The following is a 72,089-nucleotide window of genomic DNA, read 5'->3' on the forward strand; positions in this document are numbered from 1 at the left end:
TCACAGAAGTTTGTCAAGAGCTTCACATTCTACATCGTCATAGCACACCATACTACCCACAGTCAAATGGTTTGGTGGAGAAGGCTAATGGTGTCATTGCAGGAATCATTAGAAAGATGGTGCAAAACAAGACAAAATTATGGGATGACTTCTTGGATGGTGCCTTGTGGGCATATCAAACCACATATAGGGAAGCCACGGAGTTCACACCATTTCACTTGGTCTATGGTCAAGAGGCTTTGCAGCCTATCGAGCTCAACATTCCAACAATGCGACTTCATGGCAAAGGAGCACAAGATGATCAAGAGGTATGGATGGATCGACTTCTTACGCTAGTGGAGCTTGAGTGGAAAAGAGAAGCAGCATATGAGTGCTACAAGAGGAAAGCCACACAAGCGAAAGAAACGCACGACAAGAAACTGAAGGACAAAGGCATCAAGGAAGGCGAGCTTGTGCTAAGGTATGACAATCGACTTGACAATCGTTTTGATGCCAAGTTTGAAACTAGATGGCAAGGGCCATACATAGTCAAGAAGGCTTTCAATTCTAGTTAGTATCAGCTTATGGACTTGAATGGTAAAGAGCACTCCAGGAAGGTAAACGGGTATCGCTTGAAGCCCTATTTGAGTCGCCTTCTACCAAAGGATCTACCAAAGATCTGTCTAAAGGCCGTTGTCTCATGTAAGTATTGTTACATGAAGCATGAGTGTAACTCCAGCCAAAATTTTGAGGGGCCAAACAATGAAGATCTCGTCAAGGACTCTGAAGAACTCTCTTTGGAAAAGATGCTCTATGATGGTACATGAATATACCATCATCCTGGGGGAGAGCTAATGATAGCCGTTTTTAGGCTCTCCATAATTGCCATAGTAAGTTACTCCACCCTACCAAATTCACCCAAACTCTATGGCTATCCCTACAATTTCACTATACATAGGCGTGTGTGAGTTAGGGGGCTTTTCCCATATCTTCTTAAAAACCCTCAGCTAGCTAGTCACCGGGTTAGTTGAGCCAAAAATAAATAAATAAATAAATAAATAATAAAAGTATATTATGGCCTCTTTGTGTGTAAATATTTCATTGTATATATGGCCTAAATATAGGGATTTTTTATAATTATTTTGGTATTTTATTTAAATATTTCTACTTAGGTGTGTGTTTTATTAAACCTATGTACACTTTCTTTCATCCTCTTACACCATAATTATATTTTTTGCCAATATTGTACATACTCTAACCTCATATTTTTCCTTTATACAAATCACTCCCACATTTTCACCCTCACCCTCGTGAAAACAAAAAATCGATTTCTACTCATTGGTTACTTTTATTATATTATTTACTTGCATACCTTTTCCTCTTTCACCCAAAATAATTCAAGGAGGGACCATATCATATGATTCCAATATCTTTCCATATCCATAACTCCTCCATATTTTTATTTTTATATTTACTCATTATTCTAACACCATGTGCTCATTGAGCTAAAGTCCATGAATAGTCCATACACTAGTCCCACCATGTATATATTTCTTTATTCACCAATAATCCTCCTCCATGCATGGGTCAAGGGCAACTTGGATGCTTTGTATTATAATATGACAAAGGAGGGGCTCACTCTTGGATGCAATTGTACAAATTCAACAAAGGAGGGGGCCACTAAAAGACTTTTGCAGGCATAAAACACAGGCTTTTTGGTGAGAATTTTGGCACCTATCTCCACTCCGAATTTGGAGCAGTGGTCAAAAGAGAAAATGTAGCCCACGCTCTGAATAATCACCTCAAATTTTTTCATGATTTTTGGAGCTACCAGCGGTGAGCTATGAGTTTTTTAGTGGACCCCAGTCTGCCCACTTTTCTCACAAGTAGTCCTTAGTCTTCTCTCACCCTTCCACACACCTACTCACTCTTACACATCCCTCCCTCTCCTTCCCTCACTCAAACCTGCAAATTCCATGGCTTCTCCCACCCTCTTCACCATTACCCTTCTCTCTCATCCCTATAGTTCTTTTATGAACCTCTACATACATACACCCTCTCCATGTCTCTCTCTATTGCTTCTATGTTACAATTTCATTTACCTCTCCTAAAAATATCTAAAATTCAGCATCTTAACCATGATAACTTCTGCAAATTGAGGATTTTTCATCAACAAATCCTCTTTTCATCGTGGTGGTCAACCGTGGCGGCGGCGTAAAGAAGCGAAGAAGAAGAAGAAGACCAGCGATCATTTTTTCCACAATATACACAAGGGTGAGTTCAAGCTTCTTCAAAGCTTCACCATCTCAATGATTCTCTTTTAATTAACCCCTCTTCCTTCATCAAATCAACTCACTCTACCCATTGTAAATGTAACATTAACTTTCTAGTGATTACTAACGACTAACATACTAACGATTAACTTTCTAGTGATTACTAACGACTAACATTACTAACGATTAACTTTCTAGTGATTACTAACGACTAACATACTAACACAAAATAGCATTGACCTAACCATAAAAGACACCTCACCTCAAGACATGTGTATAGTAACACTCTCTTTCTCTCTCTCTCTTTCTCTCTCCTTACTTACTTTCACCTTATCTACCATCAATAATGCTCTCTTTTGAGCCCACACCCATGACTCAAGCAGACAAAGAAGGCCCGCAATGTTTTGATATTCAAAAAAATCATAATCCTGATTTGTTAGCTTGTAAATTAGGATTTCCAATAATCTTTATGAGGGGTCTCCAACCTATAAATAGACCCCTCTCCTTCTTGTAAAACAACCTCCAACATCTCACATAGCACCCCATCACTCTATGCGTGAGGAGAGACTTAAGTGTAGCAACCACTTGTGAGCTTCACTCTTGGTGTGAGAGAAGCCTTCAAGCTACACATTGCAAGTGAGAGAGCGTGAGTTCCACAAACCTCAAAACCACTATTGTATATGCTCCTTCATCATCAATAAATTGAGGTTTGGTGCATCAAAGGCGTGATTCGACGTTCAAATCTTCGTCCTTCCATTTGTGCAATACGGTTTGGTGAATTCAAGGTGACTTGTGTATTTGAGTTTTTATCGGTTGATCTTGATTTTAGAAAGTGTTTTAGTGTGTTTTTCATTGCCAGTTTTGTGTCCATTGTAAGAGGGTATTGTGGTGAGAGGTCTCCCACACCCTAAGACAGTGTGTGTATGTTTTGGCAATGTTTTAGCAATCACTAAGCATTGAGTGAGTTTATACAAGTTCTACGATAGCATCATAACGAACCATCTCCATTTGCAAGTCACAAATAAGGTATTACGCAAGATCCTTTTCTCTCTCTCTTCCCTTTGCTCTAGCTCTCTCTGGTTCAGTTTGTGTGTGTCTTGGTGTGAGGTTGTTTGTGTGTGTTGTGTGGTGCATCTTCTTGGTTATGCCCAAATCTCTCTTGCGTCCTAGTTCGCATACCATAACTAGGTGGTGCCCCTATCTTGTTTGGGTTTGGTTGTGGGTTTGTTGTTGTGTTGTGCTTGTGGTTGCCCCAGCCCCAATTGAGCAGCACGGGAGCCTTGAAGGGTGTCTAGAGGTTGCTCTTCTTGTTGCCCGCCCCGGACCGCCTCAATGTATACAATGAATGAGCACAAATGTATCAAGAAGACCACAACTACAATAAGAAACATATATGGAGGATGTCACCCTCATGGTAATGCCTCCCAGTCGACGGCCTCTCCCTCCTCCTGCAGCTGGGCCAAAAGGGCCACAAGTCCATGCTTGTACCCATACTTCTCCTCTCGACGTGTCGGAGGGTGCTTCACGACAACTTCCTACAAAATTAACAATTAATCATAAGATAAATCTTCAAATAACATATACATTTTTGACAATTTAAAGCAAACGTATAATACTTACAAGATCATGCCAATGTGTATCATAGCCCCCACTCCCAAGATGTGACGCTCCAATAGACTCCAAATGTGCTATGGTTGCATCTCTCCGCTGCTAAAATCTCTGAGGATTGTCTTATGTCTCTCGTGCAATCCCCGCCCCCTCTTCTGCATCCAACCATGTCAGCTTTGGATTGCCGTCCATGTACCTATCTCTCACCTCTAACCGACGCTGTGACATTGTGGAAATTGCCACGCTCAAAATCTAATCATTCAAGACTCGATCGTAGCCCTCTACAGATCTGTACTCTTTGTGAATGGCCTTGACGATGTAAGTCTTTCTTTCATCATCTTGATTATCCCTGATCTCCATCATAGAGTGGCAAGACTGAATTGTATAGAGCTACCGGATCCTCTGTCACATGGCCTTTCCGACCCTATCCGCCACAACAACCTTATCCTTGCTCTTGTACACCTTGCTAAGATCATGCTCATGTGATCCCCAGGGTGTACGTGGTGTGGAGTGGTGGATGCTCTCTCGATGGTGTGGACGCATTGGTAGAACCGCCACCACAAAAACCACCACCTCCAGAATGATTCCTACTACCTAGTCTCAAAGATGAACCAGCCATCGGTGTAGGGGGCACACTCTACTGAGCTATAGGGCCGATCGATGTAGGGGGCACACTTGTCCTAGGTGTAGGGGTAGCCATATAGCAGGTCTAGAGAACCAGTTACACAAAGGTTCTGTGTGTAAGTATCCCGCTCTGATGTGAACTATGACAAAACAGGAGCCCATCTGCTCGGGTGACATGCCGGCCAGAGTGACAGGAAAACTAAACTAGGAGAGTATGTATCGATGTCATCAATCATAGCTACAGATACACAAATAACACAGATACAATATGGTAGTTTACAAAAGAAGAGCTTAAGCAATGAAAATAACAAAAAAACAAAGCTGCAACACAACTCATTAAATGTAACCATTATTGTAGACTAATTAAAAGAGTTTTACAAAAGAGTTCCTAGTAAAAATCAGTAGTCAATCTCTCATCTTCTATGAGAGTTGATTCACCAAAAATGTCTATCTCAATCTGTACTTTTGCATCTTCATCATCAAACTCCACTTTTTCATTGCTCTCCACATCAACTTTAGTATTCGAAAGCTCATTTCTAGGTTTAGACATCTACTCACCACTGACCTCCATCTCAAAATCCAAACTTACATCATCCGTGGGCCATGCACTTTGTTCGTGAAGCTCCTCGACCTCAACTTCCAATTCTTCGCACACTTGCTTGCTTCATGGAGCAACTTGAACAACATAGAGCCAGTGCGGTTTAGACAGATCTTTTTCATCATTTTCTCTCCATAGTGGATCTATTGTGAACACAACTTGTTGGCAATGCTGTGGAAGTACGTCTTAGATGTAGCCAAAGTATTCAAACTGGCTAGTCTCTATGTTATCATCCCTGGCACTGCTCCTACTTTGTTGGACAAAGCTTGCCCTAATGCCACTGTCGAAGGTGGCCCTTTTTTCGTCCATCCATTGAACTCTAAAGTGTCTCCCATGCGACCACAAAGCTCTATATTTGTGATACTGTAGCCACAAAATTGAAACAAACTTAAAGTTACTAAAGTAATGTGATCATGTGGAGATGGAAAAGGAAGTTGTGAAAATTTGCATGCCAATCGCAACCCCTTGATATCTCCTCTTCCTCTTCAGTAATCAACAATCTGTTTCTCTTTGCCTCTGAGATTGTCGCAACCACCGCCCAGTTGACAAGTCATGCAATTTCTGAAGATGATCTAGAAAAGGAAGGTTTCTAGTGGCACGATTGCCCTTGAATTGCAAGCGATCTGTCAAGTGTTGTTGCTTTTCCCCTTTTGTACCTCTCTAGCCACTTTTGCATGATGTCTGAGTTGAGAAGGCAAAATCTCATAACCTTTTCTAGCATTGTGATATCCATCTTCCTAATGATGCCTTGTCCCTGCAGCTCGTCCCTTGTCACCTTGACGTTGACCTCAGTAATCCACATTTGGGGCGCCTCGAGATCAATTGAGCCCAAAAATTCACTGATGAGAACAAGAGACTCTTGTACATACCATCCTTCGGCCATGCTACCCTCGGGGCGAGTCCTTTGATGAATGAACCCCTTTAAAGTTTTCATGAATCTCTCCAAGAAGAACATCCATCTACTATGGACTACCCCAATAATTGCAACTTCATCGACCACATGCACAAGTAGATGCATTTGGATGGTAAGAATGTTTGTTGGAAAGTAATTCTCCACCATACACACTGCTTCAATAGCATTTAAGCGTGTTGCATCAATGCTGTCTTTTCTTATCCCTTTTGAACTGATCTAATGTACCAACTCACTGATTTTATAAATTGTTCTTCTAATGTCATTTGTCAGAAAATCCTTTATGGCAATTGGTAAGATAAATTGTAAAAATTTGTGCCAATCATGGGACTTAAGACCGCTAAGATTTTCATCTCTAGTAAAATCCGTTTTCAAACATCGTATGCACCCAGTGGGAGTCTTGAATGAAGATATAATTTTCTTCACTTGTTGCTCTTCTCCACGACTCAAAACCCATGGACCTTTTGGTATAGCAAACTTTCCATTGGGTTTAAGTTGAGGCCACATTGCTGGCATTTGACCCACGACCTGTAGGTCATCTCTTTGGGCCTTGCTCTCCCTTTTTCTAATGATGGTTTTCCATTTGATCTCTCCCACATTCTTGAAGTGTGCATTGGATCGAGCAGATGATTAATCAGTAGGTCAATCCAATACATGAGTTCATGAAAAATAGAAAATCTTTTCATGCCGGGTGGCATGAAATCTCCCCTCTCCAACCACATCTTTTTCCAATCACTCGCTTTTAGTGGATGCATGCTATGTTTGCATATGTTTGGTCCACGTAACTCATGTCCTTCAGGCAAAAATATACCATGCTCCTCGTAAACTGTCTTGCTCAAATGATCAGAGCAACGAAAGCCAAGTTGAGGACCACATTTCAAACATGCATGATTGCCCGAGTAACTCAAGCCTTAAAAATCATAAAAGTAAAATATAAAAGTGTTTGTATAGCCAGGAATAGCATGTATGTGAGGGTTTCAAAGATACTTACCTGAACACTCATTGAAGCCTGGCCAATCGTTCATGGTCCACATGAGAATGCCTTGTACATGTACATTTCGTAGTCCGATTGGTTGGTAGATATTAACCACATCGATCCCTATCCACAAGATTTGAAGCTCTTTTATAAGTGGTGCCAAATAGACGTCCATGTTATTTGCTTTGTACTTTCTTGGGCGATCAATGACAACAACAAATGGCCCTTCTTGATAGCTAGCCATGCTAGAAGATTATAATTAACCAAGCAAATAGGCAACGTGCTCCATGACAAACTCTGTAATCCAAATGGGTTTACTATGTCAATTTCTAGACCAAAACGGGTACATCAAGGCTCATCCTTAAATGTAGGCCATCTTTTCTCTATGTGCTTCCATGCACGAGAGTCAGCAGGTACCCACATCACATCATTTGTCGATCTAGTATTTGAGTGTCATGTCATCAAAGCAGTTATAGACTTGCACCTGAACATGCTCTCCATTCTTGGAATGATAGAAAAGTGTCGAAGGACCTTTGCAAGGAAAATTTTTGCTTGTGTGTCCTCTCTATACTTGCTTGATCCACAATTAGGACACTGTTCCAAATTTTCACTCTCATTGCAAAAGAGTATCTAATTATTAGGAAATGCACGTATTTTGTGATAATCCAAGTCCAAGTTAGTAAGAAGATTTTTAGCGGCTGGACAGGTAGGGGGCATGTGATTGCCTTTTGGCAAGATTTTCTCGTTGAGCAACCTATCGTTACATCAATAAGTGAACACAACGATCATATAATTGAGCAGTAAGGATACAATGTATTTACCTAAAAAGCTATGTGACGGAGACATCAGACCACCCATAAACAGACTACAAATTAAGCATTGCCAATGCATTACAGAGAACTGAGATTTTTGCACCATTGTAAAGCGGCATACGTGCAAGAGTTTGCATCATCTTGCCCTCTTTATAGTTGCTATCATGCCGTCGATATGGACGGGATGACTGAGGACGTTGGTTCGCAGTGTTTCCTGTAAGACAAGGGGAACTAGAACCTGAGAGTCCACCACCCAACCACCCACTATATAGCATAGCCCCTGGCCCTTTGCCCTAGTTGGACTCCCTTTCCACACTGCCTAGCCCGGCCCTACCCTTGTCTAGTCCGGCCTTGCCGGTCTCCTGACATTACTCCCCTCTTAAGAAGAGTTTTCATCCTCGAAACAAAAGTGGGGAACTTCTTCTTAAGAACACTAATGTTTTCCCAAGTGGCACCTTCCTGAGGTCGGTCTTACCACTTGATTAAGGCTTGTTGACGTACGTGATGACGTGTACGCAACTCATGATAATCGAGAACACGTTCAAGTTCATGCGGTAAGGTAGGAGGTTCAATGAAATCAACCAAAACCTGTTGGTCAATGACATTGTCATCCCCATGTAACCACTTATGTAAACAGCTTACATGAAACATCGGGTGAATGCGAGAATGTGAAGGTAGTAATAATTTGTAGGCACGATCACCTACTCGCTTGAGTATTTTGAAAGGCCCACAATATCGGGGAGATAATTTAGGTGTTGGCCCAGTTCTTAGACTTTCTGAATGTTCTGGAACACGTAAAAATACTTCCTCCCCTTCTTCGAAGGTAACTTACCAAAGGTTCTCATCAGCGTACTTCTTATACCGATCATGTGCTTGTCACACATTCTGACGAGCAAGTTTCAACATATCAATGTGGTCTTGGAGAAAATCCTTAACATGTTGGAGTTTTTCGGTTGCCAACCCCACCGTAAAACTGGTGACCTAGGTTGAAACCCATACATGAGCATGAAAGGACTAAAGCCTGTTGTGACATGCTTAGCACTGTTGTAGGCAAACTCGAGAATAGGTAAGTATTCTTCTTCCCAGTTTGACTGTTTTTTGCTGACGTATGCTCTTAGCATATCCTCTAGCACATGGTTAACTCATTCCGTCTGACCATCTGTTTCTGGATGATCGTTGTACTAAGATTCAGTTGTGTACCCAATTGTTTAAACACCGCTCTCCAAAAGTGGCTGTTAAACTTAGGATCACGGTCACTGACAATGTTACTTGGCAAACCATATAGTTTGTATAGATTGTCCACAAATAACTTGTCTAGTTCTGGTGTCTTAACCATTGATTTGGTCGGAATAAACTTACATAGTTTAGTCAACCTATCTACGACCACCCATACCAAGTCATGACCTCGTACAGTGGTTGGTAAACCCACAATAATCCATATAGATGCTTTCCCATTTTCCATTGAGAATCTCCAAAGGATGTAAGAGTCCTCCTGCTTTCAGGCGCTCTGCTTTGTTAGCTTGACATTTTTTGGCAATGCAAGACATAAGCCTGAACAAAGCCATGTATACCTGGCCAGTAAAACTATCGTCGTACGAGAGCATAAGTTTTTCTAATCCCCGGGTGCCCTATACTTGGACTATCATGACATTCATAAAGAATTTGGCATCGAATTTCTATGTCCGTCGATACACAAACTCTCCCCTTATGGAGTAGGTACCGATTGTCGATGATGAAATGCTTCCATCGCTATAGTTCATCACTTGATAAAGGAGAACTAGGTGTGGAGGTCAACTGTACACTACCATCGTTGGAGTGAGAAGGATTCCTCTTTTAAACATGGGTCCACACTTTGGAATATGTGTCATCATGCTCATATTTTCCTTTGAGAGAATCTAAAAATTCACTATGAAGTTCCGTGAACAAGAGCGAATTGATCTCTGGCATGCGACTTAGAGCGTCCGCCACTACATTGTACCGGCCTTTGCGATACCTTAGTTTGGCGTTATATTCTTGAAGAATCTCGACCCACCTGGCTTTTCTACCCTTCAAATCCATTTGTTGTGTAAACCATTTGATGCTTTCATGGTCAAACACAATCTCAAACTGAGCACCATACAGATAATGCCGCCATGTTTTTAAAGGCAGACACTATTGCATAGAGTTCGCGTTCGTAAGCAGAGTAGTTCTGCTGATCTGCATCAAGCTTCTTGCTTTCAAATGCAATCGGCCATCCGTTTTGTAACAGGACTGCTCCAATAGCACGGTCACTGGCATCCGTTTCCAAAATGAATGGTTTCAAAGGATCTACAATAGCCAATATAGGAGCTGTAGCTAATGCATCCTTGAGCGCATCAAAACTGTGTTGTTGGGCGGATCCTCAATGAAAAGCTTTACCTTTGCCTTTTAGTTGATCCGTCATGGGAACAACAATTTGAGCATAGTTTTTAACGAACCTTCAGTAAAAACCTACAAATCCTTAAAAAATCTGTAATTCTTCTAGACTTTTAGGAGAAGGCCATTTTCGGATGGTATCCACTTTGGTTTGATCCATATATAGCCCATTAGCTGAAATAACATGCCCTAAATAATGAATTTTGTCTTTTAGAAAATCACATTTAGATTCCTTGGCATATAATTTTTTTGTGCATAACAACTCAAACACCTGCCTGAGATATTGTAAGTGTTGTTCTTCAGAAGCACTATAGACTAGGATGTCATCGAGGAAAACAATGACAAATTTGTACAAATATGGCTTCAAAACACTATCCATAAGTGTCATGAATGTTGCGGGTGCATTGGCTAACCCAAAGGGCATCACCAAGAACTCATAGTGTCCAAATCGTGTTCGGAAAGCAGTTTTGGGTATACCGGCAAGTCGAATACGGACTTGGTGATATCCTGATCGCAAGTCTATTTTCGTAAAAATGCGAGCATGAGTGAGCTTATTAAACAACTCATCTACTCTGGGCAATGGGTATTTTTTCTTAACTGTAACCGCATTTAAGCCATGGTAGTCTACGCACACGCGCATACTACTGTCTTTTTCCTTCACTAAGAGGATAGGCGAAGCCCATGGTGAAGAACTGGGTTGTATAAACCCTATGCTAAGATAGTCAGCAAGCTAACGTTCCACCTCAGCAGCTTCTGAATACTCATACGATAAGGTGTTTTACTAATAAGTTTACAGCCTACAGCCACGTCAATGCTATGTTATATTGATCGTGTCGATGGTAATCCTGATGGAAAATCATTAGGAAATACATCTTCAAATTCCTTTAATTATTTTTGTAATTGACTAGTCACGTTTGCTTGTTTAGAATTAGCAATTGGTGGAATAGAGGAGAGAGAAGCATGCAGCGTTGAGGAATGTTCAACAGACTTAATGCTAGAAAGAAAATGAGACAGTGAGTAACACAAGAAAACCTAATCTATTTCATTATCAGAAATGAGCTGCATAAGCTCAGAGGTACAAATCAGCGGTGATGAAGGTATATCTTTTTCTCCTAACAACAACACATGTGCGCCATAGGATTCAAACATCAAGCTGATGTGATCATAGCTACGCATCAGTGATGGCCCTAGGCTATGCAACCACTCCCTACCAAGAACCACATCAGCCCTTTCCATGTTCATAACCTGAAAATCCAAACATGCGGAGTACCCTTGCACTTCCAATGGAACAGCTCGGCATTGAGTATGCCAGATTTCAATATCATGGCCATTCATCATTGCTACCTTGTAGTGAGGCGATCCGGGGCGGGCAACAAGAAGAGCAACCTCTAGACACCCTTCAAGGCTCCCGTGCTGCTCAATGGGGCTGGGGCACAACACAATCACAAACCAAAACAACAAACCCACAGCCAAATCCCAACTACACAAGGGGCACCACCTAGTTTAAGAGCGAACTAGGACGCAAAAGAGGAGAATCGTTAGAGCAACCCACAAACAAGCAAGGAATTTACACTAACCCTAACACCAATGGAACACTCTCACACACTAAAACACGAGAGAGAGAGAGAGAGAGAGAGAGAGAGAGAGAGAGAGAGAGAGAGAGAGAGAGAGAGAGAGATAGTGCTTGGGCTGCTTTGAAACGTATCGGCAATGATCAAGCAAACACAACTATATATTTAAGAAGGAGAGAGAAAGGGGGAGGGGGTGCTTGTTGCATTAATACCTTCTTACAAATCTGTCATGACAAATCAAAGTGAGATTAGTATTTGTTCAACATAGCTTGTGTAAATTTCACCACAACACATCACAAGAAAAGCCACCCCAATCACTGTCTAAAGGCCAGGGGAGTCCTCTCCACCCTGTCGCCCTCTTACAGTATGTGGGATTTATGGCTAGATTGATGACAACACCAGAGACAAGCTATCAAGAACTTAACAAAAAACACCAAGCTACTTACGCATCATTGTTGTCCATTACTTCACGTTGGAAGGGAGACAAAGTATCCAAGCTTAGTCCAAATCCACCCTCCTTGATTCAGCAAATGTTGGGCTTACACTAGTAGGAGAAATGATAGATTTCCTACTCTCAATTGAATGATCACTCTCTCTCTTACAATGGCATAGAGTTCCCTTGCTAATCCCCTATTACAACACATGCACATGCATAAGACAATGAGCTTCCACTCAAGAGCTCCTTCTAGAGAAGTTGAGCTTGGCTTCTCAAGCTATAGCATAGTGCTCTTGCTTATGGCTCCCCCTTTTTGTGCTAGCTACACCCTCCTTTTATAGCAATTTTGAAGGCTAGGGTTACTCCTCTAACCATGGTTGGGTTAGATTTTCAGCAATTTATCTAATTTCTTTTGCTTGGAATTATCAAGAAGTTGGTGGGGAAAGAGAGAGGAGAGAAATGGAGGTGATAGGACTTTTCATAGTGGGTTAGTGTTAGTAGAGTTAGTATTAATTTACAAATGGAATTGGATATTTACAATGGGAGTATCCATGTAGGATACAAATAAAGAAGAAAAACTCTTAAGAGGTAAGAAAAGGTGGATTTCTTACAAGGTTGATGCTCCAAGTGTCTTGAGTAGGGCCAATTTTGACGCTTGTTGACGGTCCACTAGCTTTGACGATACATTTTTTCTCCACTCTTGACCTTCCTTGAGAGACAAGGTAATTGAAGCTGAGTAATCAACCACCATGATGCTGTCTTTTAAGAGAAGAGGCTGAATTTTGTGGTTTTTTTGAAAGATATGGGTAATTTGGAGGAGGAAAAATGAGACTAGGTGGTCAATTTTGGAATGGAATTGTGTGTGGGAGGTATGAGTTCACCATGGTTTCTCTTATTCTTCAAGGTTGAGGAGAAGGTGAGTAGGGTGCAGAGAGGAGTGGTGAGAGAGGTGGGGATGATGAGTGGAGAAGTGTGTGTGAAAGAGGAAAGTGATAAAGTGGAAGAGAGAGTGTGGCTGCATAGCATGGGAAAACTGGGGTCCACTAATAAAATCATAGCTCACAGCTCGTAGCTCAAAAAAATATGAAAAAATTTGAGGCAAAAGTTCAGCCCACGAGCTACAACTTTTGTTTGTATCACCTTTTCAAATTCGGAGAGCAAGTGAACTTTAAAAATTCAGCAAAACCGACCGTTTTTTTTCACTACACAAGGTCCTTGTGGGGTCCTTCTTTGGATGATTCTTTTGAATACCTCCAAGAGTGAGCCCTCCATAGTGCATGTATGCATGCCACCTACCCTTGACTTTATTTGGTAGGTCTATAATTGAAGATATAGTTGAGATTATGATATAAGTGAATAGTACAACTAAGAAAATCAAATATTGAAAGGTCTAAAAAATATGTACATGTCAAATATAAATAATATAAGTGGAAAAAATATAAAGGGGTCAAAAGAAATCTCTCTCATTATGAGGCTACCATAAAAAGATAAATATTTTTGGTATTAAAAAAAAAACAAAAACAAAATAGATGTAGGAAGGGAAAAATCACAATAGTGAAAAAATATACACATAAATAAAACTAGTTTTTTTGGATTTTTGTTGGGGTGGAGTTACACCAAATATAAGAGAAGCTTACATGAAAATATTTCTATATGGAATAAAGAATATGAAAAATGGTAAGAAAAATTGTGGTAATGGTGAAGCAATGTACAGAGCATAAATAACACACACCTAGGTAAAAATATTTAAATAAATACCAAAATAATTATGAAAAAATCTTTTATTTAGGCCCCATATACAAAGAAATATTTACATATGCATGGGCCATAATATACTTATATTTTTTATTTTTTTGGCTCAACTAGCCCAATGACTAGCTAATTGAGGGTTTTTTATTTCAGTAAGGAGATATGGGAAAAGTCCCCTAACTCACACGCACCTATATATAGTGAAATGGTAGGGATAGCCATAGCATTTGGGTGAATTTGGTAGGGTGGAGTAACTTACTATGGCAATTATGGAGAGCCAAAAAACGGCTATCAGTAGCAGTGGGTACTTGGAGTTTGAGGCAATTTGAGTTTTTTCACCAATCCGTAATTGATGAAATTGTGAGTAGCACCGTCATCTACCAAGATGCGCACCTTGTGCCCTTGCAGATATCCGTGCATATGTACTAACTCATGTGGTCCGAAGGTTGGTTGCCACATGGAAGCTATGAGACAACATTCATGCACCACCTCAATGTGTGTTACTTCCACTGTAGAGAATTGTGAGGAAGACTCAAGAGGTAGCAGTTGCACCGTGTGCACTTCTTTCTCCTTGACCTGAGCAGAAGATTTCCCCTTGGGACAATCCTTTTTGCCATGACCTCTTCCTAAACACATTGAAAACATAATGTTTATTTCTTGGCTTTATCAAAGTCCTCAGGAGAGAGAGGACCCTTGGACCCCTTGGGTTTTTTAGATGCATCCGAATTGGCAACTATAAATTTTCTTTTAATGTGCCCATACTGAGTGCGTGTATTACCATGTATATTAACAGACACGTGACTATTATTGTTTTCTTGTCATCTGGATCATCATAAATATGTGCTTTCACTATGGCTTCCTCACGTGTTTTAAGGTTTTGGGTCTTGACATACTTCTTAAGCTCCTGTGTCAGACCTCGTACGAACCCCCGTACTTGTTGAAAGGTATATAAACCTTCCAACTTGAGGATAACATCCCGATAGTGAGAGATATATTCAAGTAGTGATGGGTATTGGCGCATGGAACATGTTTTTCAAGCCATCCAATTTCGATTGGCCTCGTTTGTAGGCAAAACTTCCTTGCTAAACATTGCTTCAAAAGCTGCCTAACTCTATGGTATGATGTTCTTCTCCTTGAGAGACATCCACCATTCGTAGGCCTTGCCTTCCAGAGTTAAGCTCGTTTGTGGAGCTCTGACTGTGTCCGGAGTACGCCCTAAGGCATGAATTCCATCCCACTTACTGAGAAAGATATTCACTGCATCCTTATTGCGGTCTCAGTCTTCTCCCTTAAAAATTGATGGTTTGGTGTTTTTCAACAGTTCATCCACCTCTTTTGCAGTGAGAGTATGCAACGTATCCGCATTTGGGCCTTGCCCTAGAGTAGAAGTGCCTTGCCCTTGTGTAGCAACGTGCTCATGCATGTGCGTGTCAGTAGGAGTCTTGGATTGCTGATGCATTAATTGAATTACTGATGTGGATAGTTTAGTAACATTTTCATTTAAAACTTTAAAATTTTCATCCATGACTGTCATGCATGTCTGAAGTGCACGAAATTCTTGAATATCGAGCAATTCGTAAGTATCATCACCTGCCGTAGAGTTGCGGGTACTCTCCTTGAGAGGATCCGGCCGCGGGCCATCATTGGCAGGATGAGGCATACTTTGCTCAAAATCAAATGTCATATTGATATCCGAATCCATGGAGACACAGTGCGGTGCAAGGAGTAATCAGAAAAAATACCTGATATTGAGAGCACTCGCAAAGTATAATGAGCTTTGCTAATTCTGTCAAAATCGAGAGTATCTCGGTGGAGAGTGATTCGGATTGTTTGCCGTATATGGAATTCCACAAGTTCTTGATAGCCGAATCAATTAGACTTGAAAGCAGTAATTGGTTTTACCAAAAAATTGTACTTGAACTCTGTCGAATTGGTGTTCTTGAAATATCTGAGTTTCTGCGTTATACGCAGAAAATTTGTGTCGAAATTTGTGCCAGCTTCGTCGATGCTATGCCGCACCTTCCGACCTTGCCGAACCCGCACGTGGAGTAGGGGGTGGGGTACCCCAATGTGGATACCGCCTCTTATCTTTTAAGTTTTGTGTATGGCCACTAACCCGTAAGGGGGTTGGGCGCCCTCAAGTGGGAAAAAAGACTCAAACAGTCGGCTATGGCCACTTAACGTAGCGCGCAGGTAGTTGCCATCGCCATGGAGCTCAACGCGTTGAGGTAGGGGCTCCGGCCAAATGACGTGAAGTCCCACCCTGCTCGGCGTGCAGCCGTAGAGCCCGCAAACGATGCGTTTTGTGCAAGTCCGCCTCGACGGATCCTCTGTGCAAGGGGGATTGCCCACGGCTCTTGCCTTGTCATCCTCCTCACAGGAGGGATGCTCCACGCCCCCTTGACCTCGACATGCACCGAAGCATGCACAATTGTGTGGCTCCCCTCCTCCACGGCTGTGCCTTTCCCCAAAAAAGGAACCTTGCTCTTGATACCAATGTAAGACAAGGGGAACTAGAACCTGAGAGCCCTAGTTGGAATCCCTTTCCACACTGCCTAGCCCGGACCTGCCCTTGTCTAGTTCGGCCTTGCAGGTGTCCTGACATTGCCTTGAATGTTGTCGCCTTCTAGGTTTTCAATGATGGGATCCATGTCAATGAACATGTCTAAGATCTGGTTCATCTCTACTTTTTGAAATGTGGAATCGGGTGATGGTGGGATGGACTCAGTCGATGGCTGTTCGTTTGAAAATCGTCTTCTCTAGGATGAAGTTGGAGCAATATCTACTTGCAAAGGTTGATCTATAGCCTCTGCACCATGAGATCGATAACTAGGGTCTTGTAGTTGCTCTATATGAAAGAGACCGTCGCAGATTTTTTGTTTTCGAAAGATCTGATGCTCGCAATGTGCACAAGGACACACCATCCTATCTTCATACTTTATCTATCAATGATGCAACAAATAAATAAATCACTCTTGTTATAAGTACACACCACTAACTACATGACAATACATGACAACCTCACATGTTCTCTAGCCATGTCCGATCCTCGCACACCTCGGTGATCAAGACCACAGGGTAATAATCTCGTCTTTATTGGTCAATGACTATATATTACGATTTTTGAAGTGTGTGTGTACTATTGAAGTCTGATTGCGTTATTTTACTTTGTTTGTCAAAGTCTGCCTGCGTTTTGAAGTACACAAGTCATTTATGTAGATTGTTGTGTTTTTGAAGTCCATTTACGGTTTTTCTACCATTTGCTGCTAGCTCTAACAACCTCACATTCTCTAGCCATGCCCGATCCCCATACTTCGATCTAGAGGTGCACGGAGATTAGGACCACCCAGTAATAATCTCGTTTTTATTGGTCAACTTATATACATTAGTGTTTGACATACGTCTGTTTTTTAATTCTGTTTACGTTTTTGAAGTTTGTGTGCACTATTGAAGTTCGATTGCGTTATTTTACTTCGTTTGTCAAAGTCTTTTTGCGTTTTTGAAGTACACAAGTCACTTCTGAAGACAATTGTGTTTCTGAAGTCCGTGTGTGGTTTTTCTACTATTTTTTGCCAGCTCTAACAACCTTACATTCTCTAGCCATATCCGATCCCTGCACACCTCGGTCTAGAGGTGCACGGAGATGAGGACCACCGGGTAATAATTTATTGGTCAATGCCTATATATTAGGATTTGACATAAGTCTTTTTTGAAATTTGTTTGCGTTTTTGAAGTCTGTGTGCGCTATTGAAGTCCGATTGCGTTATTTACGAAGTCCGTTTGCATTTTTGAAGTACACAAGTCACTTCTGAAGACTGTTGCGTTTCTGAAGTCTGTTTGCGATTTTTCTACCATTTGCCGCTAGCTCTAACAACCTCACATTCTCTAGCTATGCTCGATCTCTACACATCTGGGTCTAGAGATACACGGAGATCAGGACCATCGGGTAATAATCTCGCCTTTACTGATCAATGCCTATATATTAGGGTTTGACTCAAGTCTGTTTTTGAAATCTGTTTGTGTTTTTGAAGTCTCTGTGTTATTTTACTTCGTTTGTCGAAATCCTTTTGCTGCTAACAATAAGCGTGTAGTTTTCAACGGCCTAAAATACGGAGTAGTCCGTCCTGAGCGGTAAGCGACTAAATACCTAAGCGGTTACCTTTAAGCGGCAAGCCCTAATAATAAATTGTTTGAATACCGATTAAACCTACACGACAAGCTCTAAGTCGCTAAGTGACTAATAACAAAACTAACCGAACCGCGTGTAGGACTAAGCGGGCTCGGCTAAACGATTCAATACGTAAGCAGCTAGGTGCTCTAATTGAGCAGCTAACCTTCATCGATCTAAATGCGGACCCGTCCTAAGCGATGAAACGACTTATTACTTAAACAGTTAGTGTTAAAGGACTAAAGCTAATTAAGCGAATAGCTTACGATAAGTCACAATTACAAAAATAACAAGATAATTTTTTACTTTTTTACTTTATTTAAACAAAATAACAAAACTAATTATAAAATAAAATAAATATTTCTTTCAATAATAAAATGTCGTTATCTTTCTTTGTTAATGATGATTTTTAATTAATATTATTTATAAAATAATAATTTTTATAAAAAATTGAATTGAAAAATGTGTGTGTGTTGTATATAGTGTGTTTATATTGTTTAGTGTGCATTTTTATTTGCTTGCGTGCATGTTTATGTGAATGTGTGTGTATGTGTGTATGCAACAAAAAAGAATGTTAGAGCACTCACATGCGATCTGTTTGAGCAAGAAACAATTGAAAAAATGTCCTCAAACGTGCAAACACACACACACACACACACACACACACACACACACAAAAGAAAACAAATCTACAAAGAAACTTGAAAAGAAGCTTACCTTTCTGATGGGGAGCAGCCTACGAGTGAAAATCTCAACTCCGATAAGTCGTGAGGCAGCAGATCTGCAGCAGCAAGTGAGGAGAAGGAGGGCAAGAGAGGAAGAGAAGAAAGGAGAGAAATGTGTAGGAGAAACCCACGGTTCTGTTTTTGTAGAATTTGCCGGTATAGGTGCCGGTATACACATCGACATAGACATCAACTTGCACGCCGATATGTGCATTGTTATACGCGTCGAAAATTTGAAAATTATTTTTAAAAAAACTTAATCTCCCTCCAAATTTACCTAAACATATACTGACACCCGCCATTGACGTCAAAATTTAAGCGATCTCTTATAATGAATTGTCAGGGCTACCTTGGCTTCTTTTGCTTTGAATCTCCAAACTTCCAAGTGCAGAAAAATTTCAAGGGTCGAAAAAATAAAATAAAATTTCAAGGGTTGAAACTTGTACTTATGCATAGTGACTGTGTGAGCACTCAGTAGTCACTAAAACTGAATGAATGCAGCTGAACTGGTTGTTGTAGTAGAAGAGGTAGTTTCTTCCTTGACCCCTTATAAAGGAAGTATGTGCCACTTCCCCCAACTTGCCAGCCCCGTTTTCATGTGATTACTTGCGTCCCTTGTATTCGACACTTTCTTATGATATTGATCATTCGTTCGCGTCCCTCACTCTCGTGTCCCTCTTGCGTTCAGTTTTCAAGTTGCGTTCTTGTGTATGCGTTTGCTTGCCTGCAGGTCCCGTTTGCATCGCAGGTGAGCCGACGCGGCCCCTTTTCCGCGACGCCCCGAACGAGGGCGTCACACGTGGTATCAGAGCTTCGACTCGAGTCCCCGCCGACCCGACGTCGGCCCGTGGCCCGTGGTTGTCACCACGTTTTCTGCCCGTCTGCCTCGTTTTTCCACGTTTTCTCCGCGTTCTCGGCCCGTGTTGCCCCGTTTTGCCCCGTTTCACCACGTCCCTTGCGTGATTGCCCCGTTTTGCCCCGTCCCTTGCGTTTTCTCCACGTTCCCCACCATTTTTCGCCATTTTGCCTCGTTTGATCCGCGTTCTCCGCGTTCTTGGCCCGTTTTGCCCCGTCCCTTGCGTTTTCTCCACGTTTCCCACCGTTTTTCGCCGTTTTGCCTCGTTTGACCCGCGTTCCTTGCCGTTTTGCCCCGTTTCTCCACGTTCTTCACCGTTTTTCAATGTTTTACCTTGTTTTGCCCCGTCTTACACCGTTTGGGACCGGTTGTCATCGTTTTTGAGCTGTTTTTCACGGTTTTCGTCGTTTTGGACCCCGTTTTGCGCTGTTTCATAGTTTTTCAACGTTTTCAAGCCGTTTTCTCGCAGTTTTTCAATTTTCGACATTTTTGAGTTTTTCTTTTCGGTTTCAGCCACAAAAGTACAGAAATGGCTGGAGATCAAGAATATGATGACGGATACAGAACCGAGCCTGATTTGAATAAGAAGGAGAAGAAGAAGAAGGAAACGAAGGCACGACAAGATGCCCAGGACACAATAGAAAGGAGACTGGAGGCACGCATCATGGCCTCCGTAGAACAACAGATCAACTTGATGTCGGCTAACCTAGGCGACCTGATTCAAACACAGCTGGGCCAGCGATACGAAGACCGCCCAGGCACCAGGAATGTCAACACGCGGCGTAACACACAAAGATGACCGCGGCCCGAAGCCGAAGACTATCAAGATGATCAAAGTGAAAGACGTTACTATAGCCTTGACAGAAATCTAGAAGATGAAAACAGACTGGGAAAATTCAAACCCAGTCCCCAAGAGAAATACAAAGGCCACCGCACCTCACTGGAACTCAATAAGTGGTTCAGCGAGGTAGAAGACTACATGCAGTGGAACAACATAGGCAGACGCAGATGGGTGCAAGTGGCCAAAACCTTTCTGGCCGACGACGCCTATGTATGGTTCCTCACTGAACAGCAATCAAAGCGCTGGGAGGACTGGGAGGGCCTACAAAGAGACATGCTCAGCTACTTTGTCCCAGAGAATGAGGGCAACAAAGTCAGAGACTCGTGGCACGATCTGTGCCAAGACGGCCACATATCAGACTACGTTGTCAAGTACCGCCGACTGATGCTTCAACTCCCACTAATGCACACAGCAGACAGGCTACATGGTTTCCTGTACGGCCTTAAGCCCTTGGCCCGTCGAGAGGTCGAAAAGCAGAATCCCAACACCTGGGAAGTGGCCGCCAATATGGCAGAAAAGCTACGCGACACAAACCCCACACCAGGTTTGCCTCCAAATAACCCTCGCCCCAACAATTTTGCCCCCAACTACCGGCCTAACCCACCCGCCGGGCAAGGCCGCGGATTTGTACACAATAACAGAAGCAATGTTCCCCGCCCAACACCACCCAATGCCAACCCTAGATTAGGCCGCGGAAATGGCGCCTTAATCCCACGCAGCTCTTTTGCGAGCAACTCTTACAGCACCATGTCCACCAGTTTTGCCCCCAACACTTACCACGGCAATAATAACAATCCGCACCACGATCGCATCTGGTGCAGTGACTGCCGAATTGCTCACGGCCCCAACTACGCTTGTGTGCGCAAGCGCAATCATGCCTCATCATCATCTAGCAGAGCCAACACCATCCAAATCGAAGAACCACCCTCCCCCCCCCCAAAGAAGAATCGAAGAAATGGATGACCCTACTGCTGACCAACAACTTCGGATTGGAGCAGTATCCCTCCACCCTCAATGCATGGCAGCAGCTATCACGGACATTCAGAACTTATATGTCCAGGCAACAATTGGGGCCCAGCAACAATGGATCATGGTAGACTCAGGCGCTACACACAACTTTCTATCCCCGCAGTGCGCCGCTCACCTGGGCCTACGCCTCACCACCGTCAATGAAACTACAGTCAAGTTTGCCCAAGGAAAGGATAGCAATGTAAAGGCAGCCCGTCAAGTCAGGATCGAGATGGGTGAATTCACATATCGCCTTGACTTCATAGTGGTCCCAATGGACGACTTTGAGGCAATCATTGGTCTGTCCTTCAACGACAAGTACCTCATTGCACTCCTAGGCATGAAGGTGGATCAATTACTGCTGAATAATCAAGGCAAAGCAGTGACAGTACAAGGCGCCAGACTCACAACGTAGCAGGCATTCACACGTCAGGCGCATCTTCAAACCAAAACCCCCCCCATCAACCGCCAAGACCCTGCGCAGTTAGCAGCGATGAAAGGCAAACAGAAAGTCCCAGAACACTCGTCCCCAAACTCAACCTCATGAGTGCAAAGCAAGCAGAGCGGGCTCTCAAGAAAGGAGCTCAGGTTCACCTCTGCATCATGCAAGCAAAGGAGCAGCCCACAGCAAGGCTCAACTCTATCACCATCGAGCAGGCCAAAGTAGGTGACCCCTCACTTACCCCCATCCTCCAGAAGTACAAGGATGTCATGCCCCCAGAACTCCCCCCCGGTCTACCCCCTCCTTGTCAAATTCACCACGAAATTGATCTCATCCCAGGGAGTACACCCCCAGCCAAGGCACCCTACCGCATGAATGACACCGAGCTAAAAGAGCTCAAGAAGCAACTCCAGGAATTGGAGGATCAAGGTTTCATCAGGCCCAGCAGCTCTCCTTTTGGGGCCCCAGTCCTGTTTGTCAAGAAGAAAGACGGCTCGATGCAACTATGCGTGGATTATCGGGCCCTCAACAAGATAACTATCAAGAACAGGTACCCAGTTCCCCTCATGGAAGATCTGCTGGACAGACTACAGGGTGCCCAATACTTCACTCGCATCGACCTCCGCTCAGGCTACCACCAAGTCCGCATCGCCTCAAAAGACATCCCGAAGACCGCCTTCCGCACACGCTACGGCTCCTGGGAATGGATGGTCCTGGGGTTCGGTCTCACCGGCGGTCCTTGCACTTTCTGCAGAATAATCCATGACAGTTTTCGGGACATGATAGATGATTTCCTCATTACTTACATTGACGATCTACTCATCTACAGCAAGACTTTAGAAGAGCACCAGAAGCATGTTGCCGCAGTACTCCAACGCTTCCGCGAACACCATCTATATGCCAAGCTGGAGAAGTGTGAGTTTGCTGTCCAGAAAATCGAGTTCCTTGGTTTCATCGTCACGTCAGAGGGTATTATGGTGGATCCCAAGAAAGTCGACGCCGTCATCAAGTGGGCCCCCCCGACATCCATCAAAGAAGTCCGAGAGTTTGTGGGCTTCTGTCAGTACACACGCCGCTTCATCCGCGACTTCAGCAAGATTGCTGCGCCACTTACAGAGATAACCAAAGGCCACAAACCCTTTCAGTGGACCTCTAAAGAAGAAGAAGCCTTTGAGAACCTGAAGATCGCCATGTGTAGTACCCCCGTCCTCCGACTACCCGACTTCACCAAACCATTTGAAGTGCATACAGATGCCTCCGATGGTGCCATTGGTGGAGTCCTCATGCAAGAGCATCAGCCCATCGCCTACGAATCTCACAAGTTCACAGATGTAGAAACAAGATGGAACACCCATGAGAAGGAAATGCTCGCTGTCGTTCACTGCCTCCGAAAGTGGCGACACTATGTTCAAGACAAGCACACCAAGGTATACACAGATAACATATCCCTCAAGTACTTCCAAACACAGCCCAAAATAACCCCCAAGCAAGCCAGGTGGCAAGATACACTGGCAGAGTACGACATCGACATCATCCACAAACCTGGCACCACAAATGTCATACCAGATGCCCTCAGTCGAATGCCCACCCTCACAGCCATCTCCACACCAACCAGCACACTACGCCAACGCATCCTCGACGCTCAAAAAGCTGACCCCGCTGTCCTTTGAATGCTCAACGATCACATCTCTGGCAAAGCTGCCCTGGGGCTCTTCGAAGTCAAAGATAACCTCTTCTACGCGTGGCAAAATCTACATCCCCAATAATCCAGAGCTAAAGAAAGACCTCATGTGGGAGGCTCATGACTGCAAGCTAGCTAGACATGGTGGCCAGAAGAGATCTTATGACAAAATCCATCAACACTACATGTGGCCCAGAATGAAGGACGACGTAATCGACTACGTGCGCACCTGCCCAACCTGTCAATTGGTCAAAGCTCAAAGAGTCAAGCCTACCGGCCTCCTCCACCCCATGCCAACACCCTCCCGGCCTTGGGACATGGTAAGTATGGACTTCATCGTCGACCTCCCCCCCTCCCACGGCCACACTACCATCATGGTGGTCGTCGACTACTTCACCAAGCAGGCCCACTTCATACCAGCAAAGCCTCCCGCCACCGCCTACCAAGTCTCCAAACACTTCTTTGCCAAAGTCTTCAAATACCATGGCCTCCCCTTAGCCATAGTTTCTGATCGCGACACCCGTTTCCTCAGCGACCTCTGGCGCGAGCTCTTCAAGCTTCTAGGCACCCAACTCCGCTTTTCCTCCGCCTACCACCCAAAAACCGATGGTCAAACTGAAAGAGTCAACCAAGGCATTGAAGACTACATCCGCAGCTACGTCAAGGCAGATCAGAAGGACTGGTCCGAATACATGGACGTCTTGGAATTCCACTACAACAACTCCATCCATAGCAGCACTGGCTACACCCCCTTCGAGCTCTCCACAGGTAAAGAAGTCATCACACCTCTTGCACTGGCAACCGGCGATGTGCATGCCCAGGATCTAGAATGTGAAGAGTTTCTTCAACAATGGCAAACCCGCATGCAAAGGGCAAAGAAGAGTCTCGAGCAAAGCAAGGTACGCATCGCCAAATATGCCAACCAAAAGCGAAGGCCTGCCGAACTCTTCCAAGAAGGTGACTTAGTCCTCGTCAGCTCCCAGAATATCACCCTCCCTCAAGGCCTCTCCCCGAAGTTCAACCACCGCTACTATGGGCCATACAAAGTGCTCAAGTCCTACAACGACATCACCTACAAGCTGGATCTCCCATCACACATCAACATCCACAACGCCTTCCATGTAAGTCTACTCAAAAGATTTGTGCCGGATAACACCTATGGTAGAAGCCTCCCCGAATATGTAAAGGATGGCCCGCCACATGAGCCGGAGGCCATCCTAAAGTCGCGTTTTGGGCGTCGGGGACAACTTTTCTATGTCAAATGGCGCAATCGCCCCATGACGGAATGCACTTGGGTACCTGAAGAAATCATGCTTCGACTCGGAAGACCCCTTGTGCTGCGCTTCTACAACATGCCCACTGAAGAGGAGGACAACACACTACATGACAACAACATAGAGTAGTCCTCCCCCCACCACTTGTAACTAGCATCACCCTAGGTAGCTAGACAGTTTTGGCAACACTTCACTCCCCCCCTTGTAAATATCCGCCCCAAAACCTCGGCATCAACTTTTGTATCGGCACCTCTCAAAACCCCGGCTTGACGTGGGCGTCAAGCTCTCTCAACCCGGGGGTGTATATAAGGGAAGTATGTGCCACTTCCCCCAACTTGCCAGCCCCGTTTTCATGTGATTACTTGCGTCCCTTGTATTCGGCACTTTCTTATGATATTGATCATTCGTTCGCGTCCCTCACTCTCGTGTCCCTCTTGCGCTCACTTTTCAAGTTGCGTTCTTGTGTATGCGTTCGCTTGCCTGCAGGTCCGGATTGCATCGCAAGTGAGCCGGCGCGGCCCCTTTTCCGCGACGCCCCGAACGAAGGCGTCACACCCCTCTAAATGGACTTGCATTTTATGCAATTGCCATACAAGAGATAACATGTTTATGCAATTGCCATACAAGAGATAACATGTTTCACACTTCAGCTTTTGCTTTCTTTAAAGATTTTATGGGAGGAAGATTCCAGTCGCCACGGGGGAGCAAGCAAGCACAAGAGAAGGTGAGCCTGTCTGGGTTGATAGCTGGTATGCACTTGCCCACATGAAGACTGACTATTAGAGGGGGCTCACTTGCGTGAAGTGTGTGTGTGTGTGTATGAGAGAGAGAGAGAGAGAGAGCGCCCAAGTACACTACTGGACTGTGGGTGTGTGTGTGTGTGTGTGTGAGAGAGAGAGAGAGAGAGAGAGAGAGAGAGAGAACGCAGCTTTCACTTATTATATGAAGCGCTTGTGCATGTTCAAATGTGTTTGCCACAAGCGTTAGATCGCCTTATTTTCAAGATGAGGCTATGTGGGTTGGCATGCATGTCCCCTTCACTCTGTAAAACGCTCATCTTCCTTGTGATTGAAGTGGTGCAAATGAGAGCTTGGAGTGTGGCAGCTGATCAAGTTGTCAACTTCTGTGGGGAGGCTTTCAGCGCTTGGGATCCCACTCATCTCAGGGTCCTCCAAAATGGCAGCCAGCTGCAGCTGGTGCTTGATCAAATTTCAGGTAGCCAATGTACCTTAATCCTCTCACTTGACATTACTTTTGATCAACTTTTCTTTCTCAGTGAAACTCCTTATCTTTCTGCATCACATCTCTTTAATCAATCTTTGTCACATTTTTTATTAACAGTCTGTTGCTTTTCATGAAAACTCATTATCACTTGAAAACCAGCCTTTTTCTGAGCTTTTAAATTGGGAGCTGTCAAGACTCAACTGTCTCTTGCTGGATCTTGACATAAGACCTTAGAGCATTGTAGCATGATTAATATCTTCAAAAGTTGGGGTGATCCCTTGAAGTTCGCATAATGAGCCTCACACATACTGTGGAGAACCCTTGAGTCATTTCCCATTTGTCCGAATGCCATTGTATGCCGGCGGAAGTCTTCACCTTCTCAACGTCAAGAACCCTACTGTGTACAAAGTGAAAACCGATAAAAGCTAGACTTTTTTATTGCTATTATGCCTGTCATACTAATCAGCTACTTTTGACATGTTTTCAGGAAGCGGATTGGGTTCCCAGAATGAGTACATGTTTGGGCACTTTGAAATTCAAATGAAAGTAGCACCTGGCAATACTGCTGGCACGGTTACTTCGTTCTACGTAAGGTTCTTTGTGATGTTCTATGTGATCCTTTCTGGAGCCAAGGCAATGACCTCTTACTGTGTATGTGTGTGTAGCATATGTCTTAATATGCATTCTTTGCCTGTTCACATACACTCACAACAATGTAACATGATCCTTTTATGGTATGCAACTCTCTGTGTTTGAGTTTGATTTGGATTGACATGTTGCGCCTGTGCAGCCTTTTATACATGCATGGACACGTCGGTAAACTTTTTGTTGAAGTCTCGACTATGCTGTTCTAGATCGTGTGATGCGGTGCCTGCAATGGTTGGATTTGGGGGTGGATGCAAATGCATTTAGTGTAGTGAGTGGAAGTCCTCATTTTGCCTTTGCGTGTTGTTGTTGACACACAGCTTCCCGCATCCTCTACAGTTGTCATCGGTTCCAATGACCTCGGAGAATCAGAGGGATGAGCTAGACTTTGAGTTTCTGGGGAATGCGAGTGGAGAACCGTACCTACTACAAACCAACATTTTTACCAATGGTAGTGGCTACAAGGAGCAGCGTGTTGTCCCATGGTTCGACCCAACGGCCAGCTTTCACACTTACTCTATTTCATGGACAAAGCAACAAGTCATGTAAGCCCTCTTCAAAAAACTGCTGTATATATTTTACCTATCATTGTTGTGTGTCGTCAATTAACAATATGGCATCTAGTGGAGTGTGCTCTCCTGCATGAGGACAGTTTTCATTTGACTCTTTCAAGCATATACATTTACATATGCATTAATGTGTGCAAGCTAGTAAAGAGATTTAAGGTTTTCTTGTTTGGTTCAAAACAAAGTAGATAGCACCATTAAGATGGTATGCAGCTTTGTGGAAGAGGTTTTTTCCAGTGCTAGGTGTTTCCTCTAGATGCTTGGATTTCTTTTCTGGCTTGGATCATATTGCAAGCCAGTGTGCTCCCATTGAACTCCAGCCAATATGTACTGTTGCATTTGTGAAAGAGTTTTTATTATTGGGTAAAGGGGAAACCCTTAGAACCATAACAGTAACAATGGCACCTAGAAAAAAAATACTAAAAGGAATGAACCTATTTCTTTGCCTTTCTTGGAGGGACTGCATCCTCCTCTGGCGAAGCCTCAAGAGTGCGGGTCATTGGGGTCGGCCGCAGTTCGTATCAGCTTGTGAAGCTTTAATGTTGTTAGGAGCATTCACTTCTAGGTTCTATACGATCAAAAGAAGCAACACCTCTTCTACATGGGCTTCATATACAGGAAATGCTTCTTTGCAATGAGGTTCATTTATGCCCTCACGGGAAGGAAGCAAAGCAAATCCATTGCCTCCCTTTACTTCTTTTTTTTAAAAGCTGGCCAGAGAAGCAGCTTGGGGAGAGTTACCTGTTGGTGAGGAAGAGTTCTCCTCTTGGGCCATAAGGATAGGAGAGGGATCTTGAGGATTGGAAGGTTTCTTGCTTGGGCAATCCTTGTAGAAAGAGTATTTGGCTTGTATCGCAACTCACTACTAAGTATCCGACAAAATGTAAGTTAATTGATGACAGTAGATGTAGCTTTGAAGTTTTGAAAGCCTGAATTTGCTTATGGTGGTATTTGCTCTTTAATTTCAGATTTGCTGTTGATGGTACTGCCATAAGGACGTTTGTTAACAATGAGGCATCAGGCCAGCTGTATATGGACCGGCATCCAATGGGAGCTTTTTTGAGCATATGGGATGGGGATGATTGGGCTACATTGGGGGGCCTTGTGAAAATCAACTGGACTGCTTCCCCTTTTGTTGCTAGCTATAAAGGTTACAAGGCGGATGCCTGCATTTTTGATGGCAACGTATCTGCATGCGCGCATAGCCCATTTGCTGCAAATGTATATGCAGATGGGCTCTTTGATCTGAGTAGCCTCAGTTCTGTTGAGGACAACTTCATGGTCTACAATTATTGTGATGACAAAGATAGGTTTGAAGTGCTCCCTCCAGAATGCACTCTTGCAAAGTAGGATAGGTAGTGGATTATTCCAACGATTCTTTTTGGTGCTGATTGTCAGATGCGGCACGTGATTTTTTTGATTGATTTACACTGCTCATAGAAACACTGTCCATACGCTTGCGTTGTATAGGAAGTGGTCATAGACTTGATGACCTTGGCTTCTGTGCTTCCGATCCGGCCTGCTTGCGGTGGCGCACATGATGATGTACACAGCCCATGAGGACAAATGAGTTTAAAGAAGCAAAAGATGGTGCATGTGAAGGAGAGTGCCTGGGCCCTGGAAGCATGCTTTTCATTTGTAAAACAGAAAGTGAGCTAAGTAGTGTACTGTGGGTGCTTTTCTCTATGAAAAAAAGCTCTCTCTCTCTCTCTCTCTCTCTCTCTCTCTCTCTCTCCCCGTGCAGTCACTACTGTGCACACACGTTAATGCAGAGTGTTTGAAAATTGAACGTCGAAGTTGGGAATCTGAATGATGAGGAGCGAGCTATTGAAACAGAGAGCAGATAACGCGGTCCAAGAAACGGTGAAATTACGTCTGGACTCTGGACTCTGGTTGTCCTCATGAGAAGGGAGAGCTCAGAGTAGAGCCTTGTCAAGCCTCGGTTATGCGGCCTCACATCCCCGAATCCCGATCCGCGAGAGAGAGCAAGCGAGGGAGCAGTGTTCGGAAAAAATCATTTTTCCAAACATACAAAATTCCTTTCCTTGAATTTGCCATGAGGAAGTTTTAGAAAGTTCGGTTACTTTTTCAGATTTTTATACTATTTTTCTCTATTTTGGGGCGGAATTTCTCCTTCTCCCCTTGCTCTCAACTGGCATTTTGGAAATTGAAAACGGCACGATATTAAGTTTGAGACACATTTTTCCCGAACACTGCGAAGGAGAGAAAATTGTTTAATGTCGTAGGAACGATCCCCAACCAACCAATGACCACACGTGCTTATTAGAAGGTACTTGTAACGAGGGCCTCTACCTTGATGCACCAAAAAGCTCTAGGCTGTTTAAAGTGAGGTTCTCTCCCTTGATGCAATCACATCCGCATGCAACTCGAAGGCATGCATAAAATTCCAGGTTGTTGAAAAAAGATGTCGTGTTGACAATGCCTTGGTTGACTAAATGTGGCACACTTTCAAGAGTAGAAAAAGTACTTGAGGAGCTTCCTATCGGAAGTGTGGACTCTTGGAGTGCACTAATTGCACGATTTGCCCCACATGAGAAAGCTCTAGTCTCTTTTCATCAGAAGTGAAGTGAGGGTCTCTCTCTATATTCAATCATCTACCCATGCATCTCGAAGGGATGTGGCTCTACGTAAGATGTTGATATGGGCACAACAATCCACAATTATATTGGTAGTTAGAGGTCGTTGCAAAAAGATGTGCTTGACATTGTCTTGGTTGATATGTATGCCAAATGTGGTGAGCTTGAGAGCACAAAAAGTGCTTGAGGAAATTCTTGTCCGGAATGTCGTCTCTTGGAATGTATTGGTTGCGAGATATGCGCAACATGAGTAGGTCAAAAGCTTTAGGATGTTTAAAACTAGGGCCTCTCTTGTTGAAATCACATAGGCATGCATCTTGAAGGCATGTATCTCTATGTAGGATGTTGATATGGGCATAAAAATTCAAGCTAATATTGTTGGTCAAGAGTTGTTGAACAAAGATGTGCTTGGCAATGCTTTGGTCGACTTACTTGCTAAATATGGTGCACTTCATAGAGCACAAAAAGTGCTCGAGGAGCTTACCATCCGTAGTGTGGACTCTTGGAATGCATTGATTTTAAGAGTTGCTCCAGAGGATAAAGCTCTACTCTATTTTAGTAAATGTGAAGTGAGGGCCTCTCTCCAGATGCAATCACCTACACATGCATCTTGAAGGCATGTGGCTTTACACAAGATGTTGATATGGTCACAAAAATTCTCAATTATATTGCTAATCAGAGGTTGTTGAAAAAAGATGTGCTTTGCATTTCTTGATCGATATGTATTCCAAATGCGGTGCGCTTGAGATAGCATAAAAAGTGCTTAAGGAGCTTTTTGTCCAGAATGTCATCTCTTGTAATGCAACTAGTAAAACGGCGCCGCCTTCGGTGGCGGCATGGCCCCTCTTAACTTCAAACCCCTTGCTTCCACTGCCTATTTAGAGAGGGTTTTGGACCACTGGCCAAGTTATAAGATAACAGGATCACAAATGCCTTGGGCTATTTTTAATGGATATGCGTAGACGTAGGGAGGTCCTCTCAAGGAGACCAGACAATAGGAGACATTCACAAAGGGAGATCACTGATTTCTTTAGACTACATACATGGCATTTAGATGAGCTTGCATCACAACAGACTTCAGGAGCTGCATGTGCAATCAGCTAGAGTAACCTAATAAAGCACATTAGTAATGAGGGGCAGAAGAAAGCAAGAGCGTAGCACCGTAGGCTACCATACATTGGCAATCGTCTGCAAGACATTGAGGGAGACAACCTAGGCACCTATCCTAAAAGCTGCTCAACGGCCTCCTATTGCTGGTGCTCAAAGGGCTCTGACTCTCTAACCTCGACTGAAAATTTCAGTTTGCCTTTATTTTTTTTGGTTAGGAAAAATGTATACACACACACACACACAGACACACACACACACACACACACACACACACAGAGAGAGAGAGAGAGAGAGAGAGAGAGAGAGAGAGAGAGAGAGAGAGAGAGAGAGAGCCAAGATCTATCCTTGGTCCAATGTGCAGGAAAAAAAAAGATCTTCCTTCATCATGGAAGGGAATTAATTCCGCTCGTAAAATGACGACGTGGAGAGAGAGAGAGAGAGAAAGAGAGAGAGAGAGAGAGAGAACTTGGCAAGAAGCAATTGCATACCCATGTACACAATTTCTAGACTCCGATTACACTTTCGGGCCTTGGCATCCCTAAAGTCTACCAGTAACAACCATTCATTGCAATCTCATGTCATCTTTTGAGTCTCTTGCCTTGTCATGTGTCTACAGAAAGAGAAGTGATGCCCTAAAAAAAAGGGCGACGCAGTTGCATCAATGCTTGTGGAAAGAAGGTTGGTGATTAGGGTTCAAAGCCAATCGTGCCCTTTCACAGATTCACAATCTTGGAGTGTGCACAGACACTCACAACACAGTCTGGAGTTGCTCACACTCATATAGTCTAGACTGCATAGATTGCAAAGCTAATGGTCTCTCTCTCTCTCTCTCTCTCTCTCTCTCTCTCTCTCTCTCTCTCTCTCTCTCTTCCTTCGTATAGTGAACATTGCTTGAATGTTCCAGATTGAGGAGTTGTTGACACGTGGTACGACCATTTTCTAAACAACGATGTTGGGTGTCTGGGTGGCACTCAAAACAGGGGGACCGAAAGGTCCAGAGGAACAGTCTTGTTGAGTTACATGAGAGAGCATTGGTCGAAGCAAGGAGCTGCCACCATGTGGGGTACCCTCCCCTCTAGGCTTCTTCTTATTCTTCCCCCTTCCTTCAATACAACACTTTCAAGGAGCGCCTCACCTTCTCCTCCCCCACCAATTTCAATGGTAGGAGTAGCACCTCTGTAGCTCTCATCCATACCATCATCGCACTATACCCTTGGTGCAACAGTGCGTGCTCAAATGTCACCTTCCGCCTCAAGGTGGGAGAGCTGTGCCAGCTTCACAACCAATCTCCCCTCTCGAGTGGCCTCCTTCCAAGCTCCTAGCTGCAACTTCTGCCTCGAAGCTTCCCTTGCCCATTTCAGGAGAGGAGGTTGCAGCTGAGCGCAAGTGTCAGCCTTAGCTCAACCCTTTAGTAGCTAGAGATCGATGCTTGGCTTGGGCTCTGCTACTCCAGGTGATGGCCGAGAACATGACGCCCGACGGTCTCAGCAATGAGACCACTTGGCGTTTTTGCATCGACATTGGGGCCCTTTAGCTCCACCGTATCATACCCGCTAACCTACTACATGTGGGCATCAACTGTAGTTGTTGCACCCGCCTCAACTTGCGTATTGCTGCACGTACATAGCCTGCAAATAAGAGAGAAAGCTGCTTGCAGCTCGCATGGCTCTTAAGTCTAGCTGAGGAGCTCAATGGAAGCTTTCACTTCTCACAGAAGATCCGTGAAATCCGTCTCTCTCTCTCTCTCTCTCTCTCTCTCTCTCTCTCTATTGCAAGCCTCCTCAGGCACACACATGACACACCACCACATTAGGCGCATCTGGGTCTCTCTCTCTCTCTCTCTCTCTCTCTCTCTCTCTCTCTCTCTCTCTCTCTCTCTCTCTCTAGCTATGCTTGCAATTCACACACACAACCACAATTGGCGTAGTTGAAACATGTAGCACATGCACAACTGAAAGTATCCTTGCAGGCACAGCCGGATAATGGGCACACTCACACACACATATCCTGCAGTGGTAGCATGGTTTTCCCATGGCCTATTTCCATACACAGACACAGGATTATGGTCAAAGTGGCAAGCAAGCTGCTACCCAGTGAAAATTAAGAACACCTTCACCAAATTATTTGAATACTATTGAAGTGTCTCAACAGTCAAAAGATACAAAGCCAGATCATTAAGGGTCCTATGGTCTACATTCTAGATACATATCAATTTGTTGACATGAGCTACTGGTCATCATTGGATGCGTAAGTGACAATACATCATCCAACACATGAAAAGAAACATCATTATATCATCTCTAGCTTTGCATGCAACTCACCATCTTCAACCTTCTGTGTGAGCTCATGACGTTGAACTACATGTAGGGCAACTAAATGGAAAAATGTATGTGTCCCACAAATGGAGACTCTTCCCCCGAGACTTTTCGCCGGAATATTCCTTTTCGCCAGAATATTATGGCCGGACGGCGGTCGGAAAGTGGTCGGAAAACAACTGGTCGGTTGGTGGGTGGCCGGTAGTCAATGGCCGATGGCCGGTGGTCGGAATTCAATGACCGGTGGCCGAATTCAAAAGCGGACTTGTCTTCTCAAGGGCGGCCACACATGGGCGGATTGGAGGGTCCGATTTGGACTTATTCGCACAAGGGCGGCTACACATGGCTGTCTCTCATAAGAGAGGGCAGCCCTTTTGGCCTATAAAAGGAGGCCATTTCTACACACATTTCATAGTGTGAAGTTGATGCAACAAGGTGAGTGTGAGGTGGTGAGAGTGAAGCAAGGCGGGAGCTCCATTAAGGGTATAATCCCTTTGTAAACTACTTCTTGTTTTGAAGTACTAAAGCCATTGAGTGGCTGCTTTCCCGTGGACGTAGCCCACATTGGGTGAACCACGTATATCGTGTGTACTCTCTCTCTCTCTCTACTCTATAATCTCGTGTATGTAAATCTGTCTCTCTCCATTAAATAATCTACTCAATTATCTATTTAGCTACGTCTCATTTCCTAACAATTGGTATCAGAGCAAGGTTTGCTCGTAGCTAAATTATCTCAAGGAAAGGATTCCTTGAATTGAGTGGGATTTATGGCGGAGGAAGGGAAGCTCAAGATTGAGAAGTTCAACGGAAGAAACTACCAACATTGGAAGATGCAGATTGAAGACTATCTCTACCAGAAGGACCTCTATTTGCCACTAGGCGGTCTTGCGAAGAAGCCCGCAACAATGGCAGATGAAGCATGGATTGTCCTTGATCGAAAGGCACTCGGAACAATCCGGTTAAGCTTGGCGTCAATGGTGGCCTTAAATGTTTTAGAGATGAAGACCACGGAGGACTTGATGAAGTCACTTGACAACTTCTACGAGAAACCATCGGCCTCCAATAAGGTATTTCTTATGAAGCGCTTGTTCAATCTAAAGATGACAGAGAATGGTTCAGTTGCAAAACACCTAAACGACTTTAACACAAACATAAGTCAACTTCGATCAGTGAAAATCAATTTCGATGACGAAGTGCGAGCTCTCCTTATACTATCATCTCTACCGAATAGTTGGGACAGCCTTGTGATGGCTATAAGTAATTCTATCTCTGGCACAAATACTCTTAAGTTTGATGATGTTGTGGGTGTTCTCCTAAGAGAGGAAATGCGAAGGAGAAGCATAGGAGAATCATCAAGTGCTGCATTATCAGTGGAAACAAGAGGAAGGCCTAAGGAGAGGTTCAAAAACCAAAAGGGTCGTGATCGCTCAAGACGGAGCAAGTCACGCACAAAGTCAGTTCTTGAATGTTGGAACTGTGGCAAGAAGGGCCACGTCAAGAAGGATTTCTGGTCCAAGAAGAAGAAGGAGACAGAGTCTCAAGACAACAAGCCAATATCGGAGGCCAATGTGGCAGGTAAAGTAGAGCAAGATGCTCTAATTCTCTCATTAGACAATGTGTCTAATTCTTGGATAGTAGATTCCGGGGCTTCATTCCATGCGACACCACACAAGCAACATTTCCAAAACTACACCAAAGGTAATTTTGGGTATGTATACTTGGGAGATGATGAAGCTTGTGAGATTGTCGGCAAAGGTACAGTTTCTGTCAAAACTGCTAACGGAAATGAATGGAAGCTTAAAGATGTTAGGCATGTTCCTTCTCTTCGCAAAAATTTGATCTCTACAGGACAATTGGACGATGAAGGTCACAACATTGCATTCGGAAACAAACGGTGGAAGATCTCAAAGGGATCTTTGGTGGTTGCCAAGGGAGAAAAAGTCGGTATACTTTACTTGTGTACTGTTAGCATGCAACCTTCAGCTTGTGCAACAACTACAGAAGTTGACAGTGCGGTGTGGCACTACCGACTTGGGCATATGAGTGCCAAAGGAATGCAAATCCTTCAAACAAAGAATCTTCTACCAGGTTTGAAAGAAGTGGACTTAGAGTTCTGTGAAGATTGTGTTTATGGTAAACAAAAGAGGGTAAAATTTCAAAAATCAGGAAATGAAAGAAAAAATAAAAAACTTGAGTTGGTTCATTCTGATGTTTGGGGTCCTGCAAGTACACCATCACTTGGTGGCTCATTGTACTATGTAACATTCATAGACGATGCGACTAGAAAAACATGGGTTTATGTCATGAAGAATAAATCCGATGTATTTTCCATATTTCAAAGGTGGAAAGCCTTTGTGGAGAACGAAATAGGTACCAAGGTTAAATGCCTCAGATCCGACAATGGAGGTGAATATTGCAGCCAAGCTTTTGTGCTAGCAATGGCATTTGGAGGCAAAGGATAACCCCAAGGACACCTCAACAAAATGGGATTTCGGAAAGGATGAACAGGACAATCATGGAACGAGCACGAAGCATGCGGCTACATGCAGGCCTACCGCTTGAGCTTTGGACAGAAGCTGTAAGTACGTCTGTGTACTTAATCAATTGGTCACCCTCAACGGCATTGGATGGGGGAGTTCCAGAAGAGGCATGGACAGGTAAACCGGTGAATTATGCATTTCTCAAAGTGTTTGGATGTGAGGCTTTCATGCACATAGATAGAAGCCTAAGATCAAAGCTAGATGCAAAGTCCAAAAAGTGTTTCTTCATTGGCTATGGAGAAGGAGACTTTGGGTATCGCCTATGGAATCCTGAAGATGGTAAAATCTTAAGGAGTAGGGATGTAATTTTTAACGAACAAAATATGTAAAAAGATTACTTGGAAAGAAAACAAACAAAAGAAACAGGTGATGAGTACATGGAGCTTGAGGACAATGAAGACTCAAGGATTGCAAACGGTGACAATGTGCAACAACGTCAACCAAATGAGGAGCCTCAACCTATTCCCCGAAGATCTACAAGAGCAAGTAGACCTCTAGAAAGGTTTGTTCCTTCCTTCAACCATCTCTTGATCTCAGATTCTGGAGAGCCGGAATCATACGAAGAAGCTATGCAACATGAATCCAAAGAAGAATGGACAAAGAGCATGCAAGTGGAGATGGACTCACTACATCGCAACCAAACATGGGAGTTGGTTGAGTTGCCTAAAGGTAAGCGGGCACTTCAAAACAAATGGGTGTACAAGCTGAAGTAAGAAGAAGGTGGGAAGAAAAGGTACAAGCCTAAGCTTGTGGTAAAAGGGTTTTCTCAAAAGAAAGGTATTGACTTGAATGAAATATTTTCTCCTGTTGTAAAAATGACTTCAACAACAACAAAACAACGCACCGTTTTCACTGATGGCGCAGCTTGACACAAGTTTGATGTTTGGTATCATCAAAAACATCGTTGAACCAGCCAGGAGAAGAGCATTCACCGCTAGCGACACTTATGAATTTTCTTTTCTGCAGCTCTCTGGCCGTCAACAATTGCTTGAGAGAATACTTACTTTCAAGCCCAACGGCATGCCTGCCACATCAAGCTCTGTGAACGACATCACAATAGAGACGACAACGTTTCCATTCCTGTTCCCTTTCGGGAAAGGCCAATATGATGGTAAAATCAACTTCAGTATATATGTAAAGATATGTGCATCTACTCTGTTCTCCGTTTACACCCTCTACAAGCCATACCTGCTCATAATGTACCAACTAAAGCAGGCACTTATGTTGGCTAACAATACACACACGAGCTTGTTGCAAAGGGACATTGACAACTACAAGAAGGCCATCGTACAGCAACTGACGAAGATACTTTGAGACATGTGCTTCGGTACAGCACCCCTTCCAGCATGCCAGGTTCCTACTCATGGCACCGCAAGAACCTAAAGGACTTGATAGCAATGGTGGACGAATGGGGAATGCCTGATTTCTTATTGACTTTCATTGTCGATGAGGTCACAGACACAAGATGGCATGAGATTGACACGATCGAGCTAATTGCATGTCAGTTGAACGCCTCCTTCACTTGGATAGACTGCCCAGTCAAATGTGCCGTCACCTTCCACACTAAGTTCCAAATGCTTATGTCCAAATATATACTTGCGAAAGGTGTGTTGGGCCGTGTGCAACACCACTTGGTTAGATATGAGGTCCAAAATAGAGGATCATTGCATGCTCATGTCATACTGTGGCTCCATGAAGAAGACATAGAGCAACTATCTGCTGAAATAGCTGCATACATCCCGACATAAACTGGCTCTGAGGGTTTGCTAGAAGTAAGCAGGCTTCGAGAACTCGTACTTAGGAAACAACTTCACAAGTGCCGTACAAGTTGTTACCACGGTCAAAGAGATAGAGTATGTAAACACGGGTTTCCATTTCATGCGCAGCCAAATCCAACCCTAGTCTTCAACGAACAAAATCACAGATGGCAATACTTCAAGCCCCAGCATCAAGACAGAAATGTCGTACCATACCACCCTACACTTCTCTTGCTATGGGGTGCACATATGAATATACAGCGGGTCACCAATTCATCGTTGTCCTACTACCTCTTGAAGTATGCACTCAAAACCAAACCAATGGGCCATCTCAACATCCGCTCAGAAGACGCAGAGCGCTTAGGCCTAGGTGGCCTTAAAATTGTAAAATTGAAGCTGATCTCAGGCTCTTTACTGTCGAAACCTATCTCAGCAACAGAAGTGGCATTAAATTGTTTGCAAATCCCAAGCATTTCAAAGAGCGATACCGTCAAATACGTCAACTCATCACCCCCGGCACTACGACAATGAATCATTTCTCACAACAATGATGTCATGCTACACCCTGTCGATCTGTACTGCGCACGGCCACAAACTCTGGAGAAGCTTACGTTCTATGACTTCCACAAGAATTACACAATGAGACGAAGGGGAAACAAAGGAAAAAAAGTATTTCAGAGGCGAACACCTACGGCCAATCGCTGTAGCGGCAACACCGACTGGTCCGTTTCACAGACTTTCACCCAGGGCATCATCCGAAGGCTTTCTTTTACAACGTGCTGCTAAAGAGCATCACCTTCAGAAACGAATCCTAGCTGCTCTCACCGGAGAACACGTCCATGTCATACTATCTTGAGTGCAAACTTAGAAATTTGATACTGACAGATGAGGACCTTGAGATGTACATCACAGAGTACACACAACGAAACATGCTCACGACAGACCAAACACACCAATTTCACAACATGATACTATAGAAGAAATCCTCAACAAAGGCTGCCTCATTTCAATCTCCAAATGTGCAAACAGACTACGAGCAATAGGACACGTCTTCTCGTATCTCTGCCCTACTAAACGAGCTTCAAAACGTCCAGAACGCATCACTGACATCTGAACAGGCAGAGATCTACAAGAAGCTCACAGCAGCAAAGGGTGGACTACATGTGATCATAGGCACTCCTGGGAGTGGCAAAAGCTTCCTCATAAGATATATCACAAGCCAACTCATAATGCAAGGGAAAACTGTCGTTCATTCCATGGCCAGTTCAACCACCTACCCCATGTCATCCTCATTACATCACTTGGGATACACTCAGTTGACAAATCACCATCGACATTGCCGTGCTGGCTAATTGCTCCACAAAACACCATTGTATGTTGTTCGTGCAGATTGCAGACGTGCTCGGCCTACTCGAGACTATAGAATTAAATTACTCTAATGTGGTCCCCAACCACCTTCAGTCAGCTAAACAATTCATTTTGCACTACTTCTCTGTCAACCAATTACCCACATGCGCAACTTTGAATACCATCTTACCGATATAGTCCTCCTCCTCTTCTCCATAGAAGTTTTGTCCATTTCATTCTAATAAAGTCATTGCATGCTACATTCAAAGTTCCGTTCTTAATTCATCAACTTTTTGGCATTCTATTTTCATCAAATTGTTTCAGTCACTCACACTCATTTGGCGTAAAAACATTTGTGCAAAACAAATAATAAGTCCCCTCTCTCTTTCTCTCTCTCTCTCTCTCTCTCTCTCTCTCTCTCTCTCTCTCTCACCTTTCATTTCTACAATCTTCTTTATGGATCTATACTCTTGTTCAGTGCTTGCTCTCTCTAATTGCAATCGCCTTGAAGGCTTGCACCTTTATACCAGTTTCTTATCCACTTCCGGTTATACAGCCTAACGAAGCACTCTAGTTTGCGTTTTTGGAATCCATTTATGTTTCTAAAATCTATTTGTGTTATTGAAGTCCGTTTGTGTTATTTTACTACGTTTGTCAAAGTCCGTTTGTATTTTTTCTATCATTTGTCACTAGCTCTAGCTACCTCACAACCATGCTCAATCCCCACACACCTCGTCTAGAGGTGCACAGAGATCAGGACCACCGGGTAATAATTTCGTCTTTATTGGTCAATGCTTATATTTGAGGGTTCGAAATAAATACACACCCATGTTTACATGACAACGCATGTACGTAGATCTAGTACAAACCCTAATATAGTACACATAGATTGCTTAAATGGACCGATCTACTCAGATAGATCCTCAAGAGACTGTCATTTGTGAAGATCATTTGCGTTTTTGGAATCCATTTGTGTTTCTGAAGTCTATTTGCATTATTGAAATTGGTTTGCGTTATTTTATTTTGTTTTTTTGATTGTGTTTTTTAAGAACACAACCCATTTCTGGAGTTTGTTTGCGTTTTTGAAGTTTGTGGTATTTTTTCTACCATTTGCTGCTAACTCTAACTACCGCACATTCTCTAGCCATGCCCGATCCCCGCACATCTCGCTATAGAGGTGCACGGGAGATCAAGATCACCGGGTAATAATCTCGTCTTTATTGGTCAATGCCTAAATTCGAGGGTTCGAAATAAGTACACACCCATGTCTATATGACAATGCATGTACATAGATCCAATACAAACCCCAATCTAGTACATGCAGATTACTTAAATGGACCGATATAATACGGACCGATCCTCAACAGACCACAAAATCATTTGCGTTTTTCGAATCCATTTGCGTTTCTAAAGTCTATTTGTGTTGAAGTCTGTTTGCATTATTTTACTTTGTTTGTCAAAGTTTGTTTGCATTTTTAGAGTACACAAGCCGTTTCTGAAGTCCGTTTGTGTTTTTTCAAAACTAAATTGCTGATACACAGCCATGTCGTAGAAACTAAACCTTGAGCATCTTTGTACGGCCAAACACATAAGCGACTAGCCCTACTTAAGATCTAAACCCTAAGCAGATTGAAATAGCCAAACCGATTATCTTAAGTAATATATCATAAGTGTCTAGCTCTAAATGACCTGAATATCGACTAGCTCTTAACGGATAGTCGTAAGAGGCTAAGCAATTGACATATACCTAATTGGCTAGCCCTAAGCGATCAACCCTAAGTGTCTAAGCGACTAAATAACGAAGCGGGTAGACCGAAATATTTCGGCAAAGAGGTTGTTTAACTAAGCGGCTAGCACTAAGCAATAAGCCCTGAGCAGTAAGTCCTAAGCGGGTTGAATACTGATTCTCCCTAAGCGACTAGCCCTAATCAAGCCGATAAATAGCTAAGTAACAAAGCGGGTAGGCCTAAGCGACGCGGTTAAGCGACTGAAGACCTAAGTGTCCAACCCTAATTAAGTGGCATGAATATCGATTAGCCCCATGCGACTAATCCTAAGCAGCTAAGTGGCTACATAAAGAAGGGGGTAGGACTAAGTGGTGCGGCTAAGCAACTGAATACCTAAGTGGCTAGCCCTAAGCGGCTAGACGGAGGCGGATAACACTAAGAGACTAGCCCTAAGCATCTAGCCTTCAACGGCCTAAATATGAACTAGTCATGAGTGGCTAAGCGACTGAATACCTAAGCGGAAATCCCTAGGCCGCCTCAATATTAATTAGACCTAAATGACTAGCCTTAAGCGTCTAAGTGGCTAAATAACAAAGTGGGTAGGACTAAGCGGCTTGGCTAAGCGATTGAATACCTAAGCGGCTAGCCCTAAGTAGCTAGCCTTCAACGACCTAAATACGGACCAATCCTAAGCGGTGAAGCAACTTATTACCTAAACGGCTAGCCTTAAGAGACTAATCCGCCTAATTAAGTGAATAGCCCAAAGCGGACAACTACGTCCAATCAACACAACATCGATTTTATATAAGCGATCGACATAACAACGCAGATTATTATTTGTAAAATGCATAAAGGTACTTAGAACCTAACATTGTAAGTTTCTAATTTACATTTACAACACCTACAACAAGTCACAATTAGAAAAAACAACATAATTTATTAATTTCTAAATTAATTTATGTAAAAATAACAAAATTAATTATAAAATAGTATAAATCAAAATAATTCTTTTCTAACGATAAAATGCCATTATCTTTCTTTGTTGATGATGATTTTTAATTAATAAAATTTATAAAATAATAAAAGTTATATTTTTTCAATTTTTTCTTTGTTTGAAAAATGTGTGTGTGCATCGTACATAGTGTATTTAGATTGTTTAGCGTGCGGTTTTATTTATTTGCGTGCATTTTTATGTGAATGTGTGTGTGTGTGTGTGTGTGTGCAAGAAAAGAGAATGATAGAGCACTCACGTGCGGCCTATTTGAGCAAGAAACACTTGAAGAAATATCACCAAAATTGCACACGCGTGCATGCGCACACACACACACACACACACACACACACACACACACACACACACACACACACACACACACACACACACACACACACACACACACACAAGTGAAAAAACCTACTACAAATCTTGAAAAGAATCTGACCTTGTTGATGGGGGGGAGCGTGTGAGTGGAAATCTTAAGTCCAGCAAGCCCTACGGAAGCATATCTGCAGCAAGTGAGGAGGAGGAGAGCAAGGGAAGAGAAGAAACAATGAGAAAAATGCACAAGAGAAACCCGTGGGTTCTGTTTTTGCAAAATCCGTCGATAGAGATGTTGGTATATGAATCAAAATGCGCGTCGAAATCGACGCTAAAATATGCATCAGTATGTACACTGAAATCGGCGTCACAAATTTTTAATTTGATTTTTTAGTAAAATGGTCTCCCTCCGGTTTTACCTACACATATAATGATGCGTGCCATTGACGTCGGAATTTAGGTGATCTCTTGTAGTGAGTTATAATGCTTGACAAAATTTGAGAGAGAGAGAGAGAGAGAGAGAGAGAGAGAGAGAGAGAGAGAGAGAGAGAGAGAGAGAGAGGAATGGGAAACATGACAAAAACTTTTCATAGCATAAAATATACAAATTTGGTATACATCTTCCAAAAGATCTCTATAAGTAGCTTGATCTAAATCTAAACCCATGACTCCTAAAGAAATAATGAGAGAAATTGAATTGTTGTTTGTGGATGTGGTGGCTTCATCATCTTTGAACTCGCCATCTTTTATCTCATCATTATCCAAAGTTTCCCATGACGCTAAATCCATGGTGGTTCGACGCTCGGTAATGTGGCATGTACGAAAGTGTAGATCCTTTGACCACATAGAGTTAAAGGAAAGGCACTATGAAATAGAAAAAATTATACAATCGATTACAAAGATAAAATCAAGAATGAACTTTATAATATGCAATGGTTTAAGTGTATGAGTACTATATCTTTAGCACGCAACCTCATGCATACTCCCATTCTCTATCGGTGATGTCCTCTCCACGTGCCTTTGCCTTGGTCATAGAGGAAAGTCTTTCTGACACCTAATCAGAGGGGTCTTTTGCGTATATGACTAAGGAATTTAAGAGTGTGAGCTTCAAAGAGGAAACCAAAATAAGAGCGGAACCATCCCAACCCACACTAACCATGAAACTTTTGTACCTGCAATACCATATAGAAAATGAAGTGGGTGCTCAAATCTACAAAGATGGTATGGATCTTTATTGTGTGAAAATAGAAGAGAGACCTAGTGGGCTCAAGCGTATAGTGCCCGTAGATTATAGTGCCGATCGATATTTTGATGAGGGAGGAAACATGGATTTAGTTGTGCACAACTTCTTCATTGTGGACAAATGGGGATTGCAAAGAATTAAAGATAAGGTTGATGGCGATCCTGAGGAAAAGCCATCAAAGTTAGACATTCCCAATGTAAATCTTAGGCGTATCAAAGTGGCTACTCACGTCAACATGGAAAGCATGCATGTGGGTTTGTACAAGTACAATATGGATAGAAAATGCTCTATTACTTATATGATGAACCCAATGTGAGAGAGTTAACGGAGAAAAAAATCTTATATGTATTCATGTACAAAGTGGAAAGAGATACTCAGGTGATCATGCTAAATAAGTATGATCAAGGTTACTCTACGATAGATTGCAAAGATATTCAGGGATATACATACTTTGGATGGCCACTCCACAACCAGTACTATGCCACCCTCAGCATTCATAGACAAACAATCTGTGAAACGAGACCAAAAACCACGAGAGCGAGTCTTATTGGAACAAGAGTGGAAGATTCTTTTGGACGACCACATTTTTTTGAACCTAGACCAATGGGATCCTTGAGTTCAAGGGTTACAATGACCACACATCAGGGTAGTGAAGTTCTAAACACGATTTTCAGCACAAGGGGTCTTGACACTAGAATCGAGGGTAGAGACGTAAAACTTGAGGAGAGAGTAAATGATCGGATGTTGCAAGAGCGAATCACACCGCCTGTCAAATGCATGCAATGATGCCTAGATCAACATAATGTCTATGAAAGACACATATGACACGATAGGCACATGGAGGAAATCTGTATAGCTTGTCAGGATGAGACCATCCCACACATACAACACTCGAGAAGGCCAACCACACCAAAATCAGGAATCTCACTACTCTCAACTACACTATCCCGCCCACATACACACAAATGGAAGGAAACTCACCAAATCATACTAGAATCATACGAAGTTTAAGGACACCATCCCCTCACTAGGATACACCTGCCCCGAAGCCTCTATAGTCAAAAGCCTCACTCAAAACCCATCTACAAAAAACGTGTATGAAGACAAAGCAAAATTGTGAAAGTGTCCGAAATTGAAACCTATGAGTACTTATGCGTAGCTTATGTCACCACAATTCTAAAAACTACTTGCATGCAAAAAATAGACATGGTTTGATACACTTATGACCACAGATAGCTCATGCACATGCATTAACACATGTGTTCCATTTCACGTGGAATTCTTGGTGTTGTTGCCTAGCTCTCTCCGAGCCTATCGCAATGGTGCAGTCAGATCTCCAATGCAATGAGCAAATAGGGAGTAGCATCAGGATGAAGCTCACGCTCTGTCTCTTTCTCTCTCACACACAGTCGACGCATTTGTCCCCAAAATTCATATACATGATGTACATGGTATGTAGATGACTATCATGGCTTCACACTAGGGATTAATCTTCTTTCCTTTTTTCAAAATTTCTTAATCCTTAGCTTGTATTCTCTATTCATAGCCTAGTGACAAAGTTTGGCTTGATTTGGACTTGTATTTGGCTTTCTAAGCTAACTTTTTGGATTTCAGTCTCGAAAATGATTGATGGACATCTCTGGCACCTTCTGGCTACCAAACTTGAAATGAATCATACCCTGAGCATCCTCTAAACATGTAGAACAAATATTGACGACAATAATTTGGCATGACCCTTGGTTGCTCCTATAGACATGTATCGCCCCTGGTTGCTCCTGCAAACATGTATAGATGATTGAATTGTCATTTTTGCCCCTCTTTTTTTGGTAGTATTGTTAGTCCCTTTTGTTTGTTAGGATTCATTAAGTCACATACTAGATAGAAGATTTATAGTAGAAAGATCTACTTCTTGTATATGACCTTGTAGTTGCGTGAAGTGTCTACTAATAGGCAACTTTACACTTGATGGGTTATTTTGTTTAGTTGCATCACCAACTTTCTTTGTCCTTGTAGGCCATCCCAGCGTTTTATGACCATTCTCAGTCATCTTTGGCCTCATATTGTTATTGAAGACCGATCATCATTATTTTCTTACCTCAGACATTAGAACATTGTGCATACGGCTTTTGAGACATACCTTGTGAAGTTCTGTTATTTTCCTGTATCTTCTTCTCTTTGTAGTACTCATGCATCTCTTCAGTCTTTTCTTCATCTGAATTATGGATTTTTTCCATGTTTTTCTCAAGAAAATCTTAAAAAAATAACTATAAAACCAAAAATCAACTCAACAAAAAGCAAAATCATTCTATTAGAATTCTAAATGCTATGTAAACTGTACATATGTCTCTAGGGGCTCATATATGGACTTTGTCCCCGTACTCATGTAACGCTATTATGAGGGCATATACTCTGAATTTTGTCAAAAGATTATCACAATCAAACACAAAAATTCAATGCAGCCCACAAAACATTGCTCTCTAATATTCATAATATTAGGTCCGCATTTAAAATGCCTCCCCCTCTCCTATTTGGAGTCCTCCTGGACGACATGGTATCATCAAGGGTATGTGATGTGCTTGGGCAATTAAAAATTGTACCAATGCAGGCCTTGTAATGTAGCCCTATCATACATACACAATCAATGCATGGAAAAAAATTATGATGTGCAAGATTTGGGTATAAGAAATTTTCTTATTGGCATTTGCTGGTGAGGCTTCCTATTCTAAGCAATGTGATGGTCTTTGAAGCTCCTGCGATGTAGCTTGATTGAAGGTTGTAGAGATTTTTTGAAGGCTTACTTATCTTTTTGATGCTTCTTTGGAATCCATTTTAACCTTGTTGTTGGTTGTCATATTCGGCATTGTTCCTCAACAGTGGGTTCTGGCTTGACCGTCGGTATCCATATGTATACTTGATTAAACTGTGCTCTGACCAACTTCTTTGGTAGCCAAATGTGCTTTGTTCTAATTTTTAGAGTCCACTATGGTGACCTTGATAGTTGCGTGTTCTTTGGAGTGGGTCTGTATGACTGTGTTGTAGGGTTGGCTTGTTTGGGGATCCAAATGTCTTCTTGACTTTTGTGTGCTTGGATCACATTCTTTGGAACCCATACATGTTCGTAAAATCCACTTTGTTTCAAAGGTTTTAGCTTACTTGTTTGAGATTTGGACTTCCTCTTCGGTTGCCTCTGGTTATTTTGCTTCCGAGCTTTTCCTGTGCATTCAATTTATCTTTTGATTCGTAAGCTTCTGCACATACAATGATGAAGCGAGCGAATTTCTTTCTTCTAATTGTACTATAGCCGTAGGAGGAATTGAAAGAATTCAAGCGGCGGCGTGGTGACAATAGTTTTATTGGTTTCCTTTGGGAGCCACTTCTTTGTGATTACTGGTTGTTTTGTCGATGACGCTCATTTGGGAAGCCATACTTGTCCTTGCTTTGTTTGAGTTTGAAGAGACTTATTTGGGATACACCTTGTCTTTGTGTGAGTCAGCAACGGTCTTTGCTTCAGCCCTTTTATGCTTGGTTGGGGACGGGATTCAGAATTTGGGAGTTGACACTTTAATTGTTTTGAAATCCAAATAAACTCTTGACCTCTTTGTGCTTTAATAAACTTCTTTGTAACCCAAATCTAAGTTGCAAAAGTTGCAACTTTGTGATTTTCTTAATTGTTCTTACATACTTTGGTTGTTTTCCTTTGTTACCATATACATGTGGTAGTGATGTGTGTGAACACACTAGGACAGCCGGGGTATTTTTTCCCTCTTTAGGAGGTTTTCCCCAGGTGCATTGTATATACGTCCATCACTCTAGGGCTATCCATCTTTCCATTGCACACTTAGTAACACACTCTCAGTTGTGTGCCTTGAGCTTCCTTCGTCTTCTCCAACCTGTGTGCATTTCTCTGCAACCCTAATTTCAACAATTGGTATCAGAGCAGGTTGCATCCTCCCAGGCTTAGTTGCCAGCAGCTTCAACACATCCCTGCTCACTTTCTCCGATTTCTATGAGCTTTGGCGAGTGTTTTCACGTTGACAAAAATTTTGAGTAAGCTCATAGAGCGTAGTCTGCTCAGATTTCTGATTCGGGCTCATTTCAGCCTCAATTTTTACTACAGACAGGTCTGCACAAGCAATTTTGTCATTTAGTGTTCTACTGCGGGTTGTGCTATATAGCACATGTTGGTCTCATTAAGTTTCTCTTCATTTCGGGCAGTTTGCACATCAAGTGCAGAAATTTTCCATGGCCGACAACAACACAGATGTGCTCAAGATGTTTGCTGCTGAGGACAGGTTGGATGGGGACAATTACCCTATGTGGTGCAGACATTTAGTGTAGAATTTTTGTCAGTGCCGTTTTTTGCATAACAGGTCCCGTACAGTCTACTGCGGGTTGTGCTATATAGCACATGTTGGTCTCATTAAGTTTCTCTTCATTTCGAGAAGTTTGCACATCAAGTGCAGAAATTTTCCATGGCCGACAACAACACAGATGTGCTCAAGATGTTTGCTGCTGAGGACAGGTTGGATGGGGACAATTACCCTATGTGGTGCAGACATTTTCCATGGGCCAACAACAACACAGATGTGTTCAAGATGTTTGCTGCTGAGGACAGGTTGGATGGGGACAATTACCCTATGTGGGCTTACATGATGCAACATGTTCTTGTGTCAAAGGGAGTTTGGAATATTATGTAGGGCATTGATGTACGTCCTGGTTTTGAGGATGTAGGTGATATTCATGATGTTGCAGGTCTTGCTGCAAGGATTGTTGATGTTAGAGTTGTTTTGCCTACGGCAGAACAAGCTCGTTAGGATGTAAAGGATGCGTAGGCTCAGGTGTTGATTGTGTTGTCTATAAAGCGCACCATTAATCCTCACATTCGTTCAGCAAAATCTGCAAAACAGGTGTGGGATATTCTAGCAGGTCTTTATGCAAGCCGCAATGAGGCTAAAATTGCTTTGCTGCGTAAAGAGCTGGAATCGAATATTATGCACAAGGAAGATGATATGGACACTTTCCTTGCTGGTGTCAAGGATATTAATGAGCAACTTATTTCTGTTAGTGAAGTCATTTTAGACAGTTTCCTTGTGCAGACTATTCTTGATGCCTTACCAGATTCATACCAGAATTTTGCTAGTACTTGGAGATTGATGACCCAAGGAAATCCTAAAGTTGTCATGTTTGATGCATTATGCACATTACTATTGTGCAAGAATCACTTTCCAAAAAAAAAAAGGACTAGGCAACATGCAGTTGAACATGCTTTTATTGCTTCTCAAGAAAGGGTAGTAACAACAATACAACCACTTCTTATGGTTTTGCTATGAGTGACAAAACTTCTATTCCTAATGCTTCTGTCGGGAGCAATTCGTTTGGAAATTCTAGTGATAAGGGCAAAAAGAAGATGTGTTATTGTAAAGCTAATGATCACTTGATCAAAAAATGTCCTGAGTTGAAGGCTAAAGAGGCTAAGAAGAAAGAGGGCTGCAAATCTGGTTCCACTACAAATGCAACCATTGTTGAGTCTTCTGTGAAAGGAAATTGTGATATTGATGTTGATGCAGAATGGGCTCTTAGTGCAGAGTGCACTTACAATCCTGCTGTCCATGATGCATGCATGTTAGTTAGATTCACATGTGTGGTATTTGGACAGTGGTGTTACAAAGCACATTACCTCACATCGTGAATTGTTCACCTCTCTCAAGTCTGTCCCTCATAGGAATTCAATCACTTGTGCCAACAATGCCTCCTATCCTGTTCAGGGAGTTGAAAAGATTGTGCTTACTATTGCAAGTGGTAGTTATTTCACACTTGTTGATGCACTTTATGTACCTGGGAGGGATCAAGAAGAATCTTTTATCTGTATCTGCACTTGCTAGACTTGGACTTGTAGTCAAATTTGTGGATGACACATGTACAATTCATGATCTTAGTTTTGGTGATGAAATTGTTGCATCTAGCCTTTTGTGTCGTGGGTTGTATAAGCTCACTTTGTATGACAAGTGTGGACAAAATTTTGCAAATGTAGTTGCAGATTCAAGGGCTGTTTCAAATGCAAAACTGTGGCATGCATGTTTTGGGCATCTGAATTTTGCCAGTTTGCTGCGTTTGCAGCAATTTGATATGGTTGCTTCTTTGCCGCCTCTTGAAGCACATGTCAAACATGTTTGTGAAGGCTGTATTTTGGGTAAGATGTAGTGTTTGAAGTTTCCAAAGGATGGTTCAGCTAGGGCCACATGCAGGTTGTAGCTTGTGCATAGTGATGTTTGTGGGCCCATGCAAACTCCGTCCTTGGGTGATTACCTTTACTTCGTGACTTTCATTGATGATTACTCCAAGAATGCATGGGTATTTCCACTTAAAGTGAAGTCCGAAGTTTTTATGTGCTTCTAACAATTTTTGGCTATGGCTGAAAATGTATCGAAATGTACTATGGGCACCCTCCGTTCCGATTGAGGGGGGGAGTATATGTCTCACAAGTTTAATGCATTTCTGGCTAGTCGTGGGATAAAACGCCCATGTACAGTGCCTTATACACCTCAACAAAATGGTGTTGCTGAGAGGCAAAACAGGTAACTTATGAAAATGGCACCCAAAATATAGACAATATATGTGTGCATAAACTGCCAACAATAGAACTCGAGAATCAAGTAGGAATCACTAGTACATAGCCTATGGCGAGGTCACAAAAAGGGTGCTCCAGCTACCCGCATCATCGAAAGGATCTCACTTCTTTCAGCTGCTCGTCTTTCACCTTGCATGTATCAGCTAATTTAGTAAGGAGGTCACCTAACTCCTCCATTTCCTTCTATTGTTTGTCCCTTGCTATCTGATGATGTTCTGCTTTAGTCTTTAGATCTTGTACTTGCCTTTGGAGATCAGTGATAGTAGCCATTCTGTCGTTGAGCACTGGTTGAAGAGCATCGATGACCATTTCTAGCTCTTTGGCTTTTGTACTATGGTCGAAGGCTCCTGAGCGGAGTTTCTCCGTCATGACTTGCATCTGCCTTGCATACTCGTTTACTTGTAAAATCACTTCGTCATTAGACTGCCACTCCTCCTGTCTTGCGAGTTGTGATGTGCCGGCAGCCTCTTGTGTTGCTTCTTGCTGTGATGTAGGTGCTGGTGGGTTTGTAGAGGTGGATGGTTGTTCTTCTTCTTGCCCATCCTGAGGCTTTGATACCTCGGTAGTTTTTGGTTGAGTGGAAATAACCGGTGTGGTCTCAACCCTTACCATTTCTTCGGTTGCAGGCCTTTCTGCCTTCTCAGTCTCAGTTTCTTTCTCATGTGTAGTGGTTTTTTTTTTTGTATCTACCTTTTATCAGTTTCATCTGTCAGCTTGTAAGTTTCCTCGGCTATCTTCTTTGGTTCTGGTTCAGCTTCCTTTTCCTCATGTTATTCAACGTGGTCATCTTGTTGTGTAGCTTCCGTTTGGTGGGTGAATTCAGAATCTTTTCCTTTTTCGATCTCGGCTTCTTCATTGGTCTCTTGGCCTGGTGGTGATGATGGTGGAGTAGGCATGGGCTGGTCCTGTTGTTCCGGTGACTGTGAGGTGGGTCGGGGAGATGCCTGGCTTTGCTCTTGAGTAGCCGCCTCCTCAGCTTTCTTTGCCGCTTCTTCGGCCTCTTTCACTTTAAGGCTTTTGCCTCTTGGTACATTCTTTCTAAATGTTCTTGTGGATTCTCGGCCTCTTTTCTTGAATGATACTTCATTCGAAGTCCTCTCAAGCCTATGGGTACTCACTTTTCTAGGTCTTTTCTCTTTGCTTGCCTAGTGCGCTGATACACCTGTTTTTCTCTTTCAAATCTTGCTTGTTTCTGAGCTGGCTCCTCTTGGTGGGCAACCACAACTTTCCTCTTTATCTCTTCCCTCCTAGCTCTTTTTTCTTCGTTGTCAGAGCTTTCACTGTTGTGCTTCTCTGATGAGCTGTCATCTGATTCATCACCTGATTTAAATGATCTTTTACCTGATCTTGTAGATCTTGGAGAGGGCTATGCTGCCAAGATCATGTATTCTGATCCGGGGCAGGCGGTAGGTTGTCATCCATGCCAATGGCATGATAGGCTATTCTTGTTAATACTTCCGGCGCACCCAAGTATGCTATTTTCCCCTCCATTTTGGTAGCCTTCAATGTTGTAAAAACATACTGCACGTGGTCCACTTGTTGTTGACTTCAGAACTTGTGTAAAAGTGGTGGCCATAACATGATTTGGTGTCGTGTACCTTGGTGGCCTTTTTACCAGGAAATGGAAGTGTTGATGGTATAGACGGGCTAGCTCTTCCACCTGTTTGTGGATGAGATCGGTGAATGTAGCCGCAGCTATTTTCTTGGTAAATGTGCCCACTGTCTTCCTGTCTCTTGCCCGCATGGTCATCCCTTCAGTGGGCAGTCTGAGTGCCTCTGCCACAATGTCTTTTGTAATTACAACCTCGACCTTGTTTCCCTGGTTATCTGATATTTGGGCAGTTTCATCTTCTTTGATTGTGGACAGAAGCTCATAAGGTTTTTGAAAGTCCACTCCGCAAGGCTCTTGTTTGTAGAAATGTTGGAGCCCAACCTGCGGTTAGCGTCTTTGGTTTCTAGCTTTGCAGCTACATCATAGACCTCTTTAGGCAAGAGCTGAAACTCCACCGGATGCCCTTCTTCACTCTTAAACTTGCCAGTGAAGATTGTGGTGTGGTGTTCTTCCAACTGTTCTTTAGAAAGGTAGGATGCTTTTGCCGCCTTTACTGACTCGGGGTCCAATTGATACGGGGGCAGTTCTTGCAGTTTCTCCTTTTGGTTTAACTTCTTCTTGGCCTTCTCCGTGGCTTGCATTGCTCCTGTTCAATGAATAGAGTGCAAAGTTAGCAGATTTGTTGGATTTTTCTCTAGAATGTCCTTTTAGACTGAAATGCTGATAATCTGGTCCAAATTGCTTCAAATCAATTTTTGAACAAGAAAAGATGCATAAAATCATGCAAGGAACAAAATTGTATGGTCAAAACAAAAATTTGCAAGTAAAGTAAATAATCACGATTATTTACAGCTGGAAAAATTTTCAACTTTTTTGCAAACTTGGCTTTACAGGCTTGAAGTATATGCCAATTACATGCTCTGAGGGAAATATGGGCTCATTTGGATGCACAAGTTGAAAATGATACTAGATTTTGGCTTTAGGTCTTTGAAATAGTAGATATAAAGGAAATTTGAGATTTTGAACTCCAAATTGACTCAAAATTGGCTAGTGGGCTTATCACAACATGTGCTTTGGATGTATGATGGCCAATTATCAAAATTCCCCAATTTTGACCAAAAAGTAAATAATCGTGATTATTAACTTTTCTTCCAAAATTGATATTTTTTGGCATGCATTGGTTCTAGGCATGGTATAGAGCTTGGGCATGAATTATGAGGTGATTTGGATCAAGAAAAGTTGTTCATAACCCAAATTTTGGCTTACACAGACTTCTTTGCGTTTTTTTGGTAATTTTGCAAGTAAAGGGTGGTCATTTGGCTCATACTTGATTTTTGGCATGTAATAGGTGTGTACACATGATAGGTGAGGTGAATTGACAATTTCCAAGCAAAAATGATGCAAAAGTAAATAATCGCGATTATTTACTACAGTGACAAAAACTTTGTAAATCTCACATTTTTTGACCTAGACATGTTTCATACACCTAATACAAGTCCTCAATTGAATTTGGTCAAGTTTGGTCATGTCGGCATCACTTTGTGCTCTAGCGACTCTGAAATCACTGTTTTTGTGATTACTCTGTCTGTTGGGTTGGTCGGTCAACTGTGAGGCTTTGGACTTGTTCATAACATAGTCATGAAGCTACCTGTCCAATTCTAGCTCATTTGGAGTTAGTTTGGCCTCGTATGTCGACGCTTTGTAACCTTTGATCCGTTTTCTTCTTTTCGAGGGTTTTACTTGATGGATTTCACCAAACCAATCATATACATTGTATATGAACCTCATTAGCAAGACATTTGTGGAGTCAGGTCGGAATTTTGACCTCTTTCAAAAACCCTAATTTTTCTACTAGGGACCCCCTTGACCCCAGCCGAATGATCATTTGATGGTATGGAAAGGTTCTATTATGTTAGGGCATGCTATGGTTCAAATCCCATCCGATTTGGTCAAGCTGGCAAGCCGCTATCGTCAGTTTTAGGTCGTAGGTCTTCGTACACTGCTCGGTTTCTAGGGTTTTTTTAAGGGCTTTAAACTAGCTACCGGCCGTACAAAATGGATCATTGATGAGTAAAGAACTTACCCCTCATGTCTTGTGTGAGACAGCACTGAAAAAGGTCAATTGTGGGCTCCGGAAATGACGCGCAAAAGAGGCCGAAATGCTCTCTCTGCCAATGCTCTTAGTGGAAATGAGGTGGATTTAGCCTAAGGTGGATATCTATACCTGGACTTCCCGAACCAATTTTCTCCAGATTCCCCCGTTAGTCCTATTAGGCCGTGAAATCTATGTTAGGCTCAATAATTTCCAAAATCGGATTCCTGTAGCTCATTCTGCAAGAATTTTGCAAAAGTAGGCTTGGCCACCTAATTTAGGCTTCCCACTTCCACCTTCTGATTTTGCTAAAAAAATTGTGCTTGTCCGCCTTGTCTTTTTTATCACCATTGTGTCTTTCATTTTTCCATCTGAGCTTCCCTGCTATTTATTAATTTTTGATCTTTTTATTTTAAAAAATCAAAGAAAATAGAAAAATGCTCTAAAAAAGTAAAGTGAAATCCCAATAATTTAAAAAAATCCCTAAAAACACAGCTTTATTGTTTTTTGTTGGATTTCTCCATTTTTAAGCCTCCTTATCAACAAAAATGATGAAAAATACCCAAAAAAGGACTATTTTTAATGATTTTCTGATAGTATACACACTATTTACGCTCATCGGGAAGATATTATCAGTGAATTTTCCCTTGTTGAAGAGTTATAAGGGAATTATTAGGTAATTTTGCAAAAAAATCACACATTAACATGGAACTTTTTTCTCCCTCTCCAAACATTGCCCTTAATTACTTAGTACTTAGTACCCTTCCACCCCTCCTAGATGGCGTTCTTCGGGACTACTGCGTGCATGGGTTGAACAGTTGTGTCTATGCATAGCCATGATTGGCTCTACCTTGATATGATGATCAATGCAATTCAACTCAATATGATCTGCAAAAGCTTGGTCTTGAGTAAATAAGTCAAGGGTCCGATGTCGAGGTTTGCTGATGATGTCTTCCAAAGAGAAAATATTGGCTTTTGTGCTCTCTGTTTGATAGTACCATCAGGGTGTTTAAGTACGCTAATTGCTTGAGCTGTTGGTAGCACTTAGAAGGTTGTCGAGCTTTTTCTCGCCATTGGTAGCTCGGTCTTCTTGGTGCATGGTGTTTTAGAGTCTATTGAGACTTAAGTCACCACTGTTTGATTGGTTTCGTGTTGTGTGCAGAAGATAAGTGCTCCTTTTTCTTCCAAACTTTTTTCATGTTACGTTTCTTGTTCATAGATGCTCGATTCTGTGCTCAAATCCTTGGAACCGTCTTCTGTTTCTTTGGTGAAGTTTTAGGCACCCAGATCTGATTTGGTTTATCCACAAGTTGTGCTTTTGGTACCCAAATTTTCCTGACTCCTTGCATGATACTTGTAGAATTTGTTTGTTGAGGAGATGGAGAAGATTTGCTTCATGGAATGGTCTTCTGATTGCATCTTTTCCATTCCTCTTTGCTTGGTGCAATAGTAACAATGAGTTGCCCTCCTTTAAGTGATAGCTTTAGTTGATTCGTATCCCAATCTGGTACTTCTCTGTATGTATGCATCCAAGGAATGCCAAGAATCATCGTCTCATTCATGTGTTCATCTGGCAAGCATACAAACTGATGCGGACATGAACATCCATACTATCACATTCAAGTTGACTACTCCCAATGTTGGAGTTGGATTCTTGTTGCATCCTTTGATTGTCATTATTCCTGCGGTCAATGCTTGATTTGTTGCCTTCCTGTATGTGGAATAACTAAATGCATTCACTCTAGCTCCTGTGTCTACCAAAGCATTGGTGCTATGATTGTTGAGCTGTACTTTGATGCGTAGATCCATTCCATCTAACCAGTCGACATCTGTTGAAACTACGTCTTTAGGTAATTCCCATTGTCGATCATCTATTTCCGAAGTGTTGATGGGAATCGGTATTTGTTGATTCTTAAGAGCAGCTTTACGCTTGAGTACCCAAAGTCTAGCTTCCTCTTGGGCTTCATCAATAACCTGCTGTCGCTTCATCTTCCTTTGTTTGGCTACATGCATTCTCTCCAGCAATTCATCGGTTAGTGGCAAATTGTATTTCTTTAAACGACATCCACTAATCCAATTAGCCATTGGTTCACCATCTAGGGTCGACAATTTTATTGCTCCACTTGGAGATACATCTTCAATGATAAATAGTCCATTTCCATTTTTCTTAAACTTGGGAATGTGTTGCTTAAGGGAATAGACTAGGACTAAGTCCCCTTTCTTGAAAATTTTGGTGATTAAGTGGGAATCAAAAAACTGTTTTTGTTTCCATTTTTGTACATAGATATGAGCTACACGTCTAGCTTTTCCAAATCTTCAAGTCTTTCTGATAATTCATGTCCATTCCACTCAAGAGTCTGTGCTACCTTTAATGTCGACAATATAAATTCTATTGGCAGTATGGCATCAAGACCATAAACAAGGTTAAAGAGTGTAGCATTTAAAGCTGTTTTGAATGAAACTCGATAAGCCCACAGGGCAGCATGGAGATTCATTTCCCAATCTGTCCTTCCTGAACTAACCACTTTGGTCAATACTGAGCTAAGAATTTTATTTGTATGCTCAGCTTGTTCGTTTGCTTGTGGGTGATAGGGAGCTGATTTGTTATGGATAACCATAAACTCATTAAGAAAATACTCTATTACCTCGTTGAGGAAATGAGTTCCCCGATCACTGACAATCTCTATTGGCAGTCCATATTTTACGAATACATACTCATATAAGAACGCAGCAGTGGTTCTGGCATCATTCTTTTGAGTCGCTTTAGCCTCGGCCCATTTGGTCAAATGGTCCGTAGCTACAATGATATATTAAGCTTGGGTTCTATAAGCAGGTGGCTGCATCGGTCCAACAAAATCTATACCCCATTTTGCAAAGGCTCTGGCCCCCATCATTGGTCTTAAGGACATGTTGTCTACTCGTGTTGGCATTTTTGCTCGTTGACAAGCATCACACCTTTGAACATATTCTTTGGCATCTGCAAAGAGTGTTGACCACCATATGCCTGCCATCAAGATTGCTCTTGCGGTGGTCTCACTAGAAAAGTGACCTCCAGCTAATCCAACATGTGCTTGTTCTATAATCAGAATATACTCGTTTTCATTTGCACAAAGACGCAAATGTTGATCTTTACCTCTCCGATACAATTGGTTCCCAATAAGAGCATAGTCTCTTGCTTCAGTTTCAATTGCTCTTTGATGGCGTTTACTCATATCCTCAGGAAACGTTCTGCTCAATAAGTAAGTAACCAGATAGTTACTCCACTTAGGGACACGTGACATTTGGAATAATGTTACATGAGGAATGGGTGGTTGTGTTTGACACTGAGGGCAATCTTTTACAAAAGATCTAACATCTTTTCTCATAGTTGGCCAAAATACTCAAGTCTTAAGATTTGTTGCATAGTTTGGTCTTTCGCAAAGTGAAGTCCTACTATGGTAACATATGCTTGACGTAGGTATTGATCCTTTTCTTCAGGGTTAATGCATAAAAGCAAATATCCCATCTCAATTTCTCTTATATAGCCTTCCAGCTAGTAATTGATACATAGCCGATTGCTCGATTAAATCAATTGTGATAGGAAGTGGTGAATCCACTTGAGCTATTATCATCAATGACACTATTTTTTCTGACCATTTAGGTATCATTTCCACGAAGAACAAATAGGAACCTGGTAGATCATCATCTACCCCTTTAGGTGATTCCCCTGAAACAGTCCTGGACAAATAATCTGCTCTTTGGCGTGTAGTGCCTTTTTTTACAACCACAGTAAAATCAAATTCGAGAAGAATGATGAACCATCTCACTATTCTCTTTGTGCTGCATGGTTTGTTGACCAAATATAACAAGACTTGGTGGTCTATAAAAAACACAAACTTGTTGGCTAATAGGTAATGTCTATACTTTTTAACGGCATAGATCATTCCTAGTCCTTCTCTTTCAGTGGTGGTGTAATTCTTTTCTGCCATATTCAATTGTCGGCTAGCATAACAAATAGGAAAGTCAATTTTCCCATCTCCTGGTTGAGCTAGTATATAACCAATAGCAAAGTTTGAAGCATCTACATGTACGTGGAACACCTTATCCCAATCAGGTGCTTTCAATTTTGGAGCTGAGGTGAGCTTGCTTAAGCTTCATGAAGGATTCTTCACATGCCTTGGTCCATTCAAAGTGCGTAATCAAGCTATACATGGGTTTTGCAATTATAGCATACATGTAGATGAACCGTCGGTAATATCCACAATGTCCCATGAAGGCTTGTACCCCTTTGACTGTTGTTGTTGGTCTAGGCAAATCAACAATGACATGAATCTTTTAAATATTGGTAGCTATGCCATTTTTAAACACTACATGTCCAAGAATTTTCCCTTGTCTTCCCATGAATGTGCACTTTTTGGGGTTTAAGCAAATCCTGTAAAGTCTACATTTCTCAAATACCTCTTTGAGGTGTTCAAAATGATCAGCTTGGATTGACGAGTGTATGCATAAATCATCCATGTATACTTCTAAGAATTTCCTAAGATACTCTTTGAAAGCATGGCTCATCAATCTCTGAAATGTGGTTGGAGCATTAGTTAACCCAAACGGCATAACCCGATAGGCAAATATATCCCATTCTGTTGCAAAAGCAATTTTATACCGATCTTTTGGGTCTACCAAAAGTTGATTGTATCCCAAAAAACAATATAAGAAGCTGTAAGCTTCTTTTCCTGCCACTCGTTCTAAAACATGCTCAGTTATCGGAAGAGAAAAGTTGTCTCTAATGGTAGCTACATTCACTTTTTTGAGATTAACACACACTCGTAATTTCCCATTCTTCTTAGGTACTACCACAATTGGAGACACGCAATCTGTGTGTTCAATTTCCTAAATAAATTCAGCTTCCTTCAGTTTTTCAATCTCTTCTTTGATTTTTCTGGCAAATGTTTAAGTGTATGGTCTCTGTCTACTTGGTTTTGCATCATCTCTCATGGGTATAGTATGTTGACAGATTTCTGGATCGACACCCTTGAGATCCTTGTAAGACCAAGCCAAGATATCCTGGTATTCCTTTAACAAGCTCAAAAAAAGCTTTTCTTCTTCTTCTATTAGGTCATTTGCAATGTAAGCTGGTCTAGGCTCTTCTCCTGGTTCAGCCAAGTCTACTCTTTTAGCATTTTCAGGTCCTTCGTAAGACTCGCCTGGTTTCCGTAGTTCCCTAACAGGTTGTTCGTTGATTATGATTTTCCAATCTTGGAGAGTATACTTTTTGTAATGGGATGGAACATGCATTATATCTTTACCATCCTCTTCCGTGGTTTCCATTTCTGTGGTGTATATCTCCTTTAGAGCTTTTTTCAACTCTTGATATTTCTTTTTCCGCTAGACTCTGATCATGAGTGGTTTTTTATCCTGATGTTCTTCGTGAGTACCCTTCCTTGTTTTTCTTGATGTCAGTGATATTTTTGAGTTTCTGTTTGAAGGATATTTGCCAGTTATTTTATCCTTGACACAATCATTGGCATCTATCTGCATCATGAATTGTGTTTTATTGGAGACTGATGGCATAGGTCGTGCTTTCACAATTTTAGTGTCTCTCTTTATTCTATACCATTTTCGTCTTCTTGATTTCTGGTTGGAAAGTCAAAAAAAAATTCCTCCCCTCCCTTTAAGAGTAACTGAGCCCTCGTATGCTCTTTTTCTTATCCCGAATCTTTTGAGGTAGTTGAGTGTTCATCTAACTCATCAGTTACATCGTAATAGAGGTGAGAGAAGATTTGTTGAGCTTTTAGCAAGTCCTTTGTTTCCTCATCTTTGTTTTCAATGTTAAGGATTGACATCATTTGGATGGGAATTATGTCGTAGCCATACTCATTGCAAAATTGAGTAGTCATAGACGTATTCACACATACATCCATTGTTGCTAAGATTTGAGTCCACTTGAATGGTTCAAATAAATGTTCTAGAAAGGGTTCAAGTATGTAGGCTTCGTCTGTATAGTCCCTTTCTAGGATACATTCCTCTCGTCTCAAGCTTCCATTTTCTGAAGCTCCGCACATCCAAATAGGAGTGTCTAACCTCTTCTTCGAACTCAATACCATGATCATCAATGCGAATAGCATACTCTTTGTTTTAGGATCCAAGTAAACCTGGGCTCCATGACAATTAGTCTTGTAAAAAGAGAGTATATGCTTATAGCGCATTGTCGTTCCGGTTTCTGAGTGATTCGAGTAAGAAGACATTTCGGATGTTGAATCTGAAAAAGTATCTGAGACTTCTTCAGGAATTGTGTGCAAGGAATTTCCTTGATTCACGCTTTCTTCAGTGGATACTCTACTGGTTTTTTCTCCGAATAGGCCTTGATTTCCTATTACACGACCGGATCTAAGGTTCACATAGACTTATGAAGCTCTAGATTGAGTACTCACCTTGGATTGACCTGTCGTCAATTTTCACTCGATTCAATTGTAACTTCCTGTCAAGCCACTGATTCCTCGTCTGCAACCTGATTCCTGTACAAAATTAATCAAATTAGCTATTTTTCTATAAGGACAATAGATCTCTTGAGAACTCTAGTGATGATTGGCCTCTGCATATCACTTCAAAATGTGCTATGGGAGTCAAAATTTTGACTTTCAGATTCAGCTTAGCAAAATCAAAGGTCTAATCTGCAACTTGTAAATTGAGTGTATCTGTACCAATTTTGATCCGATTGAACCCAAAATTGCCCTATGGCCTTATATTATGTTGGCCTAACACTATATAATCCCAAAAGTTGAAGTCTCTGGATAGCAGAAGTAAATAATCGCGATTATTTACTTTTGTCACTTTTTTACACTTTTTGGATTGGTTTGGCAAGTATACAACTTGTTAAAGCCCTTGGGCAAGTTTCAATAAGTTTGGACAAAATTTAATCAAGATTATCCACTGTTCTGTGTCTGCAATCTGATTTCGAGAATCTGGCTTAAGTCTCACTTTTGTGGTCTAAGTTTCACCAAAATTGATTTGTGGGGTCTACTTGATGGGCTTAACCTTGTGGTATACTCAAATTTGCAAAATCACCAAGTTTTGAAGCAGAAGTAAATAATCGGGTGATTATTTACTTTTGATAATTTTTTGTTTTCCCCAACCTTGACACAGATCTGTTAAGCACCTTAGGTTAAGGTCACTAGACAATTTGCATCAAGTTTGAACAATTTTTGGTCAAATGGTCATCAATTATGTGTCTGCAGACTAACTTTGCAATTTTTGTCACAATTTGTAATCCAGTGATCCAAATCTTACCAAATTTGGTTTGTGGGATTATTACAACATGGTAAAGCTAGTGGTATGCCAACTTGGTCAAAAAAATAACAGGACAGGTGTAAATAATCGCGATTATTTACTTTTGCCAAAATTTTCCAAGTTTTTGGTCAACTGAGCATATACACATGTTTATCACATCAATATAAGCCTATGAATCAAGTTTCATCAAGTTTGGATAAATCTTTTCTCAATTCACTCTCAAGATTCAAAAAGTCAGTACAAACTTTAGTTTTTACCCAGTTTTTTGTCAGTTTAGTGATCCAAATCTTTTGAGCCTTTACAAAATTTGTTGTACACATGCAATGAGTCAATGGTATGAATCTTGGCCAATTTAGAGCAAAAAGTTTATAATCGCGATTATTAACTTGAGGCTTGAAATGAACACTTTTTTGCAATTTTCTCAAAGATAGTCTTTTTATGATGTTCTTTTAAGCCTATAAATCAAGTCAAAACTTAATTTGGCCTAAAGTATCAAGAAAAAGTAAATAATTTGAGTTTTGATCAACTTCTTGAAATTTTTACCTCGAAGTGTCTTTGAGCTTACCCGCTGGTTCGGATAACTCTTAGGCTTACTTTCCAATCGGATTGAGTGGATTCAAGTCTTTTCAAGCTATTTCTAGCCGTAGACCTAAAATTCTGCAACTTTACATAACAACTCACACTTGATTCTTTCACAGAGAGCAATGTTTTGAAATCTCCCCGGATCCTACTCACCCTACTCCTAGTTTCTCATACAATGGGGTTGTGGAAAGTGTCCACAAACACTCGTTTTCTTATGTTTTTTTAATGTTTTTTAGAGTCTTGATCTTAAGACTTGTCTCGTCTACCAATCATTCTCCAAATCCTAAGCTAAATCTAAAATCCTACAGTCCTAAAGGTACTCAACAAGTACGATTACTTCCAAGCTACCTCTACACAGCAAAAGACGACAATCTTAAGCTATGCGGTTTCTAAAAGAAAGTTTTGAACTCTAGGAAAACCTACAGGAAGTTAAAGGACAATTACACAAAAGGTTCGTGTCTTTCCCTAGTTTAGGTCTCTTCGATCCCCGGCAACAGCGCCAAATGTGGGACGCATGTCTAACCTCACCATCTTATCTTATTACAGTATTAGCGAGAACCACGATTAATTTGTCAAACCATGGGATGAAGCTTACTCGACTAGTGCATAGAGGCTACAAGAGGTTTTCAATCTCTCGGAAAACAACTAACAACTCGCATCTAACTCAAGCTACACTCAAGTGACTGCAATCACCAAAAGCCAATCGCTCATCGACAAGCAAATCACACCCGTTACAGCATCAAATGATATCCAAACGTAATAAAACTTCTAGGACAAGTTTATAAGACCTAAGCACACATGCCTATGGCCTCAAATCCCACTTTAGGTCAAGTTCCAAAATCGTGATTATTAACAGCAGTTGATTTTTGACCTAGTCATTTTCGACCTAGAATGAATCTAAATGCTTAGCAATAATGCCCCAATACCCCGTCTATGCTTAGTTTTCGATTTAAAAGTGTAAATTTCTAATTATGATGAAATTAGGCCGCGAGTCGGCGATGCCAAAAGCTACGAAATACTGTGAATGGCTTACATCAATGCGTAGAGCTCTTACCTGCGGTTGTAATGCAACAAATGCATTCGCAATGTGACAACTGGAGAGGGATTAGGAAGCGCAAGAAGGAGAGAAGTGAGCGCCGTTAGCTTACGCTATGTATTTCTTATCCAAAAACTTATAAAAAACTTACAAAAATTGGCTTTTATACCTTAGCCAAGGTTTTTGGGTGGTCAAAAGTAATAATCTGGAGTTCTACCAAAGCTGAAAATTGACTGGCTGATACAATTTGGAAGCTTGTAGCTCTGGCTCATTAATTACAAAGTTTACTAATAAAATAGGAGTTACAATATTTCCAATTTATCAAAATAATAATTGTTCTACAAGGAGAACTCCAAAAAATGGTGTCTGCATTAACTTGCTGCTAACATTATGCAATAGAGCTTACTCCAGGAGCTTAATTAGTTTCCCATAGACCATAAAAAATGTCGATACCTTAACCTGCAAAACTCAAGGAGAAACTAACTCAACTTCTTGAACAAGGCTTCATTTGACCTAGCGTTTTTCCATGGATAACTCCTGTTCTCTTTAATCGGAAGAAGGATAGTACTCTACGTCTTTGCATTGATTATCATGGATTGAACCAGGTAACAATAAAAAATAAGTATGCAATACCATGGATTGATGGAGTGATTGATTAATTACATGGAGCTTCTATCTTCAGAAAAATTTATCTTAAGTCAGGATATTACCAAATCAAAATCAAGGAGGAGGACATACCAAAGATAAGATTTAATACTCGTTTTGGACATTATGAAATTACAATTATTCCTTTTGGACTTACCAATGCTCCTACAACTTTTAATCGTCTCATCACTGATGTGTTTCAAGAGAATCTTGATGATTTTATTCTTGTCTTCTTTGCTAATATCCTAGTTTCTTCAAGAGACAGAGAAGAACACGAACAACATGTGCAACAAGTACTTGAACTTCTCCGTCAAAATCAACTTTATGCTAAATGTAGCAAATGTACCTTCTTCACTGATAAGTTGAATATTTGGATTTATTGTATCAAAGGGATGGTGTTTCTATTAACCCAAGTAAGATCAAAGCTGAAATCAGTACGAGAAGTACGTGGATTTCTTGGTTTAATAGGATGGTATCATACATTTATCCAAGGCTACGCTAAGATTGCATCTCCATTGTCTAATACGCTTAAGAAGGCAAAAGTTTTTACTTGTAATGAACGTGCTCAAGCTAGTTTTGAGAAACTCAAAGAAGATTTGGTGAAATACTACAGCTTCCAGACTTCTCAAAGACATCCACTATGCTCACTTATGCAAGTGGACAAGCAATCGGTGGCATTCTATCTCAAGAAGCAAAGCTAGTAGCTTATGAATCTTGCAAGTTACATATACTTGAGTTAAATTATCCTACACATGACTTGGAATTATTGGCCGTTGTGCATGCTCTTGAAGTATGGTGAAATTATCTTCTTGGAAGGAGATTTGAACTACATACGAACCATAATAGCCTGAAGTAGATCTACACCCAACCTTATCTTAATATGTGGCAACAAAGATGGATAATGTTGTTATGCGAATATGACTTTTTTGGAATCGAATATAAACCTTGAAAGTAAAATCTTATGGCCGATGCCTTAAGCAGGAAGAGTATTGTAGCGGTTGTCACAACCTCTACTACTTCTTTAATTGACCTTATTTGAGAAGGTATGACTTAAGACTTGTATTACATAAAAATCCGGTACTTGATGAACTTAAATAATCACACAGAGAATCAAGAGAGGCAAATCAAAGGCTTCCACGTTGAAGGTGATGATGTTTACTTCAGTAACCGTATTTGTATCCCAAAATCTAGGTGGAATCAAACTTCAAATACTACAGGAAGCTCACGATATACCTATAGCAGGACACCCAGGGTGTATTAAGACTTACTATATTGTAAGGAAGTGTTTCTTTTGGCGAGGACTAAAGCATGATGTGTTGAACTACGTTACAAGATGTTTAACATGTCAACGTATTAAAGCTGAACTAGTTCGATACCCCAATAAGCTTCAATCTATTGATGCACCACAAATGAAATGGAAATTCATATCCATGGATTTTATTATAGGACTTCCTAAATCTCTGGTATATGACTCTATTTTTGTGGTTGTTGATATGTTTACAAAAATGACCCATTTCTTTCCAGTCAAGACAACTTTTAAGGCTAAGGATATAGCTCAAGTCTTCATGAAAGGTGTTTTCATGTATCATGGTTTACCTCGACGGATAATTTTTTATCAGATGCGAAGTTCACCTCAAACTTTTAGAAAGTCTTATTCTCAGCCCAGTTGGCCTTTTTTATTGCTTATCACCCTCAAACTAATGCGAAGTCAGAAAGGACCATTCAAATCATTGAAGACATGCTAAGAGCTTATTATATGCATGAGCAGAGTAAATGGATTAGATATTTATATTTGGTTGAATTTGCATATAATTCCTCATTCCAATACTCAATTGGGATGTCTCCTTTTCAAGCATTGTTGGACAAGAGTGTCTTACTCCACTCAAATGGACAGAACCTCTCATATGTTCAAGCATCCAAAGAAATGTTGGATGAAATGCAACTACAAACCAATCTTATATGGCAGGATATTAAGACTACTCAAGATAGACATAAGAGTTATGATGACCCTAAATGATCTATCAGACTTTTTGAAGAGGGCGATATAGTATTCTTGAGAGTGAAACCCAAATGTAGTTTATTATCAATGGGTAAGTGTAAGAAGCTTAGCGCAGATATTGTGGACCTTTTGTACTCACAGAGAGGATTAATGATCAAGCTTATAGACTCTTATTGCCACCACACGGTACATGATGTTTTTCACGTCAGCTTACCCAAAAAGTATATACTTGATCCACAACACATTCTTGATGATTCTCTATTATATACCTCTACCGATGGAGCTTTTGAAGTATATCCCATAGTGATACTTCAAAGTAGAACTAAGCCTCTACGTAATCGGACCATTGTTGAACACCTTGTTAAATGGTCAATGTATCGTGAGGAAGATACCACTTGGGAACGTGATGATGTAATGAGACTAAATTACCCAAATTTCATGTCAAAGGTGAGGACACCTCGAATTTTCCAAGTGTGGGAAGATATAAGATTCCCAATTTCTGGGTCTCTTTTAAAAATAAAAAAAATAGCTTTTCAATATGGGTGAAAGCATGTATAGGTGGCCTGGAAAGTAATGTCAAGGACATTGCTTTTTTCCGCTTAAAAGTGGGTGTTTTAAAAGTGCTTCAAATCTCAAAAAGAATATCACTCTCCTAAGGTACATCAATTAAGTCTCCTAACGTACCACAATTAATGAGACTAAATGTAATTTATTGTTGAACGCTGGGTTATTGTCCGCCGCTTCTTTCACGCTACAACCTGTCTGAGCTTTCTTTGTCTCTGAGATCTCTCTTGGAGCTCTATCTAGCTCCTCTCTGTCTCTCTCTCACAGAGCTCTTGCCGAGATTTTTGTATCGCTCAGCCCCCCCCCCCCCCTCTCTCTCTCTCTCTCTCTCTCTAAGCATGGCTCCTCTTGTGTCTGAGCTCGCGCTCATCTCTCTCTCTCTCTCTCTCTCTCAGCACTCTTTCTCTCTCTCTCACGAACTCTATTTCTATAGGTTCCTCTTCTACTTGATGATTCTTGAGGTATGTAAACACTTATTATGATTTTTTAGTATCTTGCTAATTAGTGCAAGAAGTGCCATGTATTAATTAAAAGTATAGCGTGTAGTTATGATTTGTATTGTATTTCTTGTAGATCAATCCTTTGAAAGTACTGCAACAATGGAGCACAATAAAAAACTGTCTATCAGCTCATCGTCATTGAGTAGAGAAGCTCAACTTTAGCGCAGAAAATTAATGAGGGAATATTGGGCTGCTCAGAAACGAAAGCAACGTAAGGCAACGGTCAACTTTGTGACGGAAATCAATACGGGGGAGATGGATGAAAGAAAGAAACGAAGGATATGTCAATCTATGGTACAACACTTTAATACATTAACCGTGGGAATATGCAAGTGGTAGGAAGGAAATCTTTGATGAACTTCTTCAACATCCTTGCTTCCTTACTATGCAGAGTAAATCCAAAGAGTTGGAAGCAATTATGCTAAGAAACATCCGCAACACTTTGAATCATGTGAAGGTCCCAAGATCTTCAGACGAGTTTTTTGTGAAGAAATCAGCAATGATGATGTTGGTGAATGGTGGAAGCAAGGAGCAAAACACTCACATGAGAATACCGCAAGCTGCCAAGCTTATGGGGATCCACAAAAGAAACTTATATTCAGCCAAACATCACTTAATAGTGTCAAGTGAATCCGATGGTTCGTTCCCTGCATTTGCGTGTCATAGAGATGATGCACGGAGAACTCACATCACTCAAACTATTAAAGACATAGTTTTTCAATTTTGGACGGATGAGACGAGGGTGTCCCCCAACAAGAAAGATGTTTGCAGTAAGAGACTAGCTAGATGTTCATATGGAAAGCATCCAATCCACCTTCTTGAGGAGCCTGAGGTAATTGATATATATTTTTAGCACTTTTTATTGGTGCTACAATTCATATTCCTACTACAACATTATGTTTCTATACCACTTTTTATTGGTGCTACAACTCATTATTGCCACAAAATTATGTTTCTATACTTCTTTTTATTAATGCTACAGTTTGTTTTGGCGTTTTGCACCACTTTCTAGTGGTGCTGCAACATTAAAAAGTGGTGAAACATTACTATACCGATCTCTAATTGTATCTGAACCACTTCAAAAATTTGATCAATAGTTCTAAATGTTTTTGAAGCACTTTTACTTGTGTTTCCACACCACTTTTTAGTGTGTTTCAACCAGTTTTTAATGTTTTGCAGCAGGTATTAATGTTTAAGAAACAGTTTTTACTAGAAATGCACCAACGCTTCACCCTAAACCCTACAAAGTGGTGTTCACCCACTAAAAAGTCTTGTTTACCCAATGCTAACAGACGTGTTTTACAAACTCGTAGGGGTGTTACAGGTGCAAACGTTTTTGGTGGTGCAACTCATTTTGTCCAAGTGATGTAGCAGCTTTTAGTCACAGTGCAACAGTTATAGTAGTGCCATAGACTTTTTACTGCTGCTGCACGAATGGTGCCCACCACCTTATGATGGTAACCAAAACCATATTAGTGGAGTTTGAACACATTTTGTTAGTAAACAATTACAAGTGCTTTCACACCACAATGAAGCGGTGCACACAACACTTACACGTATAAAAACCACTTTCACGTGGTGTCTGACTGCATTCAAGTGGTGAGAAGCCACTTTCATGTGCTAAGTCACTACGTCAGTCCATCACTCCATGCAAGTGGTGAGGCACAACTCCCAAGTGGTGTGACACCACTTTCAAGTAGTAACTAAAACCTTATCACTACAATCAAGCGGAAAGTTCCCGCTTTCAAGTGGCGAGACACCGCATTCAAGTGACAAGAAAACGCGTTAAAGTGGTGACTACCCACTTTGAACTAGTTTCTCACCACTCTCAAGTGGTGAGACACCACTTTCATGCACAAAGTACTACGTTAGTCATCACTCCATGCAAGTGGTGAGACACCACTTTCAAGTGGCCGAACACCGCATTCCAATGACTTGAATCCGCTTTCAAGTGGTGACTGCCCACTTTGAACTAGTTGCTCACCATTCTCAAGTGGTCATCAAGTGGTGAGATACCACTTTCAAGTGATAGCTTAAACCTGGTCACTGCAATCAAGCGGCAAGCTCCCACTTTCAAGTGGCAAGACACCGCATTCAAGTGACCAGAATCAACGTTCAAGTGGTGACTGCCCACTTTGAAGTAGTTGCTCACTAATTTCAAGTGGTCATCAAGTGGTGAGACACCACTTTCATGTGCTAAGTCACTACGTCAGTCCATCACTCTGTGCAAGTGATGAGGCACCACTCCCAAGTGGCAAGACACCACTTTCAAGTGGTAGCTAAAACCTTGTCACTGCAATCAAGCGGCAAGTTCCCGCTTTCAAGTGGCCAGAAACCGCATTCAAGTGACTAGAATCCGCGTTCAAGTGGTGAATGCCCACTTTGAAGTAGTTTCTCACCACTCTCAAGTGGTCATGAAGCACTTTTCACAAGAGCTCCTCCACTTCCAAGTTGTGTTGGACCACTATCTAGTTCTGATGCTGGTCGGTCGCCTAGTATTTTGTCCCCCCTAGCTACTTTTTAAGTGCTATATTTTAATTGGTTACTGGCCACTTTGAACTAGTCGCTCACCACTCTAAAGTGGTCATCAAACACTTTTCACAAGAGCTCCTCCACTTTCAAGTTGTGTTGGACTACTATCTAGTGCTAATGCTGGTCTGTCGCCTAGTGTTTTGTCCCTCCCAGCTACTTTTTAAGTGCTATTTCTGAACTTCCCCAGAACTTTCATGTCCTTACTCACCACTTTTTAATCGTTGCCCACCATATTCAAGAAGTGCACACCATTTTTTATTGGCGGTTCATCACCGTCAAGTGGTTTGAATTCACTTTTAAGTCGTGCCAAACCACTTTTTAGTTACACTGAATGCGGTTTCTCACCACTATTAAGTTGTCATCACACAACCTCTTAATATTCAACCTTTTTGTATGGTTACTAGTTTCTACACTAATTTGTATTTGTGGTGCATTATTTTCACAGGTAAAACAATACTACTGAATGTATCAATGGTGCACACCAGTTTTTAGTGATATAGAATCACTTTTTAATGTTTTGAAACAATTTAACCAGTTTGAAGGCTAAGTTTATTTTTAACATTTGTATACATGTATATTGCAGGTGGCGCTTTATTTAAGATTCAAGGCAAAGTATGCAGATATTCAGATTTCGCAACGTTGCTTCGAGTCTATGAAATCGTTCTTTGTCCGAAAATTGAGGGATCGTTACACCTGCTGTTCTATTGTGCATGTACAAATGATTTTCCTTAAAGAGGCAGTAAATCACATGCGGACTCGAAGTTTTGATCTTCATGGTTCTTGTTGCATGTGCAGCTGCCCTATATGCATTCATCATGATGAAGTTGTCAACCATGGATGTCTTGCATACAAAAATGCAAGTATGAGTACCACTTCACTGTTGGAGTCTATACTCTGCCCTATACTTGCAGAACATAGTTTCCATAGCTACCAATGCTTAATGGGAACATGCAATGCATGCGGTGTAGGTAATATTCAGATCTGTCCAAGAGAAGAAGTTGAGCAGAGTAAGCAAGTATCTGTGAAGTTTTTTGAAAATATAGTGGGTGCTACTGGATTAAACAATGAAGCTAGAAAGAGCAGTGTGAAAGACATTGTCCACAAGAAAATGCTGCCTAGAGAACTTTTGTGAGTGTACCAAGATCACTTGAAGAAGTATGTCACTCACAATTTTATATTTAGGTGGCAAGCACAACAGTTCAAGGACTATATTTCTTTGTTTCCAGATGATGTGGGTGTCTCCGTCGTTGACTTTGCAGAGAACTACTCCTTCAAGGAGCAAAATGAGATCCATTCAATGCATTGGTACACTAAGCAGGTCACTATCTTTGTCCTGATTACTTATTTCCACATCGCATCAGGTGCAATAAAGAAGACCATGCACTTTTTTGTCTCAGATGATAAACAACATGACACCTTATTTTTGCAGCATGCTTTTCTCTTACATGCTCAATGGTTGAGAGATCAAGGGCTAAGCTTTGAAAAACATTGGGTTTGGTCAGATGGTGCAGCTTCACAATTTAAAGCAAAGCAACCGTTTTACTTTGTTGCTAGATATTGGAGCCTTCCTGGCATGGAAATGAATTGGAATTTTTTTTTCTCAAGACATGGAAAGGGGGAACATGATGGGGCTGGGGCTGTCATTAAAAGGGCTCTAACTCATGAGAAATTGAATCAAAATAGCGTGCGGTTGACTTGTGCAGTTGAAGTTATCTCTTTTTTGAGAATGCATCTCAGTACTGGAGCAACTGCTATGTATGACAAGCAAAAGAGGGAGGTCATTAGGGTGTTCTGGGAGGTCAAGCTAGGCGATGTTCAGCGATCCCATCAATGGGACTGCAAACCATTAAAGGGCTCAAGAGCAATGCACTGTGTCAGTGGGTATTCTGAGAACAACACTTGTGCATTGCGATCAAAACGGTTGTCATGCTTTTGTTTTCCTTGCAGGCTTGGCCATTGGAGAAATTGTATGAACAGATCACATGTGGAGACGTGGCAATATCACACTTTGGAGCCACTTGCTAATGATTCCCATTCATACGGAGACTCAGACGATGAGGAGTTCCATGGTGCCACTTATGCAGGTCATTATGACTCCTTAAGTGATGCTCTCACACTTGGAGACAATTTTTTTGTCACTTATGAAGAGAATAATGAGGAGGCTGTTGACTTCTACATTTTGAAGTGTGTAGTAGCTAAGGGCCTAACAACTAAAGAGCAAATTGATGCATGGGGCAACAAGATAGAGAAGCATACTTATATGGTCACGGGCCATTGGTATAAATCCCTGCAAGCAAACTTGTATGAGATGTGGGATAACAAGCCAGTAGTTTTCATATATTCCCACTTGATAAGGGCAATAAAGTTCCCTATGGAGCCTGTAGTGCTCGATGGCATAGAAGTGTTTGAACTTTCCAATGAAAACCATGAGGCAATATACAATAGCATGCCCTTTGAATTGTAAATCAAATCTGATTTTATATCATCTAGTGAAAGATTGAACAAGATGGAATTGGTGTAAACGTACAATGGAATTGACATGTTGGTTTTTGCGAATGCTTCACCACTCCCCCCTCCCCCCCCAAACATCACCACTAAAAAGTGTTGCAGTTTCAGTAAAACTCAATAAAAATTTACCACTTTTTAGTGGTACTAAAGTGGTTTAGCACCACTAAAAAGTGGTTTAGCCCCACTAAAAAGTGGTTAAGAATGCTTCACCACCGCCCCCAAACATGACCATGAAATGGTGTTGCAGTTCCAGAAAAACTGCTGCAATAACATAATAAAAATTTAACCACGTTTTAGGGGTTTAGCACCACTAAAAAGTGGTTCTGAAACATTCAGTGTTAAGTATGGAGACTGATTTGCCCTTGTAATTTTCTGTGGTAAAAGCGCACATTTGTAAGGCCCCTATTATGAGCAGAAGCCATCGTGCGTGAAGGAAAATCACTTGCTGGAAACCAAAATTTTCACGGCCAAAAATCAAGGGCAACTTTAGGGGCCTTGGGGGCGGAAGCCCCTGAGACTTTTTTTCCCCCCTCGTCGGAATATTCCTTTTCACCAGAATATTATGGCTGTACGGCGGCCGGAAAGTGGTCAGAAAACAACTGTCGGTTGGCCAGTGGCCGGTGGTCGGAAGTCAATGGCCGATGGCTGGTGGCCGAATTCAAAAGCGGACTTGTCTTCTCAAGGGCGGCCACACATGGGCGGATTGGAGGGTCCGATTTGGACTTATCTACACAAGGGCGGCTACAGATGGCTGCCTCTCATGAGAGAGGGCAGCTCTTTTGGCCTCTACAGGAGGCCATTTCTACACACATTTCATAGTGTGAAGTTGATGCAACAAGGTGAGTGTGAGGTGGTGAGAGTGAAGCAAGGCGGG

The 72,089-nt window shown here is 41.8% G+C and overlaps 2 protein-coding genes across 3 annotated transcripts; both read left to right on the forward strand.

Annotated features, from left to right (window-relative positions):
* Nucleotides 1-24,514: 24,514 nt before the first annotated feature.
* LOC147445363 (uncharacterized) lies at nt 24,515-25,054 on the forward strand. Its single transcript, XM_086524576.1, has one exon. The coding sequence runs from the start codon at nt 24,515-24,517 to the stop codon at nt 25,052-25,054; it is 540 nt and encodes a 179-aa protein (XP_086380702.1).
* A 484-nt stretch (nt 25,055-25,538) lies between these two features.
* On the forward strand, nt 25,539-29,067 carry LOC147445364 (xyloglucan endotransglucosylase/hydrolase protein 22-like). 2 transcript variants are annotated; one of them, XM_086524889.1, is made up of 5 exons: nt 25,539-25,649; nt 26,000-26,140; nt 26,637-26,737; nt 27,134-27,339; nt 28,329-29,067. In XM_086524889.1, the coding sequence occupies exons 2-5, from the start codon at nt 26,008-26,010 to the stop codon at nt 28,708-28,710; spliced, it is 822 nt and encodes a 273-aa protein (XP_086381015.1). In that variant the 5' UTR covers nt 25,539-25,649; nt 26,000-26,007; the 3' UTR covers nt 28,711-29,067. The 2 variants fall into 2 exon arrangements, with proteins under 2 accessions (XP_086381015.1, XP_086381014.1); XM_086524888.1 differs by lacking the exon at nt 25,539-25,649 and having other exon boundaries at nt 25,665-26,140.
* Nucleotides 29,068-72,089: the final 43,022 nt, after the last annotated feature.

Source organism: Adiantum capillus-veneris, chromosome 12, assembly GCF_014529385.1.
Source record: "Adiantum capillus-veneris isolate H3 chromosome 12, ASM1452938v2, whole genome shotgun sequence".
NCBI classification, from domain to species: domain Eukaryota; kingdom Viridiplantae; phylum Streptophyta; class Polypodiopsida; order Polypodiales; family Pteridaceae; genus Adiantum; species Adiantum capillus-veneris.

Excerpts from the sequence above, each read along its gene's own strand:
- LOC147445363 (XM_086524576.1), top strand. The coding sequence starts at position 24,515 with ATGCAAAGGGCAAAGAAGAGTCTCGAGCAAAGCAAGGTACGCATCGCC.
- LOC147445364 (XM_086524888.1), top strand. The coding sequence starts at position 25,891 with ATGTGTTTGCCACAAGCGTTAGATCGCCTTATTTTCAAGATGAGGCTA. Across the intron at positions 26,738-27,133 it reads GCACGGTTACTTCGTTCTAC|TTGTCATCGGTTCCAATGAC; the intron begins GTAAGGTTCTTT and ends CATCCTCTACAG. Across the intron at positions 27,340-28,328 it reads TGGACAAAGCAACAAGTCAT|ATTTGCTGTTGATGGTACTG; the intron begins GTAAGCCCTCTT and ends CTTTAATTTCAG.